This window comes from Triticum dicoccoides, chromosome 3A (assembly GCF_002162155.2).
Source record: "Triticum dicoccoides isolate Atlit2015 ecotype Zavitan chromosome 3A, WEW_v2.0, whole genome shotgun sequence".
Lineage (NCBI taxonomy): Eukaryota > Viridiplantae > Streptophyta > Magnoliopsida > Poales > Poaceae > Triticum > Triticum dicoccoides.
The window spans coordinates 764,247,324-764,319,412 of record NC_041384.1 but is presented as its reverse complement, the minus strand read 5'-3'; the positions used below and the strand labels follow the sequence as shown (position 1 = coordinate 764,319,412).

Genomic DNA, 72,089 nt, shown 5'->3' with positions numbered 1-72,089 from the left:
AGAATTTTCTTGGATCTAGAATCTAACGTACTCCGAGATATGCATGCATAATGTATTAGTGATTTGACATCATTTTGTCATCCACGAAAAGGGCAACCAAAGGAATAGAGGTTGAAGCAACCTTGCACCATGGAGAGAGAAATAGCATAGCACACATAGAGGTGGAGCGTGCGGCCTTACAAACTCCTGGATCTTTAGGGGCTGCCCCTCCCCGCTATTTGGGATCAGCTTGGAGGGGCAGCCACTAAGGCCAGCAAAGGGAGGAAGAAGCTCCAGGATCCCCCACTGATCGTAAGTTGGCTGGAAGATGTCTATTACCCTTGTTGGGCTCCATGGTGTGTGAGTTTGTAACACAGGAAGTTTTCCCTCGGCGAGAAATAAAGATACCCCGATGTAAATGTATTACACTGTCACTGTAGTGGATTACTTGCAGCACTGAAGCCGTACAGGTAGGTGGCACGGGTGGATCGACGTGCATGACTGCAGGGGCCGTGGCCCCCCCAGCCTGGACTAATTTAGTGAAGAAAATTCATATAGTGAGGTTTATATTAGAAAAAATAAAGCTTTTGCCCCCCTTAGAAACTGTATTTTCTCATTGGCCCATCCAATCAATCTTGTGTAGCTCGGCCACTGATAGGTGCCTCTTGGATGTGCTACTAGGTGTCGACGCCAAGCTATGGTACCTTCATATGTACAATTGCCATGGTGAAGTATAGGTATTATGGGTTATATACAATCACATAGTATGATAAAAAAAACAATTTACCAAGGGAATAGTTTTGTTTTTACATGGTCATTTTCTATAATAACAGATGGAAAATTTAGAATTTTTTCCACGACAACTATATATTCTCTAATTTTCCATGTGAACTATACCTCTTGTGTATATAAATTTGTCATGTAACCATTGGAAAATTCCCAGAAGCTGACATGTTATACAGAAAAAATTCCTAATTTTCCATGAAACCATTTACATTTTCTTTAAATAAACCATGTTTTAAAAATTATTATTTTTCCAACCTATGCCATGTGACCATGGCATACTATTTTTTTTCTAAAATTGCTAGGATTTGGAGAAGTTTTTTCATGCATTATTATGAAACTCTACCACTGCAATTTTTCCTTCTGTGTGATAGCAAATCAAAAGCAATGGCCTTAAGGCTCAATTATTTTGGCACCCCAATATGATGGTACTTTGAAGGCCCAACCGGCAGGTTTTTCACTTGCGTTTGGGCTACCTAGAAGGGGTGGCGTGGGAGGGGGGGCAACACCTGGTTAAGGGGGTGTTTGGTTCAGAGATTTTTTAGTCCCAGAGACTAGAAAAAGTCCCTAAAAAGTCCCTAGAAACCAAACAGGAGGGACTTTTTGTACAGAGACTAGAAAAAGACTCTACTGGAAAGTCTTTTTTGATTAGTCCCTGGGACTAGAAAAAGTCCTAGGACTTCTGAACCAAACACCACCTAAAGTTCATTTGACAACTGGCGCACACCCGGGTTGTGACCATGACATACTATTTGGGCATGGGAGGGAGCAAACCCTATTGAACGTTCGGTAGGTTTTCCTTGGATGAATTTTTCTTCTGGTTGTTTTCCCAGCACGAGTTTCACTCAGTTCTCTCATTTTTCTGTTTCTTTTCGTTTTATATTTTTCAAATTTGTGAATTGTTTTTCAATTCTTGAACTTTTGTCCAATTAACAAACGTTTTCCAACATTAGCGAACTATTTTCAAATTTATGAAATTCTTTCGGTTTTGTGAGCTTTCTTTTAATTTTCTTAACTTTTTTTAGATTACGAAAAAAATTAAAACCCGCAAAATTTTATTTTCAAATCTGTGATTTTTTTCCAAATTCCACTCTTTTGAAATCAGTGAACTTTTCCAAAACCCATGAACCTTTTTTTATAAATCTGTTAACTTTTTTCGAATCTGTGAAATTTCTTCGAATGCATGAACATTTCCAAACAACAGGTTGTGTTCCCCTGAAAAAAACACGTTGTGTTGCACGCCCGTCGGGTCCGTGAAATTCAACAACTCACGGTCGTATGTCCACAGTGTTGGAAAAAATCACTGATGTGTCCAAGTGGTCATTCCGCTTGCGAGACGATTGAATTGCACTGATTTGTTTCCTAGTGTTGCGAGTTCGTCGAAATCAGAAAGGAATAAATCAGATCGCATTATTGTGGAAAGCATTGATGCGTAGGATTGAAACACTTGCCATGGTTGAGACAGGCCTGTCTACCCATTCCAAATACTTGTCACGTTTCCAAATTCCAATCTTTGCTCTCCTTCTATATATAGACGCGTTATCCCACAGGCAACAGCCACACCACCACTACGATAACTTCTTTCCATGGCGACGCCGATCTCGCCAATGGCCGTTCTGATGGCGCTGCTGCTGGCCTCGCTGCTTGCGCTGTCCTCAGCGCACGACGGACACCACCACGCGCCGGCTGAAGCGCCGAGCCCTAGTCACCATCATCGTCATCACCATGGTCCGGCGTCGGCGCCTGCTCCCGCTCACGGTGACCACCACCATGGTCACCACGCTCCAGCGCCGAGCCCTAGTCATCATCATCGTCATCACCATGGTCCGGTGGCAGCGCCTGCTCCCGCTCACGGTGACCACCACCATGCTCACGACGCTCCAGCACCGGGCCCTAGTCATCATCATCATCACCATGGTCCATCCTCGTCGCCTGCTCCCTCTCACGATGGTCACCATGCTCCAGCGCCGAGCCGTATTCACCATCATCGTCATCACCATGGTCCGGCATCAGCGCCTGCTCCCGCTCACGGTGAAGACCACCATGGTCACCGCACTCCAGCGCTGTCGCCTGTCCACGTTGCCCCGGCTCACGCACCCAGCCGGCATTCCACAGCGCCGTCCCCTGCCCCAGCGCCTGGTCCGGCAAGTTCTTCTATCCGCCTCACCGTCACCGGCGGAGTTGGTCTGCTCTCCACGGCTGCAGTGTCCGCCGTTTTGTTTCTTCTCTAGTTGATTATCCTGTCATTTTTGTATCGTCCATGCTCGGTGGTAGATTACTACGATGCCTCAAGTTTCATCGACCATAGTCTTTGCTTAATTATCAATGGAATTTGTGTCGATGCTATTTTTTGGTTACATACCGTCCCTTTTCCCCCTTGGAAAATAATATCCCAAGAGATAATGGTGGAATTCGAACTATTTGCAACATATCAAGGGTGTCACGCTTAAGCACGACATGTATGCATAGTACATGAGTCGTTCAAAAAAAAATTCCAACTACTACAAATTTTAGTCAATATGCGTAAAAAAAAATCACTCTGAATGCATGTTACAACAACAAATTGGAACGACTGCAGCCACGCATCTTTGCACGACATGAACTATGGCATCAAGTTAATTTGAGGGATGAACAAACACATTGCTTATGCTTATTCCGGAATAGTAATTCAGATCTTAAATATAGTTAGGAGCACAAACTATAATCAACAAATCTTATTCTCTTATCACTGCCATGTATAGGACAAAACACATAACATTGGGGCTTAAATAGATCATGATACGTGAGGGATTTTGATGCATGGACAAACAAAAAGTATGAAGTCCAACAAAGAAAATAAATATTCGCATAGTATTGCACAGACATGTATTTTTAGAGAAAGAACAGGTTCACTTGGACCTGGTTGGAAGAGGGGGTAAGGAGATGGCACCAGCGGCATATGGTATGGCTGGGTCTGGCCGACATCACACCAACCATGGCGGAAATCCCACCCAAAGAATGTCTTGTGAATGGGCGTCCTGGACCATCTCACCAGCTACTGTCCATCTTCGAAATGGTGTGGTGTTAATTAACGTTTATGCTCCGGTTTAGACCGCCAGCTACAATGGATTTTAACGATCTAACAATCCAGAGTTCACCGAGGAAGCGTGGGCATTGTTGGAGCCCGTCGACACTGGCCATCCAAAACTATGACTCACTTGAGGTCAGAGGATGAAGGGGCCGCCGAAACCCTTGTGTACGGCGCGGTACCATGGTCCAAACCCTCGTTCGCTAGCTTGTGGGGTGTCACATATGGAGGGTCTTCATTGGCACTTTTTTATGAAAAGAAGGAAGGCTAGGGTTTTGAGACAATATTTAAAAACTAAGAAAAAAATTATAATTAAGATTGTTTCATTATAGATTTAGAGTAGTTCATTCTTGATACATCTTTATTAATAGTAAAGGGGGGGTATGTGGTCGTGATGCTAGGTCGTGGTGTTGGTAAGTTGGTACATCCGCCTCCCCGTCCTAAAATGCCATCTCACGGACATAGTCGTGCTGACATGTGGCCCAATCCCCATCCAACCTGGTCTTTTTGTGTTCTCCTCCCTCATATGTTGAACCACCACTCGTTCCGCTCGGTGCCCTCATCGCCCCCGTTCCTACAAAGCTTCCACTTTGACACTGACACCTCGTCCCCTTACTAGGTGAACTCAGAGAAACCATAAAGACAGGGCCGACACCTCGTTGCTTTAAAGCATGGAGCCTCTTTCAGTTTGTGCACCACCGGGACAATGAATAAGGTGTGCAAAGGATGGGGATTGGAGGGCCCTGGAGGGGCCATGATGACCATGGATGGGGCATTTAAATGAAGCTCAGTGTCTGTGATCTTCACCTGGGGTGTCGAGTGGATCGATGTTTTCATGGTTTGTGATGCATATCGTCTAGTATGCGTGACACATGCGGTCCATCCATGAAGGGCGAAAATGAATCAATTTTTGGCAAGTTTGAACTATTTAAATCTAAAATACGAATAAATTCCTATTTGCATATGTTCTACATTTAAATTTTATGCTTCATTCCTAATTGGACTTTATTAATATGCTTATTGACTATTAATTGTTAACTTGTTAGAGTTAAGTCTTCTAGCATGGTAGTCATCTCAGATTAGTAAAGATTTAGTTTGCTTTTGCTACACTTGCTTTGGTCACACAATGGCAATATGTTTGGGTCAAGAAAATCAAAGTATTAATTTATTTCAATGGCTTGGTTAGTCCAAAATCCAAATAGTCCAGACAAACACACTCACAGACAACCAATACCAATCTATAAAAAAGCAAATGAAACCATCATAAGAGCTACCTTAAAATGTCATATTAGAAGTACCGAATCGAGATAAAAGAAAGAGAAGGAGAGCAACATTTGTCTTGTTGTTGAGGTATGTGAAAAAAGATTTGTGTCGACAAAAATAGCTAGAACCAATGGAGGAAGGGTGAGCAAGACAAATCAACTAAAGTGACACTAGTACATTGTCCCATAGCAAGGCGCGAGCATTCAGCTAGTGTTGATGTAACCACTCTTAATCAATGATGCTCAGTAACACACTTAGTTGTACTTCCATTCCCGCTGCGAATAAAGAATCTCATTTAGCTTCTTCATATATCTTCGATATTCACCTCTGATGCCTTGTACTAAACTTTTATAGTTCATTTTATCAACCTACATTTTTAATTAATACTTTGTCCTACGCTTAGCATTATTTAGTCACAATATTTTTTCCTATAAAATCGATTTATTTTGCTAAATAGTCCTAATGTCTACTACAAAAGAACACACTTATGATAAAACAATTATTTTTTTAGAATAAATATGTTACACTCATTCATTTACAAGACATTTTCAAGAAACAACATTTTTTAAATAGTTTCAAGGCCCAAACAACTAAAATATAACAAGATCACACACCTCCACGTATCTATTTGTGACATTTGCATAATTATAGTGTGTTTGCTTATGTAGTAGCATATGTTAATATATATCCTAATAGGTGAAGTATCAAGTAAAAACGTCTATTCAGTAAAAGTGAAAACGTCTACTACACAACCTTCTTCTTGTAGACGTTGTTGGGCCTCCAAGTGCAGAGGTTTGTAGGACAGTAGCAAATTTCCATCAATTGGATTACCTAAGGTTTATCAATCCGTAGGAGGCGTAGGATGAAGATGGTCTCTCTCAAGCAACCCTGCAACCAAATAACAAAGAGTCTCTTGTGTCCCCAACACACCCAATACAATGGTAAATTGTATAGGTGCACTAGTTCGGCGAAGAGATGGTGATACAAGTGCAATATGGATAGTAGATAATAGTTTTTGTAATCTGAAAATATAAAAACAGCAAGGTAACTAATGACAAAAGTGAGCGTAAACGGTATTGCAATGCGTTGAAACAAGGCCTAGGATTCATACTTTCACTAGTGCAAGTCCTCTCAACAATAATAACATAACTAGATCACATAACTATCCCTCAACATGCAACAAAGAGTCACTCCAAAGTCACTAATAGCGGAGAACGAACGAATAGATTATGGTAGGGTACGAAACCACCTCAAAGTTATTCTTTCCAATCAATCCGTTGGGCTATTCCTATAAGTGTCACAAACAGCCCTAGAGTTCGTACTAGAATAGCACCTTAAGACACAAATCAACCAAAACCCTAATGTCACCTAGATACTCCAATGTCACCTCAAGTATCCGTGGGTATGATTATATGATATGCATCACACAATCTCAGATTCATCTATTCAACCAACACATAGAACCTCAAAGAGTGCCCCAAAGTTTCTACCGGAGAGTCAAGACGAAAACGTGTGCCAACCCCTATGCATATATTCCCAAGGTCACAGAACCCGCAAGTTGATCACCAAAACAACATCAAGTGGATCAATAGAATACCCCATTGTCACCACCACTAGTAGAAAACGGAGCTTTAAAACCGGTCCGTAAGGGCCTTTAGTGCCGGTTCTGTAACCGGCACTAAAGTGTGGGCACTAAAGCCCCCCCCCCTTTAGTACCGGTTCGGCACGAACCGCCACTAAAGGCCCACCACGTGGCGTGAGCTCGCACCATGGCATGGGGGGCCTTTAGTACTGGTTGGTGTTACCAACCGGTACTAAAGGTTTTTTTTGAATTTTTTTTTGAAAATTTTGGAAATTTTTATGATTTTTTTTCAATTTTCAATTTTCTGAATTGAATTATTTGATGATTTAGTCTCTAATCACCCCTCTTAACTGCTCAAGTGTAGATCACTCATTCCAAATCGTCGAACTTCCCGGTCGGTCACCCATCCTCTCACTCCCCTAGCCTGAGCATGCTTAACTTCGGAGTTCTATTCCCCCACTTTCCAAGTCTGCACTTGTTGTTTTCCTGACAAATGTAAGCTATCAATCCTATTAACCCTCAGCAGTTTAGCTTGAGCATTAGGTCACTCGTTTCACCATTTGAGTTTGAAACTATTATTCTAAAAAACAGTAATTATTTAGTAACACTAATATTTCTTGAATAAGTTTGACCATAGTTTGACCACAGTTTGACCACAGTTTGACCAGATTTGACCAAAATTCAAAAAATTGAAATAATTATTTAGTAACACTAATATTCTTGAATAATTATGTAGTAACATTAATACTTCTGAATAAGTAGTTTGACCATAGTTTGACAAAAATTAAAAAAACTGAAATTTGAGCATATCTTTTTTTCCTTTTGGAATTTGAGGATTCTAAAAAATTGCAAACAGGCCATAGGCGGTCAAAATCAAATGCGGATTTTCGTGCTGAATTTTTTGATATATTATACGTTTTTTTCTGACATCGTATGCAAAAGTTATAGCCGTTTTACATTTTCCCTACACTTTTTGCAAAACATGTCCAAATTTAAGTTTTCAAATTTTCATAACTAGTAGGTGTAGTAATATAACTACCTCTCGAAGGATTTTATTTTCTGAAGTTTTTATCATTTTCTTTTGATTTTTTCAAAACTGAAATGGCGATAAGGGGGGGTAGAGTTTGAAAATTGCCCTATAGTCCCGGTTTGTGTCTCCAACTGGGACTATAGGTCAGACCCCTTTAGTCTCGGTTCATGGCACGAACCGATCCCTTTAGTACCGGTTTGTGCCACGAACCGGTACTAAAGGTGATCATGGGGCCCCGGCCTGACGCCAGTCTGCCACCGCCCCTTTAGCACCGGTTCGTGGCACGAACCGGTAATAAAGGTTCAACACGAACCGGCATTAATGCATAGCCATTCGAACTGGCACTAATGGTGCCATTAGTACCAGGCCAAAATCGAACCGGGACTAATGTGTCTCACATTAGGTCCTTTTTCTACTAGTGCACGGGTATCCCACGCAAGCCATACATCAAGTGTTCTCAAATCCTTAAAGACTCAATCCGATAAGATGACTTCAAAGGGAAAACTCAATCCATTACAAGAGAGTAGAGGGGCAGAAACATCATAAGATCCAACTATAATAGCAAAGCTCGCGATACATCAAGATCGTACCACCTCAAGAACACGAGAGAGAGAGAGAGAAAGAGAGAGAGAGAGATCAAACACATAGCTACTGGTACATACCCTTAGCCCCGAGGGAGAACTACTCCCTCCTCGTCATGGACAGCACCGAGATGATGAAGATAGCCACCGGAGAGGGATTGCCCCCTCCGGCAGGGTGCCGGAACGGGTCTAGATTGGTTTTCGGTGGCTACGGAGGCTTCTGGCAGCGGAACTCCCGATCTATTGTGCTCTTCGATAGTTTTTGGGTATATGGATATATATATAGGCGGAAGTAATACATCAGGGGAGCCACGAGGGGCCCACGAGGGTGGAGGGCGCGCCCAGGGGGGTGGGCGCGCCCCCCTGCCTTGTGCTCTCCTCGTTGATCCCCTGACATGCACTCCAAGTCTCATGTATTGCTTTCTTTCCAAAAATAACTTTTCTGAAGATTTCATTCCGTTTGGACTCCGTTTGATATTCCTTTTCTGCGAAACACTGAAACAAGGGAAAACAGAAACTGGAATTGGGCTCTGTGTTAATAGGTTAGTCCCAAAAATCATATAAAATAGCATATAAATGCATATAAACATCCAAAACAGATAATATAATAGCATGGAACAATAAAAAATTATAGATACGTTGGAGATGTATCAGCATCCCCAAGCTTAATTCTTGCTTGTCCTCGAGTAGGTAAATGATAAAAACAGAATTTTTGATGTGGAATGCTACCTAACATATTCATCATGTCACTAGTGCAGAACCGGGCTTTAGCGTTGGTTCGTAAGGGCCTCTAGTGCCGGTTCTGCAACGGCACTAAAGAGTGGAGACTAAAGCCCCCCCCCCCACTTTACTACCGGTTCGGCACGAACTGGCGCTAAAGTGCCACCACGTGGCACGAGCCAGGCCCAGGTGCTAGTAGACCATTAGTACCGGTTGGTAGCACCAACCGGTACTAAATGTTTGGGGGGTTTTGATTTTAATTTTTATTTTTCCATTAATTTTGTGTTTTCCATTTAATTCTTTTTTGTTTGCTGGTATTTTACGATACTACATATTGTACACGTTATGCATATATATATATATATATATATATATATATATATATAATCGAATGTCTCACAACCACCATTAATTATTCACACATACACATGTATATATATACAATTTCTCCTACATGTTGCTTTGGTGCCTTCGGAGCACGATGACAAGTGGTTCATGGGGGCGGTAGCGGGTAATAGTATTCTCCTTTGGGATCTATGACCTGGTCGAGCAAAAATTCCGCTATTTCCTCGAAGTGCTCGTATGCGCTCTGCTGGTAGGAGCTTGTCCCGCACCTCTTTGAACTGTTAAGAAGGAGATCAATATGCATGTGTATTAGTTGTGTGACTAGATATCGACAATCATGTAAGATTTATGAATGGTGTTCTGGCAAACGTACCATTGCTGTCTATCAGATCTGCTCCTTTCGGACGCCATCATGTGAATCTTCTCGCAAACATAGTATACACACACTTCAGTCTTCCGCGCCTGCTTCAGGGCCTTTACGAGAATATAATTTAATCAGATAATAATTAATCAAGCATGCTAATTAATTAATAGTATTGAAACAAGAATTAAAGAGATGGTAGCTAGCTAGCTAGTACTACTTAATTACTTACCTTGGGTCGATACCAAAATAGCTTTTGTCGCCATTTTCCTGGAGTCACCTTGATGTACTTTGTCCAAGCCCTGCCCGCCGGCAAAGAAAATTAATAAAGGGGTTATTAAAAATAGTTCATATCAGGAAATGACGAACTAAATAGGTCGAGATATAGTTAATAATGATTGAAATTACTTGTTGACTATTCCCTTCACGATGGTGTAGTCACTTTTTTTTAAGTAGTGAGTCCAGTACTTCAACTTTTCCTTCGTCAACTTGAATGTCTAACAAGATCCAGTGGAACCTGCGTGCGCATATGTTTGCATGTATAAATTAAGCGAGCATGTGCATAACACTAATCAACTATAACCCTAAACCCTATACACTTATTAACATCTAGCTAGTAAGCAAAAATAGAATTTGTAGTACATGACAGTGTGACTCACTCGAAGTTGTAAGGAAGTAGTATATCTTCATTGCTATTGAGGCGCTTCAAGAACTCTACCATGTTTTTCTCTACATCTTGTCTACACCATTCTAATTTCCATGTGTATTCATTAACGGTATTTGGGTCAATGAACCCAATGCCATAGCTGTTGGGTTTCGTAGTAATTTCAAAAAAAATTCCTACGCTCGCACAAGATCATGGTGATGCATAGCAACAAGAGGGGAGAGTACGATCTACATACCTCGTAGATCGACAACGGAAGCGTTTGGTTGATGTAGTCGTACGTCTCCATGACCCGACCGATCAAGCACCGAAACTACGGCACCTCCGAGTTCTAGCACACGTTCAGCTCGATGACGATCCCCGTGTTGGAAATATGCCCTAGAGGCAATAATAAAAGCATTATTATTATATTTCCTTGTTCATGATAATTGTCTTTATTCATGCTATAATTGTGTTATCTGGAAATCGTAATACATGTGTGAATAATAGACATCAACATGTCCCTAGTAAGCCTCTAGTAGACTAGCTCGTTGATCAACAGATAGTCATGGTTTCCTGACTATGGACACTGGATGTCATTGATAATGAGATCACATCATTAGGAGAATGATGTGATGGACGAGACCCAATCCTAAACATAGCACAAGATCGTATAGTTCGTTTGCTAGAGTTTTGCAATGTCAAAGTATCTTTTCCTTAGACCATGAGATCGTGTAACTCCCGGATACCGTAGGAGTGCTTTGGGTATGCCAAACGTCACAACGTAACTGGGTGACTATAAAGGTAGACTACGGGTATCTCCGAAAGTGTCTGTTGGGTGACATGGATCAAGACTGGGATTTGTCACTCCGTATGACGGAGAGGTATCACTGGGCCCACTCGGTAATGCATCATCATAATGAGCTCAGAGTGACCAAGTGTCTGGTCACGGGATCATGCATTACGGTACGAGTAAAGTGACTTGCCGGTAACGAGATTGAACGAGGTATTGGGATACCGACGATCGAATCTCGGGCAAGTAACATATCGATAGACAAAGGGAATAGCGTACGGGGTTGATAGAATCCTCGACATCGTGGTTCATCCGATGAGATCATCGTGGAGCATGTGGGAGCCAACATGGGTATCCAGATCCCGCTGTTGGTTATTGACCAGAGAGTCGTCTCGGTCATGTCTGCTTGTCTCCCGAACCCGTAGGGTCTACACACTTAAGGTTCGGTTACGCTAGGGTTGTAGGGATATGTATATGCAGTGACCCGAATGTTGTTCGGAGTCCCGGATGAGATCCCGGACGTCACGAGGAGTTCCGGAATAGTCCGGAGGTAAAGATTTATATATGGGAAGTCCTGTTTCGGGCATCGGGACAAGTTTCGGGGTTATCGGTATTGTACCGGGACCACCGGAGGGGTCCCGGGGGCCCACCGGATGGGGCCACCCATCCCCGGGGGCCACATGGGCTGTAGGGGGTGCGCCTTGGCCTGCTTGGGCCAAGGGCACCAGCCCCAAAAGGCCCATGCGCCTAGGGTTTCCAAGGGGGAGGAGTCCTACTAGTGGAAGGCACCTCCTAGGTGCCTTGGGGGGAGGGAAACCTCCCTAGGCCGCCGCACCCCCTAGGAGATTGGATCTCCTAGGGCCGGCCACCCCCCCTTGGCACCCCTATATATAGTGGGGGAGAGGAGGGACTTCATACCTTGAGTCCTTGGCCTTTGGTTGCCTCCTTCTCCCTCCCCAACACCTCCTCAACCTCCATAGTGCTTAGCGAAGCTCTGCCGGAGTACTGCAGCTCCATCAACACCACGCCGTCGTGCTGCTGCTGGTGCTATCTCCCTCAACCTCTCCTCCCTCCCTTGCTGGATCAAGAAGGAGGAGACGTGGCTGTTCCGTACGTGTGTTGAACGCGGAGGTGCCGTCCGTTCGGTGCTAGGATCTCCGGTGATTCGAATCACGTCGTGTTCGACTACATCATCCCCGTTCTTTGAACGCTTCCGCTCGCGATCTACAAGGTACGTAGATGCATCCAATGACTCGTTGCTAGATGAACTCCTAGATGATCTTGGTGAAACGAGTAGGAAATTTTTTGTTTTCTGCAACGTTCCCCATCAGTGGCATCATGAGCTAGGTCTATGCGTAGTTCTTCTTGCGCGAGTAGAACACAATTTGTTGTGGGCGTAGATTTGTCAACTTTCTTGCCGTTACTAGTCCTTTCTTGCTTCAGCGGTATTGTGGGATGAAGCGGCCCGGACCAACCTTACACGTACGCTTACGTGAGACCGGTTCCACCGACTAACATGCACTAGTTGCATAAGGTGGCTGGCGGGTGTCTGTCTCTCCTACTTTAGTTGGAGCGGAATCGATGAACAGGGTCCTTATGAAGGGTAAATAGAAGTTGACAAATCACGTTGTGGCTTTAACGTAGGTAAGAAAACGTTCTTGCTAGAACCCCAATTCAGCCACGTAAAACTTGCAACAACAATTAGAGGACGTCTAACTTGTTTTTGCAGCAAGTGGTTTGTGATATGATATGGCCAAAGTTGTGATGAATGATGAATGATCTATATGTGATGTATGAGATGTTCATGCTATTGTAATAGGATTCACGACTTGCATGTCGATGAGTATGACAACCGGCAGGAGCCATAGGAGTTGTCTTTATTCTTTTATATGACCTGCGTGTCATCAAGAAACGCCATGTAAATTACTTTACTTTATTGCTAAACGCGTTAGCCATAGTAGTAGAAGTAATAGTTGGCGAGCAACTTCATGGAGACACGATGATGGAGATCATGATGATGGAGATCATGGTGTCAAGCCGGTGACAAGATGATCATGGAGCCCAAGATGGAGATCAAAGGAGCTATGTGATATTGGCCATATCATGTCACGTTTATTATTTGATTGCATGTGATGTTTATCATGTTTTGCATCTTGTTTACTTAGAACGACGGTAGTAAATAAGATGATCCCTCACAATAAAATTCAAGAAGTGTTCCCCCTAACTGTGCACCGTTGCGACAGTTTGCTGTTTCAAAACACCACGTGATGATCGGGTGTTTTATTCAGACGTTCACATACAACGGGTGTAAGACAGATTTACACATGCAAACACTTAGGTTGACTTGACGAGCCTAGCATGTACAGACATGGCCTCGGAACACAGAAGACCGAAAGGTCGAGCATGAGTCGTATAGAAGATACGATCAACATGAATATGTTCACCGATGTTGACTAGTCCGTCTCACGTGATGATCGGACACGGTCTAGTTTAACTCGGATCATGTAATACTTAGATGACCAGAGGGATGTCTAATCTAAGTGGGAGTTCACTAATAATTTGATTAGTTGAACTTAATTATCATGAACTTAGTCTAAAATCTTTGCAATATGTCTTGTAGATCAAATGGCCAACGTAGTCCTCAACTTCAACGCGTTCCTAGAGAAAACTAAGCTGAAAGACGATGGCAGCAACTATACGGACTGGGTCCGGAACCTGAGGATCATCCTCATAGCTGCCAAGAAAGATTATGTCCTACAAGCACCGCTTGGTGACGCACCCGTTCTCCCTGCAGAACAAGATGTTATGAACGCTTGGGAGGCACGTTTCGATGACTACTCCCTCGTTCAGTGCGGCATGCTTTACAGCCTAGAGCCGGGGCTCCAAAAGCGTTTTGAGAGACATGGAGCATATGAGATGTTCGAAGAGCTGAAAATGGTTTTCCAAGCTCATGCCCGGGTCGAGAGATATGAAGTCTCCGACAAATTCTTTAGCTGTAAGATGGAGGAAAACAGTTCTGTCAGTGAGCACATACTCACTATGTCTGGGTTGCATAACCGCTTGACTCAGCTGGGAGTTAATCTCCCGGATGATGCGGTCATTGACAGAATCCTCCAGTCGCTTCCACCAAGCTACAAGAGCTTTGTGATGAACTTCAATATGCAGGGGATGGAAAAGACCATTCCTGAAGTATTTGCTATGCTGAAATCAGCGGAGGTAGAAGTCAGGAAGGAACATCAAGTGTTGATGATCAATAAAACCACTAAGTTCAAGAAAGGCAAGGGTAAAAAGAACTTCAAGAAGGACGGCAAGGAGGTTGCCGCGCCCGGCAAGCAAGCTGCTGGGAAGAAGCCAAAGAATGGACCCAAGCCCGAGACTGAGTGTTTTTATTGCAAGGGAAGCGGTCACTGGAAGCGGAACTGCCCTAAGTACTTAGCGGATAAGAAGGCCGGCAAAACAAAAGGTATATGTGATATACATGTAATTGATGTGTACCTTACTAGTGCCCGTAGTAGCTCCTGGGTATTTGATACCGGTGCAGTTGCTCACATTTGTAACTCAAAGCAGGGGCTGCGGAATAAGCGGAAACTGGCAAAGGACGAGGTGACGATGCGCGTCGGGAATGGTTCCAAGGTCAATGTGATCGCCGTCGGCACGCTACCTCTGCATCTCCCTTCGGGATTAGTTTTAAACCTTAATAATTGTTATTTAGTGCCAGCTTTGAGCATGAACATTGTATCGGGATCTCGTTTAATTCGAGATGGCTACTCTTTTAAATCTGAGAATAATGGTTGTTCCATTTTTATGAGAGATATGTTTTATGGTCATGCTCCTATGGTGAATGGTTTATTCTTTATGAATCTCGAACGTGATGCTACACATGTTCATAATGTGAGTACCAAAAGAAGTAAGGTTGATAATGATAGTCCCACATGCTTGTGGCACTGCCGCCTTGGTCACATAGGTGTCAAACGCATGAAGAAGCTCCATGCTGATGGACTTTTAGAGTCTCTTGATTATGAATCATTTGACACGTGCGAACCATGCCTTATGGGTAAAATGACCAAGACTCCGTTCTCAGGAACAATGTAGCGAGCAACCGACTTATTGGAAATCATACATACCGATGTGTGCGGTCCAATGAGTGTTGAGGCTCGCGGTGGCTATCGTTATGTTCTCACCCTCACTGATGATTTAAGTAGGTATGGGTATATCTACTTAATGAAACACAAGTCTGAAACCTTTGAAAAGTTCAAGGAATTTCAGAGTGAGGTTGAAAATCAACGTGACAGGAAAATCAAGTTTCTGCGATCAGATCGTGGAGGAGAATACTTGAGTCACGAGTTTGGCACACACTTAAGAAAATGTGGAATAGTTTCACAACTCACGCCGCCTGGAACACCTCAGCGTAATGGTGTGTCCGAACGTCGTAATCGCACTCTGTTAGATATGGTGCGATCTATGATGTCTCTTACCGATTTACCGCTTTCTTTTTGGGGCTATGCTTTAGAGACTGCCGCATTCACTTTAAATAGGGCTCCGTCGAAATCCGTTGAGACGACACCATATGAATTATGGTTTGGGAAGAAACCTAAGCTGTCGTTTCTAAAAGTTTGGGGATGTGATGCTTATGTCAAGAAACTTCAACCTGAAAAGCTCGAACCCAAATCGGAAAAATGCGTCTTCATAGGGTACCCAAAAGAAACTATTGGGTACACCTTCTACCTCAGATCCGAAGGCAAGATCTTTGTTGCCAAGAATGGGTCCTTTCTGGAGAAAGAGTTTCTCTCGAAAGAAGTAAGTGGGAGGAAAGTAGAGCTTGATGAAGTATTGCCTCTTGAACCGGAAAATGGCGCAACTCAAGAAAATGTTCCTGAGGTGCCAGCACCGACTAGAGAGGAAGTTAATGATAATGATCAAGATACTTCGGATCAAGGTCCTACTGAAATTCGAAGGTCCACAAGGACACGTTCCGCACCAGAGTGGTACGGCAACCCTGTCTTGGAAATCATGTTGTTAGACAACGGTGAACCTTCGAACTATGAAGAAGCAATGGCGGGACCGGATTCCGACAAATGGCTGGAAGCCATGAAATCCGAGATAGGATCCATGTATGAAAACAAAGTATGGACTTTGACTGACTTGCCCGTTGAGCGGCGAGCCATAGAAAATAAATGGATCTTTAAGAAGAAGACAGACGCGGATGGTAATGTGACCATCTATAAAGCTCAGCTTGTCGCTAAGGGTTATCGACAAGTTCAAGGGGTTGACTACGATGAGACTTTCTCACCGGTAGCGAAGCTGAAGTCCGTCCGAATCATGTTAGCAATTGCCGCATTCTATGATTACGAAATATGGCAAATGGACGTCAAAACGGCATTCCTTAATGGTTTCCTTAAGGAAGAATTGTATATGATGCAGCCGGAAGGTTTTGTCGATCCTAAGAATGCTGACAAAGTGTGCAAGCTCCAACGCTCGATTTATGGGCTGGTGCAAGCATCTCGGAGTTGGAACATTCGCTTTGATGAGATGATCAAAGCGTTTGGGTTTACACAGACTTATGGAGAAGCCTGCGTTTACAAGAAAGTGAGTGGGAGCTCTGTAGCATTTCTCATATTATATGTAGATGACATACTTTTGATGGGAAATGATATAGAACTCTTGGACAGCATCAAGGCATACTTGAATAAAAGTTTTTCAATGAAGGACCTTGGAGAAGCTGCTTATATATTAGGCATCAAAATCTATAGAGATAGATCAAGACGCCTCATAGGTCTTTCACAAAGCACATACCTTGATAAGATATTGAAGAAATTCAATATGGATCAATCCAAGAAAGGGTTCTTGCCTGTGTTACAAGGTATGAAATTGAGCTCAGCTCAATGTCCGACCACGGCAGAAGATATAGAAGAGATGAGCGTCATCCCCTATGCCTCAGCCATAGGTTCTATTATGTATGCCATGCTGTGTACCAGACCTGATGTTAACCTTGCCGTCAGTTTGGTAGGAAGGTACCAAAGTAATCCCGGCAAGGAACACTGGACAGCGGTCAAGAATATCCTGAAGTACCTGAAAAGGACTAAGGAAATGTTTCTCGTTTATGGAGGTGATGAAGAGCTCGTCGTAAAGGGTTACGTCGACGCTAGCTTCGACACAGATCTGGATGACTCTAAGTCACAAACCGGATACGTGTATATTTTGAATGGTGGGGCAGTGAGCTGGTGCAGTTGCAAGCAAAGCGTCGTGGCGGGATCTACATGTGAAGCGGAGTACATGGCAGCCTCGGAGGCAGCACATGAAGCAATATGGGTGAAGGAGTTCATCACCGACCTAGGAGTCATACCCAATGCGTCGGGGCCGATCAAGCTCTTCTGTGACAACACTGGAGCTATTGCACTTGCCAAGGAGCCCAGGTTTCACAAGAAGACAAGGCACATCAAGCGTCGCTTCAACTCCATTCGTGAAAATGTTCAAGATGGACACATAGAGATTTGTAAAGTACATACGGACCTGAATGTAGCAGATCCGTTGACTAAACCTCTCCCTAGAGCAAAACATGATCAACACCAGAATTCCATGGGTGTTCGATTCATCACAATGTAACTAGATTATTGACTCTAGTGCAAGTGGGAGACTGTTGGAAATATGCCCTAGAGGCAATAATAAAAGCATTATTATTATATTTCCTTGTTCATGATAATTGTCTTTATTCATGCTATAATTGTGTTATCTGGAAATCGTAATACATGTGTGAATAATAGACATCAACATGTCCCTAGTAAGCCTCTAGTAGACTAGCTCGTTGATCAACAGATAGTCATGGTTTCCTGACTATGGACACTGGATGTCATTGATAACGAGATCACATCATTAGGAGAATGATGTGATGGACGAGACCCAATCCTAAACATAGCACAAGATCGTATAGTTCGTTTGCTAGAGTTTTGCAATGTCAAAGTATCTTTTCCTTAGACCATGAGATCGTGTAACTCCCGGATACCGTAGGAGTGCTTTGGGTATGCCAAACGTCACAACGTAACTGGGTGACTATAAAGGTAGACTACGGATATCTCCGAAAGTGTCTGTTGGGTGACATGGATCAAGACTGGGATTTGTCACTCCGTATGACGGAGAGGTATCACTGGGCCCACTCGGTAATGCATCATCATAATGAGCTCAGAGTGACCAAGTGTCTGGTCACGGGATCATGCATTACGGTACGAGTAAAGTGACTTGCCGGTAACGAGATTGAACGAGGTATTGGGATACCGACGATCGAATCTCGGGCAAGTAACATATCGATAGACAAAGGGAATAGCGTACGGGGTTGATAGAATCCTCGACATCGTGGTTCATCCGATGAGATCATCGTGGAGCATGTGGGAGCCAACATGGGTATCCAGATCCCGCTGTTGGTTATTGACCAGAGAGTCGTCTCGGTCATGTCTGCTTGTCTCCCGAACCCGTAGGGTCTACACACTTAAGGTTCGGTTACGCTAGGGTTGTAGGGATATGTATATGCAGTGACCCGGATGTTGTTCGGAGTCCCGGATGAGATCCCGGACGTCACGAGGAGTTCCGAAATGGTCCGGAGGTAAAGATTTATATATGGGAAGTCCTGTTTCGGGCATCGGGACAAGTTTCGGGGTTATCGGTATTGTACCGGGACCACCGGAGGGGTCCCGGGGGCCCACCGGGTGGGGCCACCCATCCCCGGGGGCCACATGGGCTGTAGGGGGTGCGCCTTGGCCTGCTTGGGCCAAGGGCACCAGCCCCACAAGGCCCATGCGCCTAGGGTTTCCAAGGGGGAGGAGTCCTACTAGTGGAAGGCACCTCCTAGGTGCCTTGGGGGGAGGGAAACCTCCCTAGGCCGCCGCACCCCCTAGGAGATTGGATCTCCTAGGGCCGGCCACCCCCCCTTGGCACCCCTATATATAGTGGGGGAGAGGAGGGACTTCATACCTTGAGTCCTTGGCCTTTGGTTGCCTCCTTCTCCCTCCCCAACACCTCCTCAACCTCCATAGTGCTTAGCGAAGCTCTGCCGGAGTACTGCAGCTCCATCAACACCACGCCGTCGTGCTGCTGCTGGTGCTATCTCCCTCAACCTCTCCTCCCTCCCTTGCTGGATCAAGAAGGAGGAGACGTGGCTGTTCCGTGCGTGTGTTGAACGCGGAGGTGCCGTCCGTTCGGTGCTAGGATCTCCGGTGATTCGAATCACGTCGTGTTCGACTACATCATCCCCGTTCTTTGAACGCTTCCGCTCGCGATCTACAAGGTACGTAGATGCATCCAATGACTCGTTGCTAGATGAACTCCTAGATGATCTTGGTGAAACGAGTAGGAAAATTTTTGTTTTCTGCAACGTTCCCCATCACCCCGGACTCCGATCCAGCAAAGTGTCGGGCAAGAGTTCCGTCAGCACGACAGCGTGGTGACGATCTTGATGTACTACTGCAGCAGGGCTTCGCCTAAACTCCGCTACAATATTATCGACGACTATGGTGGAAGGGGGCGCCGCACACGGCTAAGAATAAGATCACGTGGATCAACTTGTGTCTCTCTGGGGTGCCCCTGCCTCCGTATATAAAGGACCAAGAGGGGGAGGCCGGCCAGCCACATATGGCGAGCCAGGAGGAGTCCTACTCCCTGCGGGAGTAGGACTTCTCCCCCAATCCTAGTTGGAATAGGACTCGCGAGGTGGGAAAAGAGAGAGAGAGAAGGAAGTGGGCGCCGGCCCCCTCTCTCCTTGTCCTATTCGGACTAGAGGGGAGGGGCGCGCGGCCCAGCCCTGGCCGCCTCTCCTCTTCTTCCACTAAGGCCCATTAAGGCCCATGTACCTCCCGGGGGGTTCCGGTAACCTTCCGGTACTCCGGTAAAATGCCGATTTCACCCGGAACACTTCCGATATCCAAACATAGGCTTCCAATATATCAATCTTTATGTCTCGACCATTTCGAGACTCCTCGTCATGTCCGTGATCTCATCTGAGACTCCGAACAAACTTCGGTACATCAAAATGCATAAACTCATAATATAACTATCATCGTAACCTTAAGCGTGCGGACCCTACGGGTTCGAGAACAATGTAGACATGACCGAGACATGTCTCCGGTCAATAACCAATAGCGGAACCTGGATGCTCATATTGGCTCCTACATATTCTACGAAGATCTTTATCGGTCAGACCGCATAACAACATACGTTGTTCCCTTTGTCATCGGTATGTTACTTGCCCGAGATTCGATCGTCGGTATTCCAATACCTAGTTCAATCTCGTTACCGGCAAGTCTCTTTACTCGTTCTGTAATACATCATCCCGCAACTAACTCATTAGTTGCAATGCTTGCAAGGCTTAAGTGATGTGCATTACCGAGAGGGCCCAGACATACCTCTCCGACAATCGGAGTGACAAATCCTAATCTCGAAATACGCCAACCCAACATATACCTTTGGAGACACCTGTAGAGCTCCTTTATAATCACCCAGTTACGTTGTGACATTTGGTAGCACACAAAGTGTTCCTCTGGTAAATGGGAGTTGCATAATCTCATAGTCATAGGAACATGTATAAGTCATGAAGAAAGCAATAGCAACATACTAAACGATCGGGTGCTAAGCTAATGGAATGGGTCATGTCAATCAGATCATTCACTTAATGATGTGATCCCGTTAATCAAATAACAACTCTTTGTTCATGGTTAGGAAACATAACCATCTTTGATTAACGAGCTAGTCAAGTAGAGGCATACTAGTGACACTTTGTTTGTCTATGTATTCACACATGTATTATGTTTCCGGTTAATACAATTCTAGCATGAATAATAAACATTTATCATGATATAAGGAAATAAATAATAACTTTATTATTGCCTCTAGGGCATATTTCCTTCAGTCTCCCACTTGCACTAGAGTCAATAATCTAGATTACACAGTAATGATTCTAACACCCATGGAGCCTTGGTGCTGATCATGTTTTGCTCGTGGAAGAGGCTTAGTCAACGGGTCTGCAACATTCAGATCCGTATGTATCTTGCAAATCTCTATGTCTCCCACCTGGACTAGATGCTGGATGGAATTGAAGCGTCTCTTGATGTGCTTGGTTCTCTTGTGAAATCTGGATTCGTTTGCCAAGGCAATTGCACCAGTATTGTCACAAAAGATTTTTATTGGACCCGATGCACTAGGTATGACACCTAGATCGGATATGAACTCCTTCATCCAGACTCCTTTATTTGCTGCTTCCGAAGCAGCTATGTACTCCGCTTCACATGTAGATCCCGCTACAACGCTTTGTTTAGAACTGCACCAACTGACAGCTCCACCATTTAATGTAAACACGTATCCGGTTTGCAATTTAGAATCATCCGGATCATTGTCAAAGCTTGCATCAACGTAACCTTTTACGATGAGCTCTTTGTCACCTCCATATATGAGAAACATATCCTTAGTCCTTTTCAGGTATTTCAGGATGTTCTTGACCGCTATCCAGTGATCCACTCCTGGATTACTTTGGTACCTCCCTGCTAGACTTATAGCAAGGCACACATCAGGTCTGGTACACAGCATTGCATACATGATAGATCCTATGGCTGGGGCATAGGGAACGTCTTTCATTTTCTCTCTATCTTCTGCAGTGGTCGGGCATTGAGTCTTACTCAACTTCACACCTTGTAACACAGGCAAGAACCCTTTCTTTGCTTGATCCATTTTGAACTTCTTCAAAACTTTGTCAAGGTATGTGCTTTGTGAAAGTCCAATTAAGCGTCTTGATCTATCTTTATAGATCTTAATGCCTAATATGTAAGCAGCTTCACCGAGGTCTTTCATTGAAAAACTCTTATTCAAGTATCCCTTTATGCTATCCAGAAATTATATATCATTTCCAATTAGTAATATGTCATCTAGATATAATATCAGAAATGCTATAGAGCTCCCACTCACTTTCTTGTAAATACAGGCTTCTCCAAAAGTCTGTATAAAACCAAATGCTTTGATCACACTATCAAAGTGTTTATTCCAACTCCGAGAGGCTTGCACCAGTCCATAAATGGATTGCTGGAGCTTGCACACTTTGTTAGCTCCCTTTGGATCGACAAAACCTTCTGGTTGCATCATATACAACTCTTCTTCCAGAAATCCATTCAGGAATGCAGTTCTGACATCCATCTACCAAATTTCATAATCATAAAATGCGTCAATTGCTAACATGATTCGGACAGACTTAAGCATCGCTACGGGTGAGAAGGTCTCATCGTAGTCAATCCCTTGAACTTGCCGAAAACCTTTTGCGACAAGTCGAGCTTTGTAGACAGTAATATTACCGTTAGCGTCAGTCTTCTTCTTGAAGATCCATTTATTCTCAATTGCTTGCCGATCATCGGGCAAGTCAACCAAAGTCCATACTTTGTTCTCATACATGGATCCCATCTCAAATTTCATGGCTTCAAGCCACTTTGCGGAATCTGGGCTCACCATCGCTTCTTCATAGTTCGTAGGTTCATCATGATCTAGTAGCATGACTTCTAGAACGGGATTACCGTACCACTCTGGCGCGGATCTTATTCTGGTTGATCTATGAGGTTCAGTAGTATCTTATTCTGAAGTTTCATGATCATCATCATTAGCTTCCTCACTAACTGGTGTAGGTGTCACAGAAACAGTTTTCTGTGATGTACTACTTTCCAATAAGGGAGCAGGTACAGTTACCTCGTCAAGTTCTACTTTCCTCCCACTCACTTCTTTCGAGAGAAACTCCTTCTTCAGAAAGTTTCCGAATTTAGCAACAAAAGTCTTGCCTTCGGATCTGTGATAGAAGGTGTATCCAATAGTCTCCTTTGGATATCCTATGAAGACACATTTCTCCGATTTGGGTTCGAGCTTATCAGGTTGAAGTTTTCTCACATAAGCATCGCAGCCCCAAACTTTCAGAAACGACAACTTTGGTTTCTTGCCAAACCACAGTTCATAAGGCGTCGTCTCAACGGATTTTGATGGTGCCCTATTTAACGTGAATGCGGCCGTCTCTAGTGTGTATCCCCAAAACGATAGCGGTAAATCGGTAAGAGACATCATAGATCGCACCATATCTAGTAAAGTACGATTACGACGATCGGACACACCATTACGTTGTGGTGTTCCGGGTGGCGTGAGTTGCGAAACTATTCCACAATTTTTCAAATGTACACCAAACTCGTAACTCAAATATTCTCCTCCACGATCAGATCGTAGAAACTTTATTTTCTTGTTACGATGATTTTCAACTTCACTCTGAAATTCTTTGAACTTTTCAAACGTTTCAGACTTATGTTTCATTAAGTAGATATACTCATATCTGCTTAAGTCATCTGTGAAGGTGAGAAAATAACGATATCCGCCACGAGCCTCAATATTCATCGGACCACATACATCTGTATGTATGATTTCTAACAAATCTGTTGCTCTCTCCATAGTACCGGAGAACGGTGTTTTAGTCATCTTGCCCATGAGGCACGGTTCGTAAGTACCAAGTGATTCATAATCAAGTGGTTCCAAAAGTCCATCAGTATGGAGTTTCTTCATGCGCTTTACACCGATATGACCTAAACGGCAGTGCCACAAATATGTTGCACTATCATTATCAACTCTGCATCTTTTGGCTTCAACATTATGAATATGTGTGTCACTACTATCGAGATTTAATAAAAATAGACCACTCTTTAAGGGTGCATGACCATAAAAGATATTACTCATATAAATAGAACAACCATTATTCTCTGATTTAAATGAATAACCGTCTCGCATCAAACAAGATCCAGATATAATGTTCATGCTTAACGCTGGCAGCAAATAATAATTATTTAGGTCTAATATTAATCCCGAAGGTAGATGTAGAGGTAGCGTGCTGACTGCGATCACATCGACTTTGGAACTGTTTCCCACGCGCATCGTCACCTCGTCCTTAGCCAATCTTCGCTTAATCCGTAGTCCCTGTTTTGAGTTGCAAATATTAGCAACAGAACCAGTATCAAATACCCAGGTGCTACTGCGAGCATTAGTAAGGTACACATCAATAACATGTATATCACATATACCTTTGTTCACCTTGCCATCCTTCTTATCCGCCAAATACTTGGGGCAGTTCCGCTTCCAGTGACCAGTCTGCTTGCAGTAGAAGCACTCAGTTTCAGGCTTAGGTCCAGGTTTGGGTTTCTTCTCTTGAGTAGCAACTTGCTTGCCGTTCTTTTTGAAGTTCCCCTTCTTCTTCCCTTTGCCCTTTTTCTTGAAACTAGTGGTCTTGTTGACCATCAACACTTGATGCTCCTTTTTGATTTCTACTTCCGCAGCTTTCAGCATCGCGAAGAGCTCGGCAATAGTCTTATTCATCCCTTGCATATTATACTTCATCACGAAGCTCTTGTAGCTTGGTGGCAGTGATTGGAGAATTCTTTCAATGGCGCAATCATCTGGAAGATTAACTCCCAATTGAATCAAGTGATTATTATACCCAGACATTTTGAGTATATGCTCACTGACAGAACTGTTCTCCTCCATCTTGCAGCTATAGAACTTATTGGAGACTTCATATCTCTCAATTCGGGCATTTGCTTGAAATATTAACTTCAACTCCTGGAACATCTCATATGCTCCATGACGTTCAAAACGTCGTTGAAGTCCCAATTCTAAGCCGTAAAGCATGGCACACTGAACTATTGAGTAGTCATCAGCTTTGCTCTGCCAGACGTTCATAACATCCGGCGTTGCTCCTGCAGCAGGCCTGGCACCCAGCGGTGCTTCCAGGACGTAATTCTTCAGTGCAGCAATGAGGATAATCCTCAAGTTACGGACCCAGTCCGTGTAATTGCTATCATCATCTTTCAACTTTGCTTTCTCAACGAACACATTAAAATTCAACGGAACAACAGCACGAGCCATCTATCTACAAACAAGCATAAACAAGCAAGATACTTATCAGGTACTAAGTTTCATGATAAATTTAAGTTCAGTTAATTTTACTTAAGGAACTCCCACTTAGATAGACATCCCTCTAATCCTCTAAGTTATTACGTGATCCAAATTAACTAAACCATGTCCGATCATCACGTGAGATGGAGTAGTTTCATTGGTGAACATCACTATGTTGATCATATCTACTATATGATTCACGCTCGACCTTTCGGTCTCCGTGTTCCGAGGCCATATTTGTATATGCTTGGCTCATCAAGTTTAACCTGAGTATTCCGCGTGTGCAACTGTTTTGCACCCGTTGTATTTGAACGTAGAGCCTATCACACCCGATCATCACGTGGTGTCTCAGCACGAAGAACTTTCGCAACGGTGCATACTCAGGGAGAACACTTCTTGATAATTAGTGAGAGATCATCTTATAATGCTACCGTCAATCAAAGCAAGATAAGATGCATAAAAGATAAACATCACATGTAATCAATATAAGTGATATGATATGGCCATCATCATCTTGTGCTTGTGATCTCCATCTCCGAAGCACCGTCGTGATCACCATCGTCACCGGCGCGACACCTTGATCTCCATCGTAGCATCGTTGTTGTCTCGCCAATCTTATGCTTCCACGACTATCGCTACCGCTTAGTGATAAAGTAAAGCATTACAGCGCGATTGCATTGCATACAATAAAGCGACAACCATATGGCTCCTGCCGGTTGCCGATAACTCGGTTACAAAACATGATCATCTCATACAATAAAATTTAGCATCATGTCTTGACCATATCACATCACAACATGCCCTGCAAAAACAAGTTAGACGTCCTCTACTTTGTTGTTGCATGTTTTACATGGCTGCTACGGGCTTAAGCAAGAACCAATCTTACCTACGCATCAAAAACCACAACGATAGTTTGTCAAGTTGGTGCTGTTTTAACCTTCGCAAGGACCGGGCGTAGCCACACTCAGTTCAACTAAAGTTGGAGAAACTCTCACCCGCAAGCCACCTTTGTGCAAAGCACGTCGGGAGAACCGGTCTCGCGTAAGCGTACGCGTAATGTCGGTCTGGGCCGCTTCATCCAACAATACCGCCGAACCAAAGTATGACATGCTGGTAAGCAGTATGACTTATATCGCCCACAACTCACTTGTGTTCTACTCGTGCATATAACATCAACATATAAAACCTAGGCTCGGATGCCACTGTTGGGTTTCGTAGTAATTTCAAAAAAAATTCCTACGCTCAGGCAAGATCATGGTGATGCATAGCAACAAGAGGGGAGAGTATGATCTACATACCTCGTAGATCGACAACGGAAGCGTTTGGTTGATGTAGTCGTACGTCTCCACGACCCGACCGATCAAGCACCGAAACTACGGCACCTCCGAGTTCTAGCACACGTTTAGCTCGATGACGATCCCCGGACTCCGATCCAGCAAAGTGTCGGGGAAGAGTTCCGTTAGCACGACGGCGTGGTGACGATCTTGATGTACTACTGCAGCAGGGCTTCGCCTAAACTCCGCTACAATATTATCGAGGACTATGGTGGAAGGGGGCGCCGCACACGGCTAAGAATAAGATCACGTGGATCAACTTGTGTCTCTCTGGGGTGCCCCTGCCTCCGTATATAAAGGACCAAGAGGGGGAGGCCGGCCGGCCACATATGGCGTGCCAGGAGGAGTCCTACTCCCTCCGAGAGTAGGACTTCTCCCCCAATCCTAGTTGGAATAGGACTCGCGAGGTGGGTAGAGAGAGAGAGAGAGAGAGAGAGAGAGAGAGAGAGAGAGAGAAGGAAGTGGGCGCTGGCCCCCCTCTCTCCTTGTCCTATTCGGACTAGGGGGGAGGGGCGCGTGGCCCAGCCCTGGCCGCCTCTCCTCTTCTTCCACTAAGGCCCATTAAGGCCCATGTACCTCCCGGGGGGTTCCGGTAACCTCCCGGTACTCCGGTAAAATGCCGATTTCACCCGGAACACTTCCGATATCCAAACATAGGCTTCCAATATATCAATCTTTATGTCTCGACCATTTCGAGACTCCTCGTCATGTCCGTGATCTCATCTGGGACTCCGAACAAACTTCGGTACATCAAAATGCATAAACTCATAATATAACTGTCACCGTAACCTTAAGCGTGCGGACCCTACGGGTTTGAGAACAATGTAGACATGACCGAGACATGTCTCCGGTCAATAACCAATAGCGGAACCTGGATGCTCATATTGGCTCCTACATATTCTACGAAGATCTTTATCGGTCAGACCGCATAACAACATACGTTGTTCCCTTTGTCATCGGTATGTTACTTGCCCGAGATTCGATCGTCGGTATTCCAATACCTAGTTCAATCTCGTTACCGGCAAGTCTCTTTACTCGTTCTGTAATACATCATCCCGCAACTAACTCATTAGTTGCAATGCTTGCAAGGCTTAAGTGATGTGCATTACCGAGAGGGCCCAGACATACCTCTCCGACAATCGGAGTGACAAATCCTAATCTCGAAATACGCCAACCCAACATATACCTTTGGAGACACCTGTAGAGCTCCTTTATAATCACCCAATTACATTGTGACATTTGGTAGCACACAAAGTGTTCCTCTGGTAAACGGGAGTTGCATAATCTCATAGTCATAGGAACATGTATAAGTCATGAAGAAAGCAATAGCAACATACTAAACGATCGGGTGCTAAGCTAATGGAATGGGTCATGTCAATTAGATCATTCACTTAATGATGTGATCCCGTTAATCAAATAACAACTCTTTGTTCATGGTTAGGAAACATAACCATCTTTGATTAACGAGCTAGTCAAGTAGAGGCATACTAGTGACACTTTGTTTGTCTATGTATTCACACATGTATTATGTTTTCGGTTAATACAATTCTAGCATGAATAATAAACATTTATCATGATATAAGGAAATAAATAATAACTTTATTATTGCCTCTAGGGCATATTTCTTTCAATAGCGTCCAGCTTTTTTAATTTCATACATCTTCATCCTGCATCATACCACAGAAAAGAATATATAGTGAGGATATATAATTACATGTAATTAATGATCAATCAATGAGCACTAGAGCTAGCTTGAGACTTAAATTATAGAAAGAAATCACTTACAGAAAATAGCAACTGATGATAGATTTTTCGAGTGCATCTTGATTGAATAACTGAAATAGTTCTGAATACTCAACGGACAGAACTTTCTTACTGAAGTAATGATCTTCCTCGACTTGCACCATGAGGGACTCTCGATTGGAACTCTTGGTAATTTTCATGTACCAATCATGCAATTCATACATTCTCGTTGGGAGGTTCTTGACCTCCTCGGGCTCGACCAAAGGTTGGCCCCGGACATATTTCCGTTTTATTTCCTCCTCTCTAAGCGGAGACATGGGCTCGATATCGAGGAGTTGTCCAACAGTGATCTTGAGCATTTCAGCCTGCGTTATATGCTCCTAGGTTATTACCACATCGCCCAGCTCGGGAATGTAAACAGTTTGCCCACAATAATATTGGGCGCGTGTACTCTCATGTGTTGTTGGCACAACAAGCGGGGGGATCGATTGCGCCGCCTGTTCTCCCAGCTGGGGAACGGTTTTCCCGCATTTTTTGACAGCTGCTTGTTGGCTCGAGCTCGAGCTCGCTTCTTTCTGTAGTCGTGCTCGATGTGCCTTCCTGATTTGGCGCTCATAGTCTGAGTCAACAGGCTTGGGAGCTGGTGGTCTAGCCATACGAATGAAGTGGTCAATCTTTTCCTCGGGCACTTTCTCCCTCGGCGGCGGTGCTGGTTTCGGTCCAAAATGGGCGTCCATTTCGGCCCACACTATGGCATTGTTTTGCTCCTCGGTCATGTCGTAAGGCCTCTGAGGAAGAGGAGCGAGGCCGCTTGGACCATATTTATATCGCTTGTCTTCGCCTGTACTTCCTGTACTACCTCGACTCGTACCGCTACGCACCATAGCTGCGGCGTGTCTCTTCTGCGATTGCTGAGGCGGCGGAGATGGCTGACGTGGCTGAGTTGGAGCAGGAGGAGTGGCCTGACGCTGTGACGGACTTGAAGCAGGAGGTGTGGCCTGACACGGTGTCGGACTTGAAGCAGGAGGTGTGGCCTGACGCTGTGCCGGACTTGAAGCAGGAGGTGTGCCCTGGCACGGTGTCAGACTTGAAACAAGAGGAGTGGCCTGACGCTGTGCCGAACTTGAAGCAGGAGTCTGCTCATGCGTTCGTGGACTTGGAGGAGCGGGAGTCTGCTGACACGGTGGCGGACTTTGAGAAGGAGTCGGCAGACGCGGTGTTGGTGGACTTCGAAAGATGATGCAATCTGTCGTGGAATTGTCACGGCAGATGTCCTAGCAAAAGGACTTAGTCGTAGGGCCATCGCAACTAGGAAGCTTAAAGGGGTTAATTGGGACAAAGGACACGAGAGGTTTTATACTAGTTTGGCCCCTTACGATGAAGGTAAAAGCCTACGTCTAGTTGTGTTGGAATTGCTGGGGTTTCGATCACCAAGAGGCTAATCCGTCGGCTTGGTTATCGATCTCTTGTTTCTTGCCCTAAGCCGCCACCGGGTCGTCCCCTTATATACATGGGTTGACGCCTGGTGGCCTACAGAGTCCCGGCCGGCTCATAAAGCGTGTCCGGCTCGATGACTTCTTTTACATGCCTTTCCTTACAAGTCTTTCCTTACATACGACGGTTTACAATATTGGGCCTTAAGCCGCCTCTGGGCTTAAGCCTTCTATAAGCCTTAATAACTATCACCTTGATGTTCGAGAGCATAAAGACTCACGTCAATCGGAGGAGGAGACCAAGTGGCCATGGAACATAGCTCTCCTTCGGCCTTACTATACTTGAAGCCATAGGTTCTTTATCTGTACATATTTATGACAGTGTATATATCATATAATAAACTGGAGCCTCTGTTATAAGCGAGGTATCTGTTCTTTTTACATCTTGTGTGTGTTATACGAGTTAACTGACAAAGCGGAGTTTTTATTAATCCGGTCTTAGCAGTTGCACGGATATAAAGAAAATCACTAGGGGGCTTGGTGATATTTGAACCACAGCTACACCTCTTGATCGGTTTTGAAACCACGAAGGGATATCACTAGGGGGCTTGGTGGTTATTACACCATAGCTACACCTCTTGATAGGCATTTAGGCCACAAAAGAAAAATATGTGGAGCCAAAGAGAGTGTTGCACAAAGCACAGACTCAAACATGGGCACACACCGAGCACAGCTCACAAAGTTACTTGGGGGCTCTTTTTGCAAAGCAACAAATAGTTTGAAAGGACCCTTGTAATTGGCTATCAAGCCACGGCTTGGAAGCCTGGTGTATTCACCTAAAAACTTGGGTTAACCTGCCTTCATCAAGTAAGCCACTCCTGTCCAGGTAATCTTGGTATGACCCATCGAACGTTTGACATGTCAATCTTTTATAGACCCTGAACTTGTCAAAGTTAAAACGAGGATTGGTTAATTGGAGGCCCATCTTAAAAGGCTTTGTTAAATGGTTTAACTCAGAGGCCTGGCAGCCCATGAAAAGCCTCGATTTGGAGCCTGGCAGCTCGTAAAAAGCCTTGCATATTTTCCTTTTTTGAGTTTTATTTATTGAAGTTCATAAGTATTTTTTGATAAACCGGCGTCCTTGGCCCGGCTTGCTTTTCAACTACAAGTTGTTGGCACATGATCAATTACAAACCGGTGTTTATTGACCCGGTATGGTTTGACTAAATCACCAGTGCTATAAAGAAAACCCGGTAGTTATCCCGGTCTGGTTTGATATATAGACCGGCATTGCAAGGATGGGGTTATCAACGTTCCGGATTGGTATTAACACCTTTGCCGTATACACCATTGGTCAACCAATGAGGTATGTTATGTATATTGCTTTTTGTACAAACACTTCGATTATTTCATCTATGTCTTATACACTTCCTGGACATTATGACCCGTCTAGCGGTAAACCGCTAGCTACTTTTGAGTTGTTGTACCCAGGAACACAATTCATCATGGGTTATGTATAAATATATCTCAAAAGGTGGCAAAAGTCGTCATGAGGCATTACAAAACATGCTCGATGGCATGGCAAATAACGGAGTTTTGGCTATCTTATTACAAGAAGCTTTCAAAGCGGCTCCAATGGCATAATTGTTTTTCACAAAGTCGGCACACAGTAGCCAGTAAACCGGCGACCGGTTTAAGACGCTTCGTCTGGACGGTTTGGTGGTTGAGGGTCAGTTGGTGTGGGCACTTTTTCATCCCTCCCTAGACGCTGGAAATCAACCTCGATCAATCGATTCCAGTTAAAGCTTGAAATACTACTTCCTCATGGATAAGATTGGAGGGGTTGATATCAGGGGCATAAGTGTGCTTACGAATCGGAGGCACAAGTTCTTCAACTCCATGGATGTCGGCTGGTTGTCTTTTCCCTTCAGCATCATAAACCGGTTGAAAATGGGACAAGTCTGTATCATCGGCCAGTTTGCTGGCCACTGGCCGCATCTGTTTGGTCAGCCGCCGGAGGTCATCGTTATCAAAGTTTGAACTGTCTTCCTTCACACCTGGATATCCTTTAATGATATCATCCGCTTCAAGGTCTGGAATCCAGGCTTTGGCTCGAATAAGTGCGGTTAAAGCTCCGGACCTGGCAGCTGCCCTCTTCAATTCGGCAATACGGGCTGGTAACATGGCCAACTTCTCAAGTGTTTCTTTAATCAAAGTTGGGGCCGGTTTGTTGTAAGCTGCCGTGCAAATAGCCCGCTGCGACCCAGAGTACGGCTGTTCAACCAACGTATATGCCGCTTTGAGCTTCATGCGCATATCTGTACCAAGATGAGCAATCCGGGTGCCTGTCACGGTTTAACATTAGCATTCTGGTCAAAGATAAGGTTCAACAAGTTATACCAAATATATAAAGGACACACTTACCAAAGATTGCAGAAGTCATGGCATTAATTTGCCGTTTCAAACCAGCCAATTCCTCTGCAACCGGTTTCAAGGCAGCCTTGGCGTCTTCGGCACTCTTTATTAAACCGGATTTCTCGATCTCCCATTCAGCACGGTCTTTGTTGAAAGATTCTTTGAGTTTTTCCATGGCGGCTAGGGCTTTCGTCAGCTCCTCTTTGGTTTTCGTGGCTTCTTCTTGTTGGGACTTCACATTGTTTTGCAAATCAATGTTTCGGGCCTCTTTATTCCTCAGATCAGACTGCAAACATTGAAGATATATCAAATGACATGATACATACATATTTTAAGTACAAATCGCATAACAGGCTATGCACTTCGTACTTGGGGGCTAATGCCTATTTGCTCTAAATTGCTACAGTTTATACAAGTCTCCAGAACAATGTAAACATTATCCTTGACACTTGGAGGCTAATGTATGTTGATTCAAAAACGGATGCATGGATTAAAACCCGGATTAACTTGCTAGAGTTAAACCGGCCTTTGGGGGATACGCGGCAGAAAGCTATCTATTTGCTAAAGGGTAAATCTGGTTCTTATCAGTGGCTTAAAGTGCTATGAAGACCCGGGTTATGATTCACATTATAACCCGGCCCTTGGGGGCTATTTGGGCTAGCATTTCCAGACTATGAATTAAGATACAAAGGAGGAAGAAAATACCTCATATTGCCCCTTCATCAAATTTACCAATCCGGCTTCATAATCCCGGTTTGCGTGCAAGCGATTAAAAAAGGCAGAGTGAAGCTCCTCCGCATTAAGATGAGCATAACTTGCTAAATCACTACTCCATTTGCCTTTTTCTCTAGCAGCCTGCTCTTCTTTGGCACTATGTTGAGCCAAAACTACAGGATGGCCAGGAGAGCTATGGCCTATTCCAGTAATAATAACGTCATCACCTTGGCCTTCAGGGTTTTTGGTTGATGATATTGGAATTTCAGCATCTTTCACCGGACTAGCCCGGTTTGGTTCTGCCGGATCAGTATCGGGCGCGGCAGGCTCAGCGTCTATTGGCTCATCAGTATTTTGGCCTTCAAGGGGCGGGTCATCAGAAGTAGCTTCAGGATGAGGGCCTTCCGGTTCATAAGTTTGTTTTGGTTCACCTCTTGGTTCTTCTTCTTCGGCGGCCGGGTCTTCGGGCGGATTGGTGACCCGAGCTTTCTTGCTGGGTCTGGCTTTGGCCCTGCAAACAGAATAAAAGAGGATTAACATCTTATTCAAAGAATTTATGACGCATTGAAAGGAAAGGTTTTTACAGCTTACCCAGCCACAGTTTTCAAAGGGGGGAGTTGAGTTGCTATCGATTCACCAGAAGATGAAGGAGGTGTCACCTGATAATTTGAATCGGATAGATTAAGAGGCTGTCTGAAATAACCTGCCTTGGGGTAAGAATGGTCAGAAGTAGGAGAGACCTCAGACCGGCGCTTCCGAACCGGGGTATCAGGTAAACCGGCTGAAGTGACTTGCTGGCCACTGTGCCGGGTTGTCCGGCGAGCTTCATGCTACTGAGTCTTCAAAATAAATGTTGGATCCAAGTGAGCAAGAGGATGAGAAAAACTTACTTTCCGGACTGCTTGGCGAGTTTTTTGTGTTGGCATAGAGTTTGAACCGGAGGAAAGGGTAATTACCTCCACATCATCAGCCGACTAGCTTCTGCGTCCTCCCGAGGAAGATCATTGTTAATGAGATGCATGAAAAGAGAGCCAAGTGAGTCAAGTTCTACCTCAACTTCTGCATCATCAGTGTCATCATCAAGCTCCATGTTGATCCGGTCAGCCGTTTTTCGTTTTGACGTTCGTTTTACGGCTTTGGTTTTGGGGCGGGATGGCTTGACCACTTTATCCCCAGTCGGCTTTGCCGCTTTTTCTACGGTTTTCCGTTTCCAGAAGGGGTCATCACCCTACATACACAGAAGAAGGATTACAGGTTGTATAAGCTAAAAATATTAGAGATAAAAAGGAAGTATAATGCTTACAGCAGGCGGTTTGTTCTTGGCATAGAAGGGACTCAGACCGGTTTGACTATAGATCAGTTCCGATTCATTCAGAATCTTCTTTACACCTTCAGTGACTTCTTCCTCAGATAATTGAAGGTTGCAATGGCGTTAAGGGTCGTCAACCTCACCGGTATACTCACACATTAAACCGGAACGCCGGCTTAGTGGCAAGATACTCCAGGATATCCAACAGCGCACAAAGTCCACGCCTGTTAAACCGTTCGCCATAAAGGCCCGGAGTTTGGCAAGTTGAGGGGCATATTTCGCCCTTTCTTAAGAGCTCAGGCGTTGTGGCACTGGATGGGCGTTGGATAATCTGTGATCACAAAAGTCGGGGAGGGGATTTTCATCTTCAGGGGATGTATCTCTGCAATAAAACCAAGTTTGGTTCCATTCCTTTGGAAGGTTGTGCAATTTGGCATGAGGAAATTCAACCTCTTTCTGCTTTTGAATTGAGACACCCCCAAGTTCAGTGTTAGGGCCATTTACAAATTCTGTGCGCCGGTTTAAATGAAAGAAGTCCCGGAACAGCTCGGCGGTTGGTTCTTCTTGTAAATATACTTCACAGAAGACATGGAAGTTGCATAAATTGGAGATCGAGTTGGGACCAATATCTTGAGGATGAAGTTGGAAGCTGGCAAGTACATCTCGGTAAAATTTTGACCCTGGCGGTTTGAAGCCACAGCTTATGTGGTCAACAAAGACAACCACCTCACCCTGCCTTGGGGTTGGAGGATTTTCTATTCCTGAAACTCGCCATTTGATTTCAGTTTTCTTAGCCAAAGTGCCAATGCTGACCATATCATTCAATTGTTCCTCTTTGACCCGGGAATGAGCCCAGTTGCAAGCGGTGAATTGCTTGGCCATCGTGGAACAAACAAGCTGGAAACAAAAGGCCAGTTTATAAATCACACAGGATAACATACAAGATGTAAGGGAGTAAAATATGCCCTGATAGGGGACATGGCATAAACCGGAGATCAATGCAATAATGCATAAAAGGTAGTACCACGACAGGGGTACTCAGACACTGTTAAGCCGGAATATAATTATGGAGGTAAAAGGCTCTTCCGGTTAATCAGAGGGCTGATGGTATAAATTGCTTATACAAAATTAAATCGCCTATGATGGTGTGAGGAGAAACAGATTTCACAGAGGTATGCGAAATTTTCGGATCTAAGATAAGACAGAAAAGTAAAAATAATTGGATCTAGAAAGGGTGAAGAACCGAAGCAACTTATGAAGGACTAGATCAGTTCTTTGCACATAAGGGTTGTGGTGATAACAGAAGATTAGCTACGGCAAGGAGTACGTCAGGTACGAAGTGTTCACCTAAAGGCCAAGGAAGAACAACACTAAAAGCTCTGATGAACCTCAAGAACAGCGAAGAGCGAGGAAACCCTAATGGATCTAGGAAAGAAGGGGGAAAGGACTTACTGCGACCGCGAAAGCAGCGGAAGGGCGCTGAGGAACTCTGGTGCGAACAGGTTGATGCAGCGGCACGGCGAAGCAGAGGCGAGGTTCGAAGATGGCGGCGGCGCTCGAGTGTGGGGTCGTCGAGAGGAAGAAGAAGAGATGAATGGGTAGCGGAAAGAAAAGAAAGGGGTCCTCTGCCCCTATTTATAAGGCAAAGTGATAAAACGGCAAGTGCGAGAATCGAGGAGCCCAAAAATGGATAAATTAATAAAAGTGTCGTCTCGGTGACTGAATACACATTAAATGAAGGTAATCGTCGACATCAACGGATAGATGACGTCAGGGCGGTTTATCATAATCTGGGAGTATGACGTCACGGCGGTTTACAAGATCAAGGTGAAGATATGAGGGAAGAATTTTTCTAAGTGTAGAAGATTGACATGAACAAGTTCAAACCAATCCGGGGCCTAATGTTGGGGATATTACTACTGGAGGTAAACCGGCCTTATGTAGCTGGGTTAACTCCTTGAAGATTAGAAGACCATGAAGATGCAAGGATGATGGCGCTTCACGAAGGCCCAAGGCCCAAAGGCGGGTTAAAGCCTATAAATGTAAACCGACCTAGTCATGTAACTTGTATTATAAGATACGAAGGATAGAGACCGAACCGGATACGTTTATGATCCGGCTTCGGGACTCTGTAGCCCGGCAGACGTCAACCTATGTATATAAAGGGACGACCCGGCCGCAGTTTAGGGACAGACAACAACTCGAGAGCCAGACAAAGCGGATTCGCTCCCTGACCTTCGAAACCCTAGCAATACCAATCACAACTAGACGTAGGCTTTTACTTTCCTTGAAGGGGCCGAACTAGTATAAAATCCCCGTGTCCTCTTGTCCGGTTTAACCCGTTTGAGCTAACCCGTAGCGATGGCTCCACGACTAAGTCCTTTTACAAGGACATCTGCCATGACAAACCCACGACAGCAGCCGAGCTGGAGGAGGTTGAGGAGCAATGCAGGATGAAGAGGATGGGAGATTCCACAAGGAGTTGACTGTAGTTTTCTTTTTCTTTTTAGAATTTCTTGTAATATTGATGTCTGATTAATTTCGGTTGAATTTAACTAACAACAGTGAACTTAACAATTACCAAATCTAACATTGAGGAACTCACAATTACCAACCCAGTAACTAGTAACTACGAGTCGGTCAAGTCAAACCAACCGGTCCGGTTAACCCGACGACCGGTGATAGATCGATCTCCTCCTCCCCTCTCCCTCTCCCCCACTAGTCCGTCCCACTCTCCTCCGCGGCCATGGATCCGGCCCCCGATCCGCCCGCCGCCGACGAGGCCCTGGCGGCGCTGTCCCTCCGCGGCGCCGACCTGCCGGCGGACTTCGCCTCCGCCGGCGGCGGCCACGAGATCGCCGAGGAGGAGGACGAGGACGACGAGGGGTACGTGACGGCCGCGTCCAGGGGCGGGAGCAGCACGGCCGCGTCCCGGCGGAGGGAGGAGTTCGAGGGGCTCGAGGAGGAGGAGGAGGACGCCTACGGCGACGCCGGCCCGCCCAGCCCCAGCAGCAGCGGCTACGCCGGCGAGCGGGGCAGCAGCGTCGCCTCCAGCGCCGGCGCCGGCGGCGGCATCGAGGAGGCCGAGCCCGACCCCGCCCCACCCCTCGCCCCCGGCGCCGAGGACTGGGCCCGCGGCAAGAAGCACGCCGACGAGGTCCTTCTCCTCTTCTTGTTTCTTGAGCTACTTCAATCATCTAATCATGGATCAGTCTTCCCTCAATACATATCCATGCTCACTCGTGAATGTATTTATGGATCTAAAAACTACCAAACCTGCAGTACCTAATTTCCAAACTTCCGTTTTCTACTACCTTTTCGGTGACCTTGGTGGCATTCAAGCCAAGTTTGCACGCGCCGCAGTAGCTGCTACTGCTGGAGGTGTAGGTGTTTGTGTGATCTCAGCCTGAATGTGTTTCATCCATGATGTTCCAGGATGATGGTTCAGCTTCATGGAGGAAGAGAAAGAAGCATTTCTTCATTCTAAGCAACTCCGGCAAGCCGATATACTCTAGGTAAAATCACTTAGGAATCGGAATTAGTGATAGAGTTTATCAAGAATTGCTGCACTTTCTCAGGTAAAACCATAACATCACATTTCCTTCGTCTGGTTCAACTTCTAGGTATGGAGATGAGCACAGGTTAGCTGGGTTTTCTGCTACACTGCAAGCGATTGTTTCTTTTGTGGAGAACAGGTATGCTTTTCCGCCTTTCCTGATTGCAATGATTAGTGTCCTTAACCCTTTCCTGTGGCTGTACTGAATTTTCTTGGTGTTGTTTCTTCTTATCCAGTGGTGATCATATCAAATTTGTGAGAGCTGGAAAACATCAGGTCAGATGGCCTTCCATGTCCAAAATTTACTCTGTTCTTGTAATCTTACTTCAGGATAATGCATCATGCGCCTGAACAATCAGACACCACTAACATGGGCATTTCACTGGAAATCCCTTTGATGTATTCTAAGTTGATTTTACGCTGTTCTTTCAGATAGTTTTCCTTGTCAAAGGTCCCATATATTTAGTTTGTATAAGTTGCACTGAAGAGACGTTTGAAGGATTGAGGGGCCAACTAGAGCTCATGTATGGTCAGGTGCTTCCACTGTTGCATTCATCTTAACACATTTGAATTTCTTGCATTTTTATTGTAATTATTATACAGTCTTGCGTTTCCATTCTTATGCTGATTTCTGTCTGAAAACACAAATTTGCAGATGTTGCTTATATTGACAAAGTCGGTCAATAGGTGCTTTGAGAAGAATCCTAAATTTGACATGGCACCACTTCTAGGTGGCACAGATGCGGTTTTCCTATGTCTTATACGCGCATTCAGCTGGTTAGCTTGTTTCCTTTTTCTTTCTATGGATTCCCATCTTAATACATTTTGGACTTTAGTGTTTAGTTGAAATCTTATTGAACCATTCTACAGGAATCCTGCTACATTTCTTCATGCATACACATGCCTTCCCCTTGCCCAATCAACAAGACAGGCTGCTAGCGCAGTTTTGCAGGACATTGCTGATTCGGGAGTTCTGTTTGCACTGTTGATGTGTGATCACAAGGTTTGTCCAATTTGCTGCCATGACTTCCATTTTCATACTAACCCCATTTGACATTTTCATCTTACTGTACTGAAGTCATGCTTATTTTGTAAGATGTAACATTTTTCATATTATAGTTACTTCTGAAAACTCTTTAGGTGCCACTTGCACTTTCCAGAGCTTCATATAACATGGGTATAAAACTTTATTGTCAGTCTGTCAGTCAGTTACGTCTTTTACCATATGTCCATATCCAAAGTGGGATTCCACATTTCTGAGAACTTCTGTAGAAATCTTTTTTTAGAGTTAATGGCCTTCCGCGAATAGTCTACGGGTTTTTGTGCTCTGTAGCTTGCCAAAGGGTGCCAGTACCATTTAAGGCACCAAACTTTATCCATATCAAATATTCCACTTGTGGTTGCTAGTGTTTGGAGACATTTAACGCAAATCATTTATTTTCTTTAGTCCTCTATTTGTCTGTGAGAGCTACATTTTTTTGTTAATTTCAGGTTTGTCCAATTTCCTGTCAAAACTTCCATTGTGCTACTTAGTTCATTTGACTCTTTAATCAAAGTGTCCTGGAATCCTGCTTATGTGCTAAAATGTAACACATTTCTTATTATAGTTACATTTTAGATTCCACTTGACCTTTCTAAAGGTTCATACAACAGTATCATAAATCTTACTTTGTCGTCAGTCAATTAGTTTGTCTTCCACCATATCCAAGTTGATATGCCACATTTCTTTGAATTCTGTAGAAATATTGCCATTTTTATTCTTTGGTATCAGATGTTTTCGATCTCTTCAGTAGACTCAACGACTTCTGTGTTCTGTAGCTTGACGAACGGTACCAATACCAATATGGATTGCTCTCATGCTAATGTTAGTTATTATGTGCTTCTAGTTCTAGCCAATTTTGCGTCTGCCATCCCATCACGAGAAACAGAACTTTGGCCATTGCCAAATATTACACTTATGATTGCAACTTTGCAAGTCTATGGAGATGGATACATAAATCTTATATTTTTGTTAGTCCTCTGTGTTCATGTTTCTGAGAGCTATGATCTTGGTTAATTTTCAGGTTATTAGTCTTGTGGGAGCACAAAAGGCAACTTTGCATCCTGATGATATATTACTACTTGCAAATTTCATATTGTCCTCCGAATCTTTTAGGTAATCATCACATACTATCTGAAATGAAAAACCTTGACCTACAAGCATCTTACAAGATTTGTCTGTTTAACGCAGGACTTCGGAGTCTTTTTCACCCATATGCTTGCCAAGATACAATCCTATGGCCTTCCTATACGCTTATGTTCATTTTTTTGATGTGAGTAAAATAGGTGCATCTGAATATGCATGTTCACTTAAGTGTGCCGGCAATATCCTCATTATGAGAATTATGATGCATGTCTTACGACACAGATGCAGACTTGTAGAAGTTTATATGCACTGCTGATTAAATTTTATTTATTAGTTTCGGTTTGAGAAAGTCATTTTATTATATGAACTAATCTTTTCTCTATGGCAGGAAAATACTTACTTGACTCTTCTTACTCCGAGATCAGATGCCTTCTTTGATTTGAAAGATTCAAGGTGAGGTACACATTAAACTGTGTAACACTTAGTTAAAGTATCACAAGATAATGAGTGAATGCTGCCTAATATAATATGTATTGGAACTGAGACAACTACTCTTTTGTCAACGATGTCTAGGGCCCGCATTCAGGATGTTCTATTGAAATCAAATGTCCTTCTCGAAGTCCAAAGGTCTTTACATGAGAATGTTCTGCGTGTTGAAGATGTCCCCATTGATCCTACTTCTCAATCTACATCAGCTCCTGCACAGTCTTCTCAAGGCCTAAATTCCCAACCATTGTCTTCTGATGAGGCAATTGGTGGACCAGCTGGACTTTGGCATTTTATATACAAAAGTGTCTACCTTGACCAGTATGTATCGTCTGAGTTTGCCTTGCCCATAAGAAATCCCAAGCAACAGAAGAGGTATTGAATATTGATGACAGTACATTATTTACTTCTGTATTAGTGAACTGTCTTTGAGAGAATATCTGATGTGTGCAGATTGTACAAGGCTTATCAAAAGGTTTATGCTTCCATGCATGATAAAGCAACTGGTCCGCACAAAACTCAATTCAGAAGAACTGAGGATTATGGTGAGTTACACAGGCGCTCCACAACTTACTTCCTTGTGTTTAGAATTTTGATTGGATTGTTTCTGTTAGTTGATTCCCCGAGTTATACTTCTTGTTATATAATGTGTTGGTAAGCAACTATAGAAATATGCAAATCGTTCTCAGTGTATTTTGCTGCTTTGATAGCCAATTAGCCACATATGCTATTGGGATCATTTGTCTGGAAACAAAGGGATGTATAAACTGAATTTGCAGAATAATGAAGACAGATTTGATCAAGCTCCACTCATGTCCATAACTCTGATATATGCTAGTGTCTGGGGGTATATTTGAACTAGAAACTACTCCCTCCGTTCCACAATGTAGTGTGTATAGATTTTTTGAAAAGTCAAGCTTTATAAACTTTGACCAAGTTTGTAGAGAAAAATATATACATCTAGAATACCAAATACGTATTCTTAGATACATCACATGACGTGCTTTCATATTTTATATATTTGATATTGTAGATATAAATAATTTTCTCTATAAAATTGGTAAAATTTTGTGAAGTTTGACTTTTCAGAAAATTTATATGCACTACATTATGGCCATTTGATGACATCTTCAACCTTCGAGAGAGATGAAGCTATTACCTTTTATTCTAGTTGCTACATGATTCTAAGACGCACATTTTTCTCATTCACATGATGTGATTGTGCGATCTCAACTTCTGCAAGCAAAGCTATTTAACGAAGCTCTGTTCTGAAACCATGAGGCATATAGTATGCAGGGAATTAATATCTTGTATCTTTTCTGTAAGACCAGTTTTTGAATGTTTACAAATACAGGCACATGTGCAGTATGCTGTTCTATTTTATGTTGAATTGGAAACACTTAATTCAAACACCTAAAACCATTCAGTAGTACCATCCGTTCTGCTCACAGACACATACCCATACTCCCATAGGGATATGAGCTGCTAGCTGTTATGGGCACCAGATATGTCTCTACTTGCTGCAGTCGTGGTTCTGTGTCATTGATGTCCTAGGGGTTTTCTCGAATTTTACTAGCTCAAGTGTGATGCTATTTCCTATTTGCCTATGTGTGCCACAGTTACTTTGTTACATAATTTCCCTTTCGTTGCAGTTATGTTGAGCTGGATAACCCAGGATTTTGAGCTGTATGCAGCCTTCAGCCCACTGGCCGACAAGGTTGGCATCTGCCACAAACAGTTCAGCAATACTATCAATCCGTTATTTATCACCGTGTAATAACCTGTTGGATCTTACTTTGAGCACACGCATTTTGCAGACCCAAGCGATCAAGATATGCAACAGAGTATGCCAGTGGATCAGGGATTTAGAGGACAGAGTGTTCATATACGGAGAAAGCACCATTGCCTGGTGATATTTTGTCTTGTATGTAAATTCATGTACTTTTTCTTTTGCCTCTTCCGTCGAATGATTTCATGATTCATGTACTTATCATACCGACACAGGCAATACCATCACTGTTGGGGAGATGTATGAGGTTTGTCTCTGTAACATTCACAAATGTGGTCTGTTTTATTCATGATGATCATTTTTCAAGACAAGTTCAAGCCAATAATTGGTTTTCCATCTGCATCTCGTCGATGGGATCGGGTGCCATTTCTCATTTATGCGGCCTGTAACCTCCTAATTCCCCATGGAATCCAGATTTACATCATGTATATGGGTTTGAAGAAACTGTTTCTTTTCTTTTCTTCTGTATGTTCAATCAATTCAGAAAAAGTTCAGTCTACAAAGATTACAAAACTTTTCATGGTAGCTGTCACCTTGATTTCCGCCTGAGATAAGTCTGAAAATACATGAATTCCGAAGTATCGTCGACGAGTAGAAAATGAGAAGAGCCGCTACCATGGCCCCCAACCCATGGGAGCACGAGAGCCTGAAGGCGCCGATATGACGGGGCTGGGGATTGGCTGCACAGGTGGCGGGTTGCGCCACTGCGGCACTGGCCCTGCCACCAGCAGGTTCTCCAGGAGAGGCCCTGCCTCCATTACCGCCTGCAGCAGCTGCCCCCTTTGTGGCAATGGCCTCTTGGCCGCCAGCTGCTCGAGCACCGCCGCGGTCCTGTTGTCATCGATGGCAACTGGCGCGCTCCTGATATCTATGGCGATGGCTGTGCTCCTGTCAACGGCGGTGCTGGCCTCGAGCAAGGCGGCCGGCGGGGAGAAGGTTGGGACGCTGGCGCCTGAGTCGCAGCTGCTTGACGTTGTCGCGGCCAGCAGCAGGTGCTGCCGGAGCTGGTCAAGGTGCTGCTGGAGCTGGTCGCGCTCCTCGGCCGTGCGGCGCACGAGCTCCACCAGGGCGGCGATGCTCTGCTCCTTGCGGCGCACCTCCTCCTTGGCCGCCTCCAGCTCCGCCGTGGCCGCGGCCAGCCTCCGCCTCACCTCCTCCACGATCTGCATGGCACGCCACGGGGACAAAGATTAAACGAAAGGACCCAATGGAAGATCACCAAAGGGCTTCAACGTCTGCTCAAGATCTACAGACGATCTCACTAGAGTGTCAATCAACAACCATTAGAGAAGAAGGCGGAGAGAAGAATTAAGATGGCCGGCGAACCTCTTGGTCTGGGTAAGAAGTAGATTGGAGATCCGGCGGGAGCAGCGGCGTCGGCGGCCAGAGGGAGAAGTCGCCGAGCCCGAGCGGCAGCTCTTGGTCCATGGCCATTGATCTCTCCCTTCCTTTGGGATTAGGATGCCTGCCTTGTGGCAAAAGAAGAAGGCATGGTGAGTAATAATAAAAAGGCAGCCGTAGAGGGAGATGGATAGGAAGGGAGGACAGATGGTGTACAGCCAGCGCCACGAGTCAATGTGGTTTTTCCTCCCTTCCATACACGGCGGCCGTGTTTCCATTCCCGAATGCAAACATTTGGAATGTGCCATCACGCCTTCCTATTATCTCCTCTATAGACGAGAAACACGAGATATAGCAGTAAAATAAATTGCATGGTGAAAGCTATTAGTATTTAATAATTAATTAATTACATTACAGTAAAAACGGAATGAGATTATGAGAAGATGCTGGTTGGCTGGCGGAAGGAAGAAAGGACCGTCCTCGCCGTTACTCTTTCCGTCTTCCCTTTTGCCCTTTTCACCTTTGTGTCTCCTTCCTTTCCTCGTGTTGGGCCCTCCCACGTACGCAAACCACGTACTCTCTCCTTTGACCGTCCCGCACGCGTACGTGCGTTAGGCCCGACCACGTACGTACCCTGGAGCAAACTTTGCGTGCTTGCCGGCCGTCCGTCACGCCGTCAACCGACACAAAACTACCCAATGCAGTACGCACGAGCTGATCAAAAAGTTACGCGGACACAGTACAAAACAAGAACGGAGACGCCGCAAGTTGTGTATAGGTACGCACGAACGGACGGTGCAGCACACCAACTTCTCCCAAAGAGGCTTTGTCAAGCTCGAAGAAGTGAATGCCAGTCTCAATATGTCTCGTCCGCCGATGTTGCACCGGGTTGACTGTTATGTAAACAGCAGAGACCCTGCAACAACCGACGACGGGCTGATGAAGCTCCTGCAACAACTGGCAACTAAGATAGTATCAAATATCCCCGAGAAAAACACAAAAACCGGTGGTAGAACGTCCAGTGTCGGGGCATCAGAATACGCTAGGAGTGTGGAAGGTGAGGATGGGTAAATGTGTAGCCCAAGATCCACAGTGCCCTTAAGGTAGCTAAGGATGAGTTTGACAAGATCCACACTGTGGAAGGTGAGAGGAACGCGGAGCGTGCATGAGCAAGGTATTGGTTATACTACAACAAACAGTACAACACGTACGGTAGAGAAACAGAGGCACTTTCTACAAGGCAATAAAAAAGTGCCTCAGATTACCTCCCTTTAAAGGCCCTTGTTAGCCGGCACTTATGAGGAACGCCTCCAAAATATGCTTAATTGCTGGCATTCTGAGAAAGTGCAGCAATATGTAATAGCTTACGGGGCGTTTTGTAAAACACCACTTGAGATTTAGAGGCATTTTGAGAAAACTCTGTAATATCAAAGCGTAGGGGGCATTTCAAAAATTGCCAGCATGCAGCTTTGAAGGCATTCTAGAGGAAAACGCCTCGAAAGCTCGTTTAAAATTTTCAGTTAACCCCCTGTTGTAACAAATATGTCCTGTGAGGCCTTCCACTCGGGCGGCCAGATGGACACGTACACTATACAAATAAACTTCCTTTTTTTCAAACTTCCTTGACAACTACTCCCTCCGTTCCGAATTACTTGTCTTGGATTTGTCTAGATACGGATTTATCTAGACTCATTTTAGTGCTAGATACCTCCGTTCCGAATTACTTGTCTTGGATTTGTCTAGATACGGATGTATCTAGACTCATTTTAGTGCTAGATACCTCCGTTCCGAATTATTTGTCTTGGATTTGTCTAGATACGGATGTATCTAGACTCATTTTAGTGCTAGATACCTCCGTTCCGAATTACTTGTCTTGGATTTGTCTATATACGGATGTATCTAGACTCATTTTAGTGCTAGATACCTCCGTATCTAGACAAATTTAAGACAAGTAATTCGGAACGGAGGGAGTAAGTAGGAACCGATGGTATTGCTTGTTGGCAAAGTCGTCTTCAGGTAAACCCGACGTCCCTAGTTCGAGTCATGCTGCTCGTTTTTTGTTTTTAATTACGCGAGTCACTCCTAGTTCGAGTAGCCATTTATTTAGTCCCATACCGATCGACTACCGAGGTAAACTTTAACTGGTTTAAAAGAGGAGCCGCATATTTTGTTATAAAAATTCCTAAGCGGTAACAGTTTGTGGAGTTGATTTTTTTTTTTGAGACAAATTTGTTTGTGGAGTTGATGAACTGTGCTGTTTGTGATTGATTGATGATTGATGATGATGGGCCTTGGGCCCGACGGATCTATAGTGGCCAGAGAATACCATAGCATACGAGAGCTAGCTACGAGAGCTAGCTAGCTGGGGCAGGATGAATTTGTATCTCAAGTGGGGACTTTACGCAGCGTTTACCGGAAACGCCCGCAAAGCGCCGGAGCTTTGGAGGCGCTTTCAAAATGCCGCAGAACGCCAGACCTATGGAGAAACGCCACAAAAGATATACGAAGGCGTTTTAGCAAAATCGGTTTTGCTAATGAATTTTTGGATAACTAATTTACACTGAAACACGTTTGGGTTTGGAAAGGATAAAACTGGCTTGTACATTTCCTTATTTGGGTAGGAGGATACCGATTCACTTCTCCTCCCCTTGCCTTCTCTCTCTTACTTTCCCCAATTTTGGCCATTGATGACGACTTCCCAAAAGCTTCGACTCCAGCCGCTCCAGCCTGTGATTCCTCTTCCGTCGTTCGTCCTCACCGCCAGACACCGGCGCCCTCCTCCCGTCGGGACGGCCTCGACGACTCCGCGCGCGGAGGCTTTCCCTGGTCGCCTAGGCCGACTCTGCTCGGCGAGATCTGCTCCTCGAGCTCATCCCGTAGGTCCGCCGCCCCTGGGCGACCTCCCTCATCGGCCTTGCACAGGCTTTGCTCGGGGAGAGGTTCTTCTCAAGCTCATCCCAGATGTACGCCGCCCCTTGATGCTGGCCGTCCAGTAGCATCCGCACATGGAAGTTCAGATCTCAAAAGAGTGCTCGACGCCGCCCACCCTGATAGCGGCCATGTCGGGGCTGGAGGTCAAGCGTGAGGACTATGATTCGGCGGAGCAGGTAAACATTTCTTCTTTGTTTGCATTTCAAGGTCGAATTATTTGAGCTGGGAGCCATTTTTCTTATGGAATGACAAATTTATTGCACACAGTTGTACATAAAATAATTTAGCATTACTATCATCTTATAATACAGAACGGGAAGTTTTGGAACCTATAAATTGATGAAAAATTGTAACAATTATTATTGTAATGAATCTATAAATAAAATTTAAAAAATAATATTGTAATGCTCAATCATCTTCTGGTTGTTGAGCGAAACGCTGTTGATGATTACTCCACAACTGTCGAGCAATGCCTGCACGAACTCTCTCACCAGCAGCTCGTTCATCTTCTCTTGCTTGCCCTCTAACTTGCTGATCACCATGGTCAACATGTTGTTGTGCTTCCCCATGCTCATAAAGCTCGAACAACTCATCATGATGATTAACCTTCCGGATGAAGTTGTGGATAATACAACAAGCCATAACAATTTTGACTTGTGTTTTATATGGATAAGGAATTCCTCCTTTCCTACTTAAAATTGGAAAGCGAGCTTTTAGAACACCAAAAGTTCGCTCAACAACATTTCGTAGTTGTGCGTGCAGATGATTGAACATATCTTTCTCAGTAGTATATCGTCTATTACTTCCACGGAAAGAAGCAATATGATAACGATCTCCACGGTACGGGGCAATAAATTTTGGAGTATTTGCATATCCAGAATCAACAAGATAAAATTTACCTGCACGTAAGGTTTGATAGCACGGTCAGAATCTTTATGTAATAAGATTAATCAATATATAGTTCATATATTTGAACTTTTACCTTCGGGAACAAGAAAACCCCCACTAGTAACAGCCCATCTTAGAACTGCTTGATCTGACGCAGAACCTTCCCATCCAGCAGCGACATATGCGAATGTCATGTCAAATGACACTGCTGCCATTACATTTTGAGAGGGGTAACCATGCCTATTTCTATAAGGAGTTTGCTTATCTAGCCTGATTTTTGCCTCAATGTGTGTCCCATCAATTGCTCCTAGGCAATTCTGTTGGGATTTTTGTTAGTCAAACAATGAAGTTTAAGTTTCCATGACATAGTATTTAATCATATTTAAAAGTAACATGTGTTTGCGATAGGAAAATACCTTGAAATATGGGTAGAACCTTGCATCACCCAATATTTTCGCTGGGATTTCATTCCTTGGATCTGTTATGCAAACATCACGCAACCCATTTATGGCATCTAAAACAATGTTGAAGTGTCGGCTGATTGGTTCACTAGAATGCTGATATCTATCTTGGATGACACAGTTCCTAACATTGTGACCAATGGTATGTAGAAACATGAGTAGTTGTTCGTCCACTGTCATTCGCTTTGTATCCTTCAGTAAGCCTCTCTCACACAAAGCATCTCGCAGCAAGTAGAATATGTGCTTCTCAAGACGAATTTGTTCGTAAAATCTAACTGGATGTCCCCCTAGCAACTCTTTTGTTTTCTGGGCACCAGTTAATATGGAGGTGTTACGAAGTGTTTTGAATAACCTTGTGAACAACACATCACGAAACATGGACACTGCAGAAATGTTATTAATAAGAACTTGCTCGGAATCAAAAAATTCATCATCTGGCACATACAAACTGTTCATGGTTCCCTGCACAGTGTACACTATTGATTGTATCATCTCAGAATAATATTTTATAAGATATATAAAATAGTTGGAAATGAACTTTCTCAAACTGAAAGTACAGTTGATTGTTGCAACACAAACTGACAGAAAAAGCAATGGAAATTGTTCTCTAAATACATAAAACGACAATTACTGAAATCAAATAATGCTGTATTACAAAATAACTAAGGATCAAGAATCCAAAGCTTTCGAGTTTCTTCATCCATCTCAATGAAAATGGTGTGTTTGTCACCATCTGTAAATGCTTTTACTACTTTCAGTTTTGTGCTAGCATCGAGGCTACCCATACTATTTAGTACTGACATGCATGATTTAACCGAGTAAGTGTCATTTTGTTCTGCTGTTTTTTTCTTTGCTTCAACAATGCTGAGTGATGCATCTGCAAGACGATCAATTGCTGTTATGGCATCATCAGCTGTACTTTTTTGTCCTCTTGTAGTTTCTTTTGATCCACTTCCAGGGAATTTCCTTTTTTCTGGCTCAATGGCTGTCGACTTCTTAGTGAACACACCAGGGGAGCCATTGTTTTCATCAGACTCGATTTCATGTACTTCAACATCCTTATTGAGATCAATTTGAGATGATTTAGTTGTGCATGAACCATCTTTCCCTTTGCTAGATACAGCACCAACTCCAGATGCCGTTGAACTAGCACATATTTGTTGAAGATCTTCCCAACTAGGCCACACCTTTTCTCGATATTCTTGGAGTGACTTATCCTTCTGCAAGTTGTTAATTTTTTTATTAATAAATATAATATACCAATTTTATATGAATCCTACTCGCACAAACTTAACTCAATTAGTTCCTCCCAAGTTTCTTCTGAAGCTTTTATCATTTCGTCATCGTCGTCCCAACCAAATCCAGTCAGTTTAAGAAGTCTATCCATGGCAGCATAGCAACTCCTGTAGTACTTATGGCGATTTTTCAGTTGTTGTAATTCAAGTTTGTCTACTCTTGAATCACTGAATTGTTTTAAGATATCACGCCATGCTTTCTTTGTGTAACCTGTTCCTTCTTTCCCTCCGTGTAAAGTTTGATCTTTCATTATAGTGAGAAGTATTTTGTCCTCCGAAGATTTCCATACATGCCTCTTTTTATCTGGGTTTTATTTCCTATTTTTGTGGTCCTTCTGATCATCCATATTTATCTACAAGAAAATAAAAAATTTAAATGAGTATGTGATTGACAAACTTAATTTCTCTTGACATTTCAAAACCTCCAATTTAAAGTTGTACTTACAACAAGCCATATTGCAAAGTGAGTTATTTGGTTGAGAAGAACACTATTAAGTGGAAGAAATGAACATGATAATAATATTTCAACTGCATTCATGTGATCTCTTGGCGTGAATTCTTCTGATTGCAGTAGACCAATGGGGGTCTAGGACTGAGCTAATCTTTAATGTTTTACCTATGACAACACTTACTACTAATTGTTTGATTTCTACGTGTATTCCTATGTTCTTTTCACAATGCAGGTCGACAAAGGAACTGATGGCTTGTATTTCAGTGATCTACTGTTGGCTTACCATTTATTTTTATAGAGGTAAAGCTGCATGTGCATGTTGAATTTAAATTTGAGGGCCCCTTATATCCAGGAGTACACGATTGGCCTACATACTAGACTATGATACATGTGTATACAATTTAGACTACAGCACAAACATACATACTTATATCGCACAGTTCAGATTGGCCTACTGCCTATTAATACCATATAAATATATAATTAGAGTTAGCGTGCCATTTACTCTTTTTTCATATCTGGCGTTTACCTGGTTTCCATGTACAGCAGCAAGTAACTAGTGTAGTGGGTTTCTTTTATAATCAAACAGAGATGTGTTTCCAATTTGAGAGAGGAGGGGACAAATTGCCAAGTTGGTGGTTCTAGTTTCATCTACGAATTGGCTATCTCAGATTACCGGAGTTTTTTTCTTTCTGCAAAATGAGCTTCATTACCAAAAAATGAATCGATGAACAATACCATGAATTTGTAGATCTACAACTTATACGTACGAATTTGTTGATTAGGATGATTGATCGATGAACATTACCATGAACTCTGTACATCTACAACTCATATGGACCAATTTGTTGATCAAGATGATTGATCGATGAACAATACCATGAAATTTGTACATCTACAACTTATATGGACTAATTTGTTGATCTGGATGATTGATCAATGGACAATATCATGAAATATGTACATCGACTACAACTTATATTGACAGGATGATTGATCTTACCAGGGTCGTGCAACTTGATTGAAGATGGGAAGATGATGAGAACCGCCTGATGAAGAAGCCGCTGAGAACCAGCGCCAGCGTCTCCCAGCCAGCGCATGTGAATGGAATTGACGGCCAGCCAGTTTTATTAGCGATGGGGCCTGTATATAAGCAATGAAAAAGGCGCGAGGGCGAGCAGCAAAACGCAGAATTGGCGCCAGAAAAGTTGTTGAGAAGCGAGCGGGCGGGAAAAAGTTGTTGCGATCACGCATATAGCAACCGCGTTTGTGGAAAAACGCCTATAAGCTCGTTTTTCTATAAGCCCGAAATCTTGGGTTGTACAGTTCCAAGTTTCCTATAAACATGGATTTGTTATAGTAGCCAAACGAGGTTTTGTTCGGTTGAACCGTTTTCCTGGTTTATAGAGTACGGATTCTATATATACCTTCTATCCAAACAACTCCTTAGTGGCATTTTAGAACGCCTTCGAACAGCGGACGCGCTGTAGTGAAATTGTATGGTTATCTATCAAATCGCCGTCTCAGATGGATAGTTTAGCAGGGGAGTCAATGGGCATGCGAACGCAGTCAGACATACTGCACCGCTCGATAATATCCAAGGCATATTGCCGCTGAGATAGATGAAGGTCGGGGGAAGAACGAATGACGGCAATGCCTAGGAAGTGAGAAAGAGCGCCGAGGTCGGTCATAGAAAATTCCTGACCTAGAAGAGAGATAACGATAGTTCAGAAAAGAGGGGAAGAAGCCGTGAGAATAATATGGTCTACATAAACAAGAAGATAGACGGTGTGGCTTGTGGATTCATAGAGACAATGTGAGTTATTGCATTTGGACGCGACAAACCCTGGAGGCAGCGAAGCCAGCAAAGCGGGTGAACCATGCGCAAGGAGACAGCCGTGAGACGGGGCGACGGCAATAAACAGTCTCAGTAAGTTTACCATGGAGAACAGGCTGTCTGTGTGCTTTGGGAGGCCCTAGGCGAACTCGGCGACATGGACCCTAACTTTCAATCATACATCTTTAGATTAAAATTTGACTATAATAATTCAACTGACTCATAGATATGCATAAAGCTTATGACCGGGTTGAATGTCCTTTTCTCAAGGAGATTATGCTCAAACTTGGATTTCGTGAGGTGTGGGTAAATTTTATTATGGAGTGTGTCTCTACTGTTGAGTATCGTATTCGGTTTAATGCGGAGGAAAGTGAAAGTTTTAAACCTACTAGGGGTCTAAGGCAAGGAGACCCGCTGTCTCCTTACCTGCTCCTGTTATGCACGGAGGGTCTCACAGCTTTACTAACACATGCGGAAGAAAATGGGAATATTTCAGGAGTAAAGGTTTGCAGAGATGCCCCATCTATCACGAACCTTCTTTTTGCTGATGACTCTTTAATCCTTATGAAAGCAAATTTGCAAAGTGAGGAAACTTTAAAATCAGTTCTAGATTCGTATTGCGCAGCTTCAGGGCAGATGGTCAGTGTCGACAAATCCAACATCTTTTTTAGTCCTAATACGGGAGTGGACACTAGAGAACAAATGTGTACAATTCTCAATATAATGAATGAGGCCTTGAATGACAAATATTTAGGACTGCCGGCCAATGTGGGTTTAGATAAAACCGATTGTTTTCAATACTTAATCGATCGTATTGTTCAGAGAATTAGTGGTTGGAAGGAAAAACTTATGTCAGCTGGAGGAAAGGAGATCTTACTTAAAGATGTTATTCAAGCTATTCCCACCTATGCAATGTCGGTCTTTAAAATTCCAAAAAAAATTGCAAAGGAATTATTGACGCGATGGCGCATTTCTGGTGGGAGATGAGGACAACCAAAGGAGGATGCATTGGATGGCTTGGTGGAAAATGTGTGTACCCAAGAACCAAGGGGGAATGGGTTTTCGGGATATCCATTGTTTCAATTTGGCTATGCTTGCTAAACAGGCTTGGCGTCTTATCGAGAATCCGGATTCTCTATGTGCTATTATTTTGAGAGTCAAATACTATCCTGATGGTGACTTGTTGAACATTGACCTGAAGAAGGGTTCTTCCTTCACCTGGCAAAGTATTATGGCGGGTGTGAGCTCCCTGAAGCGTGGTCATATTTGGTGAGTGGGAAATGGGCAGAATATTGACATTTGAGAGGACGCATGGATTTCGAATTGTGCAAACCGTAAAATTGTTACCCCTAAGGGAGGCCAGTTGTTATGGAAGGTAGAAGATTTGATTGATCCAATCCTAAATAGTGTTGGGGAACATAGCAGAATTTTAAAATTTTCTACGCATCACCAAGATCAATCTATGGAGTCATCTAGCAACGAGGAAGAGAGGAGTGCATCTACATACCCTTGTAGATCGCGCGCGGAAGCGTTCAAGAGAACGGGGTTGATGGAGTCGTACTCGACGTTATCCAAATCACCGATGACCAAGTGCCGAGCGGACAGCACCTCCGCGTTCAACACACGTACAATTGGTAAGATGTCTCCTCCAACTTGATCCAGCAAGGGGGAAAGAGAGGTTGATGAAGATCCAGCAGCACGACGGCGTGGTGTTGGATGCAGCAGGATCCCGGCAGGGTTTCGCCAAGCGCAAGCGGGGAGGAGAGGTGTTACGGAGGGAGAGGGAGGCGCCAAGAGCAAAGGTGCGGCTGCCCTCCCTCCCCCCTCTTTATATAGGGGCCTTGGGGGGTGCCGGCCCTAGGGAGATGGATCTCCAAGGGGGCGGCGGCCAAGGGGTGGCTTCCCCCCCAAGCCCAGTGGGGGGCACCCCCACCCCTAGGGTTTCCCAACCCTAGGCGCAGGGGAGGCCCAAGGGGGGGGGGGGGTGGGCGCACCAGCCCACTAGGGGCTGGTTCCCCTCCCAATTCAGCCCATGGGGCCCTCCAGGATAGGTGGCCCCACCTGGTGGACCCCTGAGACCCTTCCGGTGGTCCCGGTACAATACCGGCGACCCCCGAAACCTTCCCGATGGCCGAAACTAGACTTCCTATATATAAATCTTTACCTCCGGACCATTCCGGAACTCCTCGTGACATCCGGGATCTCATCTGCGACTCCGAACAACTTTCGGGTTACTGCATACTAATATCTCTACAACCCTAGCGTCACTGAACCTTAAGTGTGTAGACCCTACGGGTTCGGGAGACATGCAGACATGTCCAAGACGCCTCTCCGGTCAATAACCAACAGCGGGATCTGGATACCCATGTTGGCTCCCACATGCTCCACGATGATCTCATCGGATGAACCACGATGTCGAGGATTCAATCAATCCGTATACAATTCCCTTTGTCAATCGGTATGTTACTTGCCCGAGACTCGATCGTTGGTATCCCAATACCTCGTTCAATCTCGTTACCGGCAAGTCACTTTACTCGTGCCGTAATGCATGATCCCGTGATCAAATACTTGGTCACATTGAGCTCATTATGATGATGCATTACCGAGTGGGCCCAGAGATACCTCTCCATCATACGGAGTGACAAATCCCAGTCTCGATTCGTGCCAACCCAACAGACACTTTCGGAGATACCTGTAGTGTACCTTTATAGTCACCCAGTTACGTTGTGACGTTTGGCACACCCAAGGCACTCCTACGGTATCCGGGAGTTGCACAATCTCATGGTCTAAGGAAATGATACTTGACATTCGGAAAAGCTACAACAAACGAACTACACGATCTTTGAGCTATGCTTAGGATTGGGTCTTGTCCATCACATCATTCTCCTAATGATGTGATCCCGTTATCAATGAAATCCAATGTTCATTGTCAGGAAACCATGACTATCTTTTGATCAACGAGCTAGTCAACTAGAGGCTCACTAGGGACGTGTTGTGGTCTATGTATTCACACATGTATTACGATTTCCGGATAACACAATTATAGCATGAACAATAGACAATTATCATGAACAAAGAAATATAATAATAACCATTTTATTATTGCCTCTAGGGCATATTTCCAACAGTCTCCCACTTGCACTAGAGTCAATAGTCTAGTTACATTGTGATGAATCGAACACCCATGCAGTTCTGGTGTTGATCATGTTTTGCTCTAGGGAGAGGTTTAGTCAACGGATCTGCCACATTCAGGTCCGTATGTACTTTACAAATCTCTATGTCTCCATTTTGAACATTTTCACGAATGGAGTTGAAGCGACGCTTGATATGCCTGGTCTTCCTATGAAACCTAGGCTCCTTGGCAAGGGCAATAGCTCCAGTGTTGTCACAGAAGAGAGTCATCGAGCCCGATGCATTGTGTATGACTCCTAGGTCGATAATGAACTCCTTCACCCAGACTGCTTCTTGTGCTGCCTCCGAGGCCGCCATGTACTTCGCTTCACATGTAGATCCCGCCACAAGCTTTGCTTGCAACTGCACCAGCTTACTGCCCCACCATTCAAAATATACACGTATCCGGTTTGTGACTTAGAGTCATCCAGATCTGTGTTGAAGCTAGCATCGACGTAACCCTTTACGACGAGCTCTTCGTCACCTCCATAAACGAGAAACATATCCTTAGTCCTTTTCAGGCACTTCAGGATATTCTTGACCGCTGTCCAGTGTTCCATGCCGGGATTACTTTGGTACCTTCCTACCAAACTTACGGCAAGGTTTACATCAGGTCTGGTACACAGCATAGCATACATGATAGACCCTATGGCCGAGGCATAGGGGACGACACTCATCTTTTCTCTATCTTCTGCCGTGGTCGGGCATTGAGCCGTGCTCAATCTCGTACCTTGCAATACAGGCAAGAACCCCTTCTTTGACTGTTCCATTTTGAACTTCTTCAATATCTTGTCAAGGTACGTACTCTGTGAAAGACCAATGAGGCGTCTCGATCTATATCTATAGATCTTGATGCCTAATATATAAGCAGCTTCTCCAAGGTCGTTCATTGAAAAACACTTGTTCAAGTAGGCCTTTATGCTTTCCAAGAATTCTATATCATTTCCCATCAACAGTATGTCATCCACATACAATATGAGAAATGCTACAGAGCTCCCACTCACTTTCTTGTAAATGCAGGCTTCTCCATAAGTCTGCGTAAATCCAAATGCTTTGATCATCTCATCAAAACGAATGTTCCAACTCTGAGATGCTTGCACCAGCCCATAAATCGAGCGTTGGAGCTTGCACACCTTGTCAGCATTCTTAGGATCGACAAAACCTTTCGGCTACATCATATACAATTCTTCCTTCAGGAAACCATTAAGGAATGCCGTTTTGACGTCCATTTGCCATATTTCATAATCATAGAATGCGGCAATTGCTAACATGATTCGGACGGACTTCAGCTTCGCTACGGGTGAGAAAGTCTCATCGTAGTCAACCCCTTGAACTTGTCGATAACCCTTAGCGCAAGCCGAGCTTTATAGATGGTTACGTTACCATCCGTGTCTGTCTTCTTCTTAAAGATCTATTTATTTTCTATGGCTCGCCGATCATCGGGCAAGCCAGTCAAAGTCCATACTTCGTTTTCATACATGGATCCTATCTCGGATTTCATGGCTTCCAGCCATTTGTCGGAATCCGGGCCTGCCATCGCTTCTTCATAGTTTGAAGGTTCACCGTTGTCTAACAACATGATTTCCAGGACAGGGTTGCCGTACCACTCTGGTGCAGAACGTGTCCTTGTGGACCTACGAAGTTCAGTAGCAACTTGATCTGAAGTTTCATGATCATCATCATTAACTTCCTCTCTAGTCGGTGTAGGCACCTCAGGAACATTTTCTTGAGCTGCGCCACTTACCGGTTCAAGAGGTAATACCTCATCAAGTTCTACTTTCCTCCCACTTATTTCTTTCAAGCGAAACTCTTTCTCTAGAAAGGACCCATTCTTGGCAACAAAGATCTTGCCTTTGGATCTGAGGTAGAAGGTATACCCAATAGTTTCTTGAGGGTATCCTATGAAGACACATTTTTCCAATTTGGGTTCGAGCTTTTCAGGTTGAAGTTTCTTGACATAAGCATCGCATCCCCAAACTTTTAGAAATGATAGCTTAGGTTTCTTCCCAAACCATAATTCATACGGTGTCGTCTCAACGGATTTTGACGGAGCCCTATTTAAAGTGAATGCGGCAGTCTCTAAAGCATAGCCCCAAAATAATAGCGGTAGATCGGTAAGAGACATCATAGATCGCACCATATCTAATAGAGTGCAATTACGACATTCGGACACACCATTACGCTGAGGTGTTCTAGGCGGCGTGAGTTGTGAAACTATTCCATATTTTCTTAAGTGTGTGACAAATTCGTGACTCAAGTATTCTCCCCCACGATCTGATCGCAAGAACTTGATTTTTCTGTCGCGTTGATTCTCAACCTCGCTCTGAAATTCCTTAAACTTTTCAAAGGTCTCAGACTTGTGTTTCATTAAGTAGACATACCTAGATCTACTCAAGTCATCAGTGAGGGTGAGAACATAACGATAGCCACCGCGAGCCTCAACACTTATTGGACAACACACATCAGTATGTATGATTTCCAATAAGTTGGTTGCTCGCTCCATTGTTCCTGATAACGGAGTCTTGGTCATTTTACCCATGAGGCATGGTACGCACGTGTCAAATGATTCGTAATCAAGAGACTTCAAAAGTCCATCTACATGGAGCTTCTTCATGCGTTTGACACCTATGTGACCAAGGCGGCAGTGCCACAAGTATGTGGGACTATCATTATCAACCTTACATCTTTTGGTATTCACACTATGAATATGTGTAACATTACGCTCGAGATTCATTAAGAATAAACCATTCACCAACGGAGCATGACCATAAAACATATCTCTCATATAAATAGAACAACCATTATTCTCGGATTTAAATGAGTAGCCATCTCGAATTAAATGAGATCCTGATACAATGTTCATGCTCAAAGCTGGCACTAAATAACAATTATTGAGGTTTAAAACTAATCTCGTAGGTAAATGTAGAGGTAGCGTGCCGACGGCGATCACATCGACCTTGGAATCATTCCCGACGCGCATCGTCACCTCGTCCTTCGCCAGTCTCCGTTTATTCCGCAGCTCCTGCTTTGAGTTACAAATGTGAGCAACCGCACCGGTATCAAATACCCAGGAGCTACTACGAGTACTGGTAAGGCACACATCAATTACATGTATATCACATATACCTTTAGTGTTGCCGGCCTTCTTGTCCGCTAAGTATTTGGGGCAGTTCCGCTTCTAGTGACCACTTCCCTTGCAATAAAAACACTCAGTCTCGGGCTTGGGTCCATTCTTTGGCTCCTTCCCGGCAGCTTGCTTACCGGGCGCGGCAACTCCCTTGCCGTCCTTCTTAAAGTTCTTCTTACCCTTGCCTTTCTTGAACTTAGTGGTTTTATTCACCATCAACACTTGATGTTCCTTTTTGATTTCCACCTCTGCTGATTTCAGCATTGAATATACCTCAGAAATGGTCTTTTCCATCCCCTGCATATTGAAGTTTATCACAAAACTCTTGTAGCTCGGTGGAAGCGACTGAAGGATTCTGTCAATGACCGCGTCATCCGGGAGATTAACTCCCAGCTGAGTCAAGCGGTTATGCAACCCAGACATTTTGAGTATGTGCTCACTGACAGAACTATTTTCCTCCATCTTACAGCTGAAGAACTTGTCGGAGACTTCATATCTCTCGACCCGGGCATGAGCTTGGAAAACCATTTTCAGCTCTTCGAACATCTCATATGCTCCGTGTCTCTCAAAACGCTTTTGGAGCCCCGGTTCTAAGCTGTAAAGCATGCCGCACTGAACGAGGGAGTAATCATCAGCACGTGACTGCCAAGCGTTCATAACGTCTTGGTTCTCTGGGACAGGTGCGTCACCTAGCGGTGCTTCTAGGACATAATCTTTCTTGGCAGCTATGAGGATGATCCTCAGGTTTCGGACCCAGTCCGTATAGTTGCTGCCATCATCTTTCAGCTTGGTTTTCTCTAGGAACGCGTTGAAGTTGAGGACAACGTGGGCCATTTGATCTACAAGACATATTGTAAAGATTTTAGACTAAGTTCATGATAATTAAGTTCATCTAATCAAATTATTCAATAAACTCCCACTCAGATAGACATCCCTCTAGTCATCTAAGTGAAACATGATCCGAGTCAACTAGGCCGTGTCCAATCATCACGTGAGACGGACTAGTCAACATCGGTGAACATCTTCATGTTGATCGTATCTTCTATATGACTCATGCTCGACCTTTCGGTCTTCTGTGTTCCGAGGCCATGTCTGTACATGCTAGGCTCGTCAAGTCAACCTAAGTGTATTGCGTGTGTAAATCTGGCTTACACCCATTGTATTCGAACGTTAGAATCTATTCACACCCGATCATCACATGGTGCTTCGAAACAATGAACCTTCGCAACGGTGCACGGTTAGGGGGAACACTTTCTTGAAATTATTACGAGGGGTCATCTTATTTAAGCTACCATCATTCTAAGCAAATAAGATGTAAAACATGATAAACATCACATGCAATCAAATAGTGACATGATATGGCCAATATCATTTTCTCCTTTTGATCTCCATCTTCGGGGCTCCATGATCATCGTTGTCACCGGCATGACACCATAATCTCCATCATCATGATCTCCATCATCGTGTCTTCTTGAAGTTGTCCCATCATCTATTACTTCTACTACTATGGCTAACGCTTTAGCAATAAAGTAAAGTAATTACATGACATTTATGTTGACACGTAGGTCATAAATAAATAAAGACAACTCCTATGGCTCCTGCTGGTTGTCATACTCATCGACATGCAAGTCGTGATTCCTATTACAAGAACATGATCATCTCATACATCACATATATCATTCATCACATCCTTTGGCCATATCACATCACAAAACACTTGCTGCAAAAATAAGTTAGACGTCCTCTAATTGTTGTTGCAAGTTTTTACGTGGCCGCTATAGGTTTCTAGAAAGAACGTTTCTTACCTACGCCAAAACCACAACGTGAGTTGCCAATTTCTATTTACCCTTCATAAGGACCCTGTTCATCGAATCCGATCCGACAAAAGTGGGAGAGACAGACACCCGCTAGCCATCTTATGCAACTAGTGCATGTCATTCGGTGGAACCAGTCTCACGTAAGCGTACGTGTAAGGTCGGTCCGGGCCGCTTCATCCCACAATGCCGCTGAATCAAGATAAGACTAGTAACGGCAAGATAATTGACAATATCTACGCCCACAACTCCTTTGTGTTCTACTCATGCATAGAAACTACGCATAGACCTAGCTCATGATGCCACTGTTGGGGAACGTAACAGAATTTTAAAATTTTCTACGCATCACCAAGATCAATCTATGGAGTCATCTAGCAACGAGGGAGAGAGGAGTGCATCTACATACCCTAGTAGATCGCGCGCGGAAGCGTTCAAGAGAACGGGGTTGATAGAGTCGTACTCGACGTGATCCAAATCACCGATGACCAAGTGCCGAACGGACGGCACCTCCGCGTTCAACACACGTACGGTTGGGAAGACGTCTCCTCCAACTTGATCCAGCAAGGGGAAAGGAGAGGTTGATGAAGATCCAGTAGCACGACAGCGTGGTGGTGGATGCAGCAGGATCCCGGCAGGGCTTCGCCAAGCGCAAGCGGGGAGGAGAGGTGTTACGGAGGGAGAGGGAGGCGCCAAGAGCAAAGGTGCGGCTGCCCTCCCTCCCCCCTCTTTATATAGGGGCCTTGGGGGGGGGCACCGGCCCTAGGGAGATGGATCTCCAAGGGGGCGGCGGCCAAGGGGTGGCTTCCCCCCAAGCCAAGTGGGGGGCGCCCCCACCCCTAGGGTTTCCCAACCCTAGGCGCAGGGGAGGCCCAAGGGGGGCGCACCAGCCCACTAGGGGCTGGTTCCCCTCCCAATTCAGCCCATGGGGCCCTCCAGGATAGGTGGCCCCACCCGGTGGACCCCCGGGACCCTTCCGGTGGTCCCGGTACAATACCGGCGACCCCCGAAACCTTCCCGATGGCCGAAACTAGACTTCCTATATATAAATCTTTACCTCCGGACCATTCCGGAACTCCTCATGACGTCCGGGATCTCATCCGGGACTCCGAACAACTTTCGGGTTACTGCATACTAATATCTCTACAACCCTAACGTCACCGAACCTTAAGTGTGTAGACCCTACGGGTTCGGGAGACATGCAGACATGACCGAGACGCCTCTCCGGTCAATAACCAACAGCGGGATCTGGATACCCATGTTGGCTCCCACATGCTCCACGGTGATCTCATCGGATGAACCACGATGTCGAGGATTCAATCAATCCGTATACAATTCTGTTTGTCAATCGGTACGTTACTTGCCCGAGACTCGATCGTTGGTATCCCAATACCTTGTTCAATCTCGTTACCGGCAAGTCACTTTACTCGTGCCGTAATGCATGATCCCGTGATCAACTACTTGGTCACATTGAGCTCATTATGATGATGCATTACTGAGTGGGCCCAGAGATACCTCTCCGTCATACAGAGTGACAAATTCCAGTCTCGATTCGTGCCAACCCAACAGACACTTTCGGAGATACCTGTAGTGTACCTTTATAGTCACCCAGTTACATTGTGACGTTTGGCACACCCAAGGCACTCCTACGGTATCCGGGAGTTGCACAATCTCATGGTCTAAGGAAATGATACTTGACATTCAGAAAAGCTACAACAAACGAACTACACGATCTTTGAGATATGCTTAGGATTGGGTCTTGTCCATCACATCATTCTCCTAATGATGTGATCCCGTTATCAATGACATCCAATGTCCATAGTCAGAAAACCATCACTATCTTTTGATCAACGAGCTAGTCAACTAGAGGCTCACTAGGGACGTGTTGTGGTCTATGTATTCACACATGTATTACGATTTCCGGATAACACAATTATAGCATGAACAATAGACAATTATCATGAACAAAGAAATATAATAATAACCATTTTATTATTGCCTCTAGGGCATATTTCCAACAAATAGCTGGGATGAAGATCTTCTTAGACAGACTCTATGGCCTATTGATGTTCAGCGAGTGCTTGCAATCCCGATAGCGCAACATGATATGCCAGATTTCGTAGCTTGGAATTTCACAAAAAATGGGATTTTTCGGTTCGGTCTGCTTATTTTGTGGAATGGGACCACCAATATGGGAACAAGTTACGACATACCAATGGGATGGGACGTACCACGGTCAATCCTATTTGGGCGAGGATTTGGAAACTTGCTTGTCCAGCAAAGGTTAAAATATTTATTTGACGTACACTTCATGGCACTCTTCCGTGTCGTGTTAACTTAGCTAATAGATATGTGAAAGTCTGGCCTAATTGTCTTGCCTGCTCATCTGGGTCAGAAGACACAAAACATCTATTGTTTCTATGTGACAGAGCAAAAGAAGTCTGGAGAAGACTAGGGATGGACGATATTATTGACAGAGCTTGTAAAATAGACTATGCGGGTGAGGCAATCTTGAAATATTTACTTTCATTACCAGATCAGGATCTATGTATTATGGGCATTCGTAATGTGCGTGACATGATTGCCATATCAACTTGGTACTTATGGTGGGAAAGGCGCAAATTGGTACACAATGAGACTACTCAGAATGCACAACAGATATCCATGGGGATACGCGCTCTAACTGCCAATTTTGTTAATGCCTCCTCGCCGAAGGCTTCCATGAAAAGAGGAGGATGGTCTAGCCCCCCGACGGGATTTGTTAAACTTAACGTTGATGCTTCTTTTGACCACAACCTTCTCAGGGGTACGATCGGGGTGGTCGTAAGAGATGACAAAGGTAGGTTCATCGGTGGGGGAAATGGTAAGATTGACTGGTGTGCAGATGTGTTGATGGCTGAAGCTTTGGCGTTAAAATTTGGTCTATCGCTTGCGCAAAGGACGGGTTGCAATCGCATAATTATTAACTCGGACAATATGGAGGTTATCGAGACCATGAACGAAGGAGGATGATCGTCGGGGGCAGCAGCTGCAATTTTTGATGACTATTTTCACTTAGCTTGCGATTTTCCTATTTCTAGATTCGAGCATTGTAATAGAGAAGCAAATAAAGTTGCTCATGAACTTGCCAAGTTAGCTAGATTTTCCTTCATTTCTGATTGGTTCGAGGAACCACATAATGCAATTGTACCAATCCTCATAAATAATGTAATTATTATTTCTAATGAATAAAGGTCGAACTTTCTTTCAAAAAAAAACTGACTCATAGAGATGAGTGTATGATCATTTGTGTCTGTATTGTGTTTAAAAAAAAGAAAAAAAATCTATGTGACCAGAGGTCCAAACAGCAATATGATGCATGCATATATTTGTTCGTTCGTGTGGAAGAATGCACGCTGCTGCCCCCGGCAGGTCCGGTGGTTGCGGTGCTACCCGGATGCGTTACGTCGGTGCTCCAAGTGTTGACTGTCCCGCATGCATGCGTACGTGCAAACGACGTGACACGTAATAGTACGTACATACTCTCTCCTTGGACCGTGTCGCACGCGTACGTGCAGTTGGGCCCGACCACGTAAACATCGACGTACGTACAGCCGCGCGGCTTGTCTGTAGCACGCAAAGTTTCATCAGCATATAATACGCGGAGAGAATGCTGGCTGGTACTCCCTAGGCCTGCCCAGCAGCACGCCACACCCGACGACCGTTCTTACCGGCATTGGTGGACTGTATTTGCTGCCGTTGTAGCACCCTTATGTCCACACCGCCCTCTCTCCTCCGCCGCTGCCAACACCACTCCAAGCTCGGCTACCTCGCTCGCCTCCATGTCGACATGTCTGCTGCCTGGTTAAGAAGAGATGCGGGGTTCTTCACTCTACCGGCTTCTTCCGTCATGCCCGCAAGGTGTTTCATGTTTCTCCCACAAGGTACAAATGGATAGTGGCTATGAGTACTTTTCAACAACTTCGTTTGCGATTTGGATGATCCTCGTCCGACGATGAGGAAATTGTGATTGCTACTTTGGTCATCCATGACCATATTAGGCCTTCTTTGGTTCATAGGATAGAAATTTTATAGGAATAGGAAAATCATATGAACATGCATGTCAATTCCTATAGAGAAAGAGATGTCATTTGATGCATAGGATAAGATTTTTTTCATTGAGTCTAGGCTAATGTTTTTTTCCCTTCAAAGCGTGAAGGATTGATTCCTATCTTACATAGAAATAAGAATCCATTCCTACAAACCAAATGGCTTCAAAGGAATTTTTCCTTTGCAAATTCTATCCTATAGAATTCCTACAAAAATCCTACAAACCAAAGGAGGCCTTAGTAGGCAGCGGTTGATGTTTAGGGGCTCGATCCTGGGTCATACTCCGGCTTTGAATCGCAACAAAGAGAGTGGCCATTGCCTACTCTTGCAGGACCACTTCCAGTCTGCTGACCCACTCTTCAGACACAACCTATTCTGGCGCCGCTTTTGGATGGCTAGACATGTGTTCAGTCGTATCCGGGAGAGGGTGTAGCGTACGATAAGTATTTCATATGCAAGGAGGATGCCCTGGAAAAGGTTGGTTTCTCCTGTTATCAGAAATGCACTGCCGCTATTGCTATTCGGATGCTTGCATACCCCGTGATCTTATTGATGAGTATGTCTGCATAAGTGAGTCCACATACCTAGAGTCATGTATAGGTTATGTAAGGCTGTGGTGGTGACAGCATGCACGCAACACCAGTAGCTACGTCCTGGCCTGGCTACTTATTTTTTTTTGCGAGGGCCTGGTGTGTATATGTTTTTTTTGCAATCAAGAGCTTATATTTCCTCAAGTAGGAGGATTACAGGGAAACTGAGTACAATCAGCTAGGAAAGAAGGCATGTAATTAATCCAAACACATCTCCTTCTATCCTTTGTGGCTTGCTTTGCACATCGGTGAGCAGCTTCATTGGCTATGCACAGAAGTAAGAACACAACTATTAAAACCTTCCATAAGCGCCTTGATCTCATGGCAAACGGCTGCGAAGGCCGATCTCTCTGAAATTTCAGAGTTGCACATGTCCATCATCTCTTTAGCATCGCTCTCTATGCAGATTCTAGGGTATCCCAAATCTCTTGCTATTTGAATTCCGTCCCGAATGGCATACAATTCCATAATTTGAGCATTTGATGCAAATTGGTACCAAAGAGCCTGTGCTCTTAGTAACACGCTGTCTGCATCTCTGATCACCAGGCCTGTACCACCACATCTGGTGTACTCAAAGAATGAAGCGTCCACAATGATCTTAAGAGTTCCCTTCTCTGGTGGTTGCCATAAAACTGTATGCATAGTCACCATAGGTCTAGACTCTTTCCCTACGATTGTTAGATCAACAGCGCTTTCCAGCACCCACCGTACAGAAGCTTGCACTGAACGTTCATTCTCACCATGACTTCTAGCATTTCTCTCTGACCAAATTGCTCAACAACCACATAGAATAGTACAAGCAAATTGGTTAGACCCTAGCTTGCCTTCAAGCAAATCTGAAGTCCAAGTTTGCGGGTGTAGCTCTGGAATTTTAACCAATGCAACTTTCCTCATTTCATTCCAGAAAAGCCTTGCCCAAGTACACTGAAAGAGAGCATGGATAATGGTTTCCTCCTTGCCACAAAATTTACAGAATGGTAGTTTCTCAATATGTCTTTTCAACAATACTGCCCTGCACAGTACAAAATCTTTTATAACTCGCCACCAAATTTTTTTAACCTTGGGCGGCACAACCATTTTCCAAAGCTTTTTCCAGAAATTACCTCCAGTCTCACCTGACGACGATGGAACGTCGGATTGCCGAGTACATTTACTTAGTATTTTATATGCCGATCGCACTGTAAAATGGCCATTTTTCTCTTTCTCCCAGGCCCATACATCATCTCCCCAGTTACCGATTGGCATTGCACGTATTGCATGAATATCCGGAGCCACAAAGTTCGATTCCAGAGCCTCCTGATTCCATGTACCATTCTCATGATCAATGAGATCTTCTACCTTTGTAGCAGTTGCCCCTGGCAACCGGATGATTGGTCGGTAGCCATGATTTGAAGCAATCCATGGATCCTCCCAGATTTTAATACTTGCACCATCTCCAACTCGTTTAATTAAACCCAGTTTCAAAGTCTCTCTTCCATGTAAAATAGCTCTCCATGTGTGGGAGGAGTTCCTCTTATTTGATGCCGACATAAAATCAGAATTGGGATAATATCGTCCTTTAAGAACCCTAGCACACAGGGAATCAGGACTAGTCAGCAATCTCCATCCTTGCTTCGCTAGCATGGCTTGGTTAAAGAGACCAAAGTCTCTAAATCCCATCCCCCCTCACATTTTGGTATAGCAATATCCTTCCATTTTTTCCAGTGCATCCTCCTTCTCTTCTCATCTCCTCCCTGTTGGGTTTCGTAGTAATTTCAAAAAAAATTCCTACGCACACGCAAGATCATGTGATGCATAGCAACGAGAGGGGAGAGTGTTGTCTACATACCCAACGCAGACCGACTGCGGAAGCGCTGACACAACATAGAGGAAGTAGTCGTACGTCTTCACGATCCAACCGATCAAGCACCGAAACTACGGCACCTCCGAGTTCGAGCACACGTTCAGCTCGATGACGATCCCCGGACTCCGATCCAGCAAAGTGTCGGGGAAGAGTTCCGTCAGCACGACGGCGTGGTGATGATCTTGATGCACTACAGCAGCAGGGCTACGCCTAAACTCCGCTACAATATTATCGAGGACTATGGTGGCAGGGGCACCGCACACGGCTAAGGAATAGATCACGTGGATCAACTTGTGTGTTCTAGGGTGCCTCTACCTCAGTATATAAAGGACCAAAGGGGGTAGGCTGGCCGGCCACAAGGGGCGCGCCAGGAGAGTCCTACTCCCTCCGGGAGTAGGATTCCCCCCCCCCAATCCTAGTTGGAATACGATTCCTCAGGGGGGGGGGGAGAGAGAGGGGGCCGGCCACCTCTCCTAGTCCTAATAGGACTAGGGGAGGGGGAGGCGCGCAGCCCACCTTGGGCTGCCCCTTTCTCCTTTCCACTAAAGCCCACTAAGGCCCATATGGTTCCCGGGGGGTTCCGGCCGGTAAAATCCCGATTTCACCCGGAACACTTCCGATATCCAAAGGCTTCCAATATATCAATTTTTATGTCTCGACCATTTCGAGACTCCTCGTCATGTCCGTGATCACATCCGGAACTCCGAACAACCTTCGGTACATCAAAATGCATAAACTCATAATATAAGTGTCATCGTAACCTTAAGCGTGCGGACCCTACGGGTTCGAGAACAATGTAGACATGACCGAGACACGTCTCCGGTCAATAACCAATAGAGGGACCTGGATGCCCATACTGGCTCCTACATATTCTACGAAGATCTTTATCGGCCAGACCGCATAACAACATACATTATTCCCTTTGTCATCGGTATGTTACTTGCCCGAGATTCGATCGTCGGTATCCAATACCTAGTTCAATCTCGTTACCGGCAAGTCTCTTTACTTGTTCTGTAATACATCATCCCGCAACTAACTCACTAGTTGCAATGCTTGCAAGGCTTATGTGATGTGCATTACCGAGAGGGCCCAGAGATACCTCTCCGATAATCGGAGTGACAAAACCTAATCTCGAAATACGCCAACCCAACATGTACCTTTGGAGACACCTGTAGTACTCCTTTATAATCACCCAGTTACGTTGTGACGTTTGGTAGTACCCAAAGTGTTCCTCCGGTAAACGGGAGTTGCATAATCTCGTAGTTATAGGAACATGTATAAGTCATGAAGAAAGCAATAGCAACATACTAAATGATCGGGTGCTAAGCTAATGGAATGGGTCATGTCAATCAGATCATTCAACTAATGATGTGACCTCGTTAATCAAATAATAACTCATTGTTCATGGTTAGGAAACATAACCATCTTTGATTAACGAGCTAGTCAAGTAGAGGCATACTAGTGACACTTTGTTTGTCTATGTATTCACACATGTATTATGTTTCCGGTTAATACAATTCTAGCATGAATAATAAACATTTATCATGATTATAAGGAAATAAATAATAACTTTATTATTGCCTCTAGGGCATATTTCCTTCAGTCTCCCACTTGCACTAGAGTCAATAATCTAGATTACACCGTAATGATTCTAACACCCATGGAGCCTTGGTGCTGATCATGTTTTGCTCGTGGAAGAGGCTTAGTCAATGGGTCTGCAACATTCAGATCCGTATGTATCTTGCAAATCTCTATGTCTCCCACCTAGACTAGATCCCGAATGGAATTGAAGCGTCTCTTGATGTGCTTGGTTCTCTTGTGAAATCTGGATTCCTTTGCCAAGGCAATTGCACCAGTATTGTCACAAAAGATTTTCATTGGACCCGATGTACTAGGTATGACACCTAGATCGGATATGAACTCCTTCATCTAGACTCCTTCGTTCGCTGCTTCCGAAGAAGCTATGTACTCTGCTTCACATGTAGATCCCGCTATGACGCTTTGTTTAGAACTGCACCAACTGACAGCTCCAACGTTTAATGTAAACACGTATCCGGTCTGCGATTTAGAATCGTCCGGATCAGTGTCAAAGCTTGCATCAACGTAACCTTTTACGATGAGCTCTTTGTCACCTCCATATACGAGAAACATATCCTTAGTCCTTTTCAGGTATTTCAAGATGTCCTTGACCGCTGTCCAGTGATCCACTCCTGGATTACTTTGGTACCTCCCTGCTAAACTTATAGCAAGGCACACATCAGGTCTGGTACACAGCATTGCATACATGATAGAGCCTATGGCTAAAGCATAGGGAACATCTTTCATTTTCTCTCTATCTTCTGCAGTGGTCGGGCTTTGAGTCTGACTCAACTTCACACCTTGTAACACAGGCAAGAACCCTTTCTTTGCTTGATCCATTTTGAACTTCTTCAAAATCTTGTCAAGGTATGTGCTTTGTGAAAGTCCAATTAAGCGTCTTGATCTATCTCTATAGATTTTTATGCCTAATATGTAAGCAGCTTCACCGAGGTCTTTCATTGAAAAACTCTTATTCAAGTATCCCTTTATGCTATCCAGAAATTCTATATCATTTCCAATCAGTAATATGTCATCCACATATAATATCAGAAATGCTACAGAGCTCCCACTCACTTTCTTGTAAATACAGGCTTCTCCGAAAGTCTGTATAAAACCAAATGCTTTGATCACACTATCAAAGCGTTTATTCCAACTCCGAGAGGCTTGCACCAGTCCATAAATGGATCGCTGGAGTTTGCACACTTTGTTAGCTCCCTTTGGATCGACAAAACCTTCCGGTTGCATCATATACAACTCTTCTTCCAGAAATCCATTCAGGAATGCAGTTTTGACATCCATCTGCTAAATTTCATAATCATAAAATGCGGCTATTGCTAACATGATTCGGACAGATTTAAGCATCGCTACGGGTGAGAAGGTCTCATCGTAGTCAACCCCTTGAACTTGTCGAAAACCTTTTGCGACAAGTCGAGCTTTGTAGACAGTAACATTACCATCAGCGTCAGTCTTCTTCTTGAAGATCCATTTATTCTCAATTGCTTGCCGATCATCTGGCAAGTCAACCAAAGTCCATACTTTGTTCTCATACATGGATCCCATCTCAGATTTCATGGCTTCAAGCCACTTTGCAGAATCTGGGCTCACCATCGCTTCTTCATAGTTCGTAGGTTCATCATGATCTAGTAGCATAATTTCCAGAACAGGATTACCGTACCACTCTGGTGCGGATCTCACTCTGGTGGATCTATGAGGTTCAGTAGTATCTTGACCTGAAGTTTCATGATCAACATCATTAGCTTCCTCACTAATTGGTATAGATGTCGCAGAAACAGTTTTCTGTGATGTACTATTTTCCAATAAGGGAGCAGGTACAGTTACCTCGTCAAGTTCTACTTTCCTCCCACTCACTTCTTTCGAGAGAAACTCCTTCTCTAGAAAGGATCCATTCTTGGCAATGAATGTCTTGCCTTCGGATCTGTGATAGAAGGTGTACCCAACAGTCTCCTTTGGGTATCCTATGAAGACACATTTCTCCGATTTGGGTTCGAGCTTATCAGGTTGAAACTTTTTCACATAAGCATCGCAGCCCCAAACTTTAAGAAACGACAACTTTGGTTTCTTGCCAAACCATAGTTCATAAGGCGTCGTCTCAACGGATTTTGATGGTGCCCTATTTAACGTGAATGCGACCGTCTCTAAAGCATAACCCCAAAACGATAGCGGTAAGTCAGTAAGAGACATCATAGATCGCACCATATGTAGTAAAGTACGATTACGACGTTCGGACACACCATTACGCTGTGGTGTTCCGGGTGGCGTGAGTTGCGAAACTATTCCACAATTTTTCAAATGTACACCAAACTCGTAACTCAAATATTCTCCTCCACGATCAGATCGTAGAAACTTTATTTTCTTGTTACGATGATTTTCCACTTCACTCTGAAATTCTTTGAACTTTTTAAATGTTTCAGACTTATGTTTCATTAAGTAGATATATCCATATCTGCTTAAGTCATCTGTGAAGGTGTGAAAATAACGATATCCGCCACGAGCCTCAATATTCATCGGACCACATACATCGGTATGTATGATTTCCAACAAATCTGTTGCTCTCTCCATAGTACCGGAGAATGGTGTTTTGATCATCTTGCCCATGAGGCACGGTTCGCAAGTACCAAGTGATTCATAATCAAGTGGTTCCAAAAGTCCATCAGTATGGAGTTTCTTCATGCGCTTTACATCGATATGACCTAAACGACAGTGCCACAAATAAGTTGCACTTTCATTATCAACTCTGCATCTTTTGGCTTCAACATTATGAATACGTGTATCACTACTGTCGAGATTCATCAAAAATAGACTACTCTTCAAAGGTGCATGACCATAAAAGATATTACTCATATAAATAGAACAACCATTATTCTCTGATTTAAATGAATAACCGTCTCGCATCAAACAAGATCCAGATATAATGTTCATGCTCAACGTTGGCACCAAATAATAATTATTTAGGTATAATATTAATCCCGAAGGTAGATGTAGAGGTAGCGTGCCGACCGCGATCACATCGACTTTGGAACCGTTTCCCACGCGCATCGTCACCTCGTCCTTTGCTAGTGTCCGCTTATTCTGTAGTCCCTGTTTCGAGTTGCAAATATTAGCAACAGAACCAGTATCAAATACCCAGGTGCTACTGCGAGCTCTAGTAAGGTACACATCAATAACATGTATATCACATATACCTTTGTTCACCTTGCCATCCTTCTTATCCTCCAAATACTTGGGGCAATTCCGCTTCCAGTGACCAGTCTGCTTGCAGTAGAAGCCCTCAGTTTCAGGCTTAGCTCCAGACTTGGGTTTCTTCTCCTGAGCAGCAACTTGCTTGCCGTTCTTCTTGAAGTTTCCCTTCTTCTTCCCTTTGCCCTTTTTCTTGAAACTAGTGGTCTTGTTAACCATCAACACTTGATGCTCCTTCTTGATTTCTACCTCCGCAACTTTCAGCATCGCGAAGAGCTCGGGAATAGTCTTGTTCATCCCTTGCATATTATAGTTCATCACGAAGCTCTTGTAGCTTGGTGGCAGTGATTGGAGAATTCTGTCAATGACGCAATCATCTGGAAGATTAACTCCCATCTGAATCAAGTGATTATTATACCCGGACATTTTGAGTATATGCTCAGTGACAGAACTGTTCTCCTCCATCTTGCAGCTATAGAATTTATTGGAGACTTCATATCTCTCAATCCGGGCATTTGCTTGAAATATTAACTTCAACTCCTGGAACATCTCATATGCTCCATGACATTCAAAACGTCGTTGAAGTCCCGATTCTAAGCCGTAAAGCATGGCACACTGAACTATCAAGTAGTCATCAACTTTGCTCTGCCAGACGTTCATAACATCTGGTGTTGCTCCAGCAGCAGGCCTGGCACCCAGCGGTGCTTCCAGGATGTAATTCTTCTGAGCAGCAATGAGGATAACCCTCAAATTACGGACCCAGTCCGTGTAATTGCTACCATCATCTTTCAACTTTGCTTTCTCAAGGAACGCATTAAAATTCAACGGAACAACAGCACGAGCCATCTATCTACAATCAACATAAACAAGCAAGATACTATCAGGTACTAAGTTCATGATAAGTTTAAGTTCAATTAATCAAATTACTTAAGAACTCCCACTTAGATAGACATCCCTCTAATCCTCTAAGTGATCACGTGATCCAAATCAACTAAACCATAACCGATCATCACGTGAGATGGAGTAGTTTTCAATGGTGAACATCGTTATGTTGATCATATCTACTATATGATTCACGTTCGACCTTTCGGTCTCCGTGTTCCGAGGCCATATCTGCATATGCTAGGCTCGTCAAGTTTAACCTGAGTATTCTGCATGTGCAAAACTGGCTTGCACCCGTTGTAGATGGACGTAGAGCTTATCACACCCGATCATCACGTGGTGTCTGAGCACGACGAACTTTGGCAACGGTGCATACTCAGGGAGAACACTTCTTGATAATTTAGTGAGAGATCATCTTATAATGCTACCGTCAATCAAAGCAAGATAAGATGCACAAAAGGATAAACATCACATGCAATCAATATAAGTGATATGATATGGCCATCATCATCTTGTGCTTGTGATCTCCATCTTCGAAGCACCGTCATGATCACCATCATCACCGGTGCGACACCTTGATCTCCATCACAGCATCGTTGTCGTC

General features: G+C 44.2%; 2 protein-coding genes and 2 pseudogenes across 3 annotated transcripts; 2 read left to right on the top strand and 2 right to left on the bottom strand.

The window, feature by feature from the left end:
- Positions 1 to 36,741: 36,741 nt before the first annotated feature.
- Positions 36,742 to 42,442, top strand: LOC119270805 (vacuolar fusion protein MON1 homolog). 2 transcript variants are annotated; one of them, XM_037552861.1, is made up of 15 exons: positions 36,742 to 37,193; positions 37,472 to 37,551; positions 37,660 to 37,731; positions 37,829 to 37,868; positions 38,025 to 38,126; positions 38,248 to 38,369; positions 38,463 to 38,595; positions 39,656 to 39,747; positions 39,823 to 39,904; positions 40,106 to 40,170; positions 40,291 to 40,578; positions 40,657 to 40,748; positions 41,856 to 41,920; positions 42,021 to 42,112; positions 42,208 to 42,442. In XM_037552861.1, exons 1-15 carry the CDS (start codon positions 36,783 to 36,785, stop codon positions 42,236 to 42,238), a joined length of 1,767 nt encoding a protein of 588 aa, XP_037408758.1. In that variant the 5' UTR covers positions 36,742 to 36,782; the 3' UTR covers positions 42,239 to 42,442. The 2 variants fall into 2 exon arrangements, with proteins under 2 accessions (XP_037408758.1, XP_037408759.1); XM_037552862.1 differs by having other exon boundaries at positions 42,021 to 42,324.
- Positions 42,443 to 42,556: 114 nt separating this feature from the next.
- On the bottom strand, positions 42,557 to 43,596 carry LOC119270806. The gene is made up of 2 exons (XM_037552863.1): positions 43,319 to 43,596; positions 42,557 to 43,155 (listed from the first exon to the last, which is right to left on the bottom strand). The coding sequence occupies exons 1-2, from the start codon at positions 43,424 to 43,426 to the stop codon at positions 42,604 to 42,606; spliced, it is 660 nt and encodes a 219-aa protein (XP_037408760.1). The 5' UTR covers positions 43,427 to 43,596; the 3' UTR covers positions 42,557 to 42,603.
- Positions 43,597 to 46,672: 3,076 nt separating this feature from the next.
- LOC119273732 lies at positions 46,673 to 49,255 on the bottom strand (annotated as a pseudogene).
- Positions 49,256 to 51,424: 2,169 nt separating this feature from the next.
- Positions 51,425 to 62,317, top strand: LOC119273343 (annotated as a pseudogene).
- Positions 62,318 to 72,089: the final 9,772 nt, after the last annotated feature.

Excerpts from the sequence above, each read along its gene's own strand:
- LOC119270805 (XM_037552861.1), top strand. The coding sequence starts at position 36,783 with ATGGATCCGGCCCCCGATCCGCCCGCCGCCGACGAGGCCCTGGCGGCG. Across the intron at positions 39,748-39,822 it reads TTGTCCTCCGAATCTTTTAG|GACTTCGGAGTCTTTTTCAC; the intron begins GTAATCATCACA and ends TGTTTAACGCAG. Across the intron at positions 40,749-41,855 it reads CAGAAGAACTGAGGATTATG|TTATGTTGAGCTGGATAACC; the intron begins GTGAGTTACACA and ends CTTTCGTTGCAG.
- LOC119270806 (XM_037552863.1), bottom strand. The coding sequence starts at position 43,426 with ATGGCCATGGACCAAGAGCTGCCGCTCGGGCTCGGCGACTTCTCCCTC. Across the intron at positions 43,156-43,318 it reads CTTCTTACCCAGACCAAGAG|ATCGTGGAGGAGGTGAGGCG; the intron begins GTTCGCCGGCCA and ends CGTGCCATGCAG.